General features: G+C 60.9%; 3 protein-coding genes across 15 annotated transcripts; 1 reads left to right on the forward strand and 2 right to left on the reverse strand.

Moving 5' to 3' along the window:
- Window positions 1-14,717: 14,717 nt before the first annotated feature.
- On the reverse strand, window positions 14,718-42,736 carry MORN1 (MORN repeat containing 1). Of its 6 annotated transcripts, XM_067717767.1 has the most exons (7): window positions 42,577-42,736; window positions 40,398-40,496; window positions 39,799-39,909; window positions 38,810-38,900; window positions 38,143-38,230; window positions 15,897-15,984; window positions 14,718-15,132 (listed from the first exon to the last, which is right to left on the reverse strand). In XM_067717767.1, exons 1-7 carry the CDS (start codon window positions 42,695-42,697, stop codon window positions 14,723-14,725), a joined length of 1,008 nt encoding a protein of 335 aa, XP_067573868.1. In that variant the 5' UTR covers window positions 42,698-42,736; the 3' UTR covers window positions 14,718-14,722. The 6 variants fall into 6 exon arrangements, 1 of the variants encoding a protein (XP_067573868.1); XR_010938706.1 differs by lacking the exons at window positions 14,718-15,132; window positions 15,897-15,984; window positions 39,799-39,909; window positions 40,398-40,496; window positions 42,577-42,736 and adding an exon at window positions 21,676-22,903 and having other exon boundaries at window positions 38,643-39,284; XR_010938724.1 differs by lacking the exons at window positions 14,718-15,132; window positions 15,897-15,984; window positions 39,799-39,909; window positions 40,398-40,496; window positions 42,577-42,736 and adding an exon at window positions 38,643-38,682 and having other exon boundaries at window positions 29,951-38,230; window positions 38,810-39,284.
- Window positions 42,737-42,945: 209 nt separating this feature from the next.
- RER1 (retention in endoplasmic reticulum sorting receptor 1) lies at window positions 42,946-53,732 on the forward strand. Of its 2 annotated transcripts, none has more exons than XM_067717763.1 (7): window positions 42,946-43,080; window positions 46,560-46,641; window positions 47,701-47,805; window positions 49,591-49,690; window positions 50,946-51,024; window positions 52,202-52,337; window positions 52,903-53,732. In XM_067717763.1, exons 2-7 carry the CDS (start codon window positions 46,561-46,563, stop codon window positions 52,990-52,992), a joined length of 591 nt encoding a protein of 196 aa, XP_067573864.1. In that variant the 5' UTR covers window positions 42,946-43,080; window position 46,560; the 3' UTR covers window positions 52,993-53,732. The 2 variants fall into 2 exon arrangements, with proteins under 2 accessions (XP_067573864.1, XP_067573865.1); XM_067717764.1 differs by lacking the exon at window positions 42,946-43,080 and adding an exon at window positions 44,682-44,705.
- Window positions 53,733-54,724: 992 nt separating this feature from the next.
- On the reverse strand, window positions 54,725-60,257 carry PEX10 (peroxisomal biogenesis factor 10). Of its 7 annotated transcripts, none has more exons than XM_067717752.1 (6): window positions 60,199-60,257; window positions 58,890-59,063; window positions 58,187-58,593; window positions 56,777-56,952; window positions 56,555-56,687; window positions 54,725-55,703 (listed from the first exon to the last, which is right to left on the reverse strand). In XM_067717752.1, the coding sequence occupies exons 3-6, from the start codon at window positions 58,352-58,354 to the stop codon at window positions 55,635-55,637; spliced, it is 546 nt and encodes a 181-aa protein (XP_067573853.1). In that variant the 5' UTR covers window positions 58,355-58,593; window positions 58,890-59,063; window positions 60,199-60,257; the 3' UTR covers window positions 54,725-55,634. The 7 variants fall into 7 exon arrangements, with proteins under 7 accessions (XP_067573853.1, XP_067573849.1, XP_067573854.1 ...); XM_067717748.1 differs by having other exon boundaries at window positions 58,983-59,063; window positions 60,015-60,246; XM_067717753.1 differs by having other exon boundaries at window positions 58,983-59,063; window positions 60,097-60,227.
- Window positions 60,258-60,948: the final 691 nt, after the last annotated feature.

A 60,948-nucleotide genomic window follows, 5' to 3' on the forward strand; every position in this document is an offset into this window, starting at 1 on the left:
TAAAGAAGTAAAGAACCTTCCGTTTCTCTTGTTCTCCATGAATGCCCACCCTGAGGAGCTCCCTGCCGAGGGCCGGGAAGGCAGAGGGCCCGTGGGCTTTGCCTCGGTCCTCACGTGGGGAGCCTTTGGGTCATTCGAGATTCAATTCTAAAGCATCTGCCTGTGGGCCCCTGGGCTGAGCCCCATGTAGGACACGGAGTCGGGGGAGGGCTCCCAGAATTGGCCCCCAAAGGCCAGAGGGTACGGTGGGAGGCCTGGGGTCCCGGGAGAGGCAGGCAGCCCCTGGCCTGTGGCCGTGGAGTTGCCCGTTTACTCCATCACGGGGGCCGAGGGGGCCCCGTCCCTGCCCTGCGGCTGCAGGTGTGCTTCCCTCTTGTCTGCCTACTGTGGCCTCACCAAGCCGGGCCTGCCTGACTGGGCCCAGCACATTCAGGGTGCGGGGACCAGCGCTCGAGACAGGAACTGCTGACCCCGGTGGTTCCTGGACTGCGCCCCACCTCCCTCCAGTCCAGTCCAGGGCTGTCCTGGACTCGGCAGAGGCGGGGGGCCGGCGGGCGGAGGGGAGCCCAGGATGCAGGCTCAGGGAGGACGCGAGCCTGTCTTAGGGGCTCGGCGGTCACCGCGACCCTCTGCGGAGGTGGGGGGCTCTTGGACCGCGGGCTTCAACTGTCTATTCAAGTAGAAAATTGTCTCCATCTGCGTTGGCCTAATGACTGATTAAATGACTAATCACGGAAGCCTTAATGAAGCCCGTTTTTCTCTGAGCGAGCAGGGCGTGTCGCTCGCTGTGTGTCAGGCTCCGGCTGGTCCTCCGCTGAGCGGTTTTGGGCAAGGTCAAGTGCAGCCACCAGGCTGATGGGGCTGCGGGCGCGTCTTCCTGTCACAGAGCCGGCATCCAGGATTTCTGGGGAAGATGCAACCAGAGCCACGTGCTCCCCAATTCGGTGGAATTCTCCCGTGTGGCCGGGCAGGCTCACGGCCACGGTTCTGAAATGGAGAATGTCTTGTGCAGCTGACACAGTCTCACATCATTCAGGAACTGACAGGGCTCTGTGTCATGCTGTGAAATTCCGTAATACGCCAGGAATGTCTCCGCAGGAATGCAGCGAGGCCTGCGGTGGAGACCACGCTCTCCCGGGAAGCAGCACGGCACAGGGCCGCCCTCCAGCCTCCCTGGGTCCTGGGGCCGCAGGGAGGGGCCACCCTGTCCGCACGCCGTCTCCCCTGGTCTGGCACTGCGGGGACTGGGGACCAGGGCAGGCTCCCCTGACCGTGGTGGGGCAGCAACCAGACTCTGAGACGCAAAGAAGCCACGTATGCGATGGCCGGAAAGAGCCAGAGCCCCGTGGACGCAGGCCATTCATTCCCAGGGGAAGGGGAGTTCAAGGCGGCCACACCCCCTGTACGGCCCCCAGGACTCGGGCCCTCCCTTGTCGTCCACACGCAGGGCCCTTCCAGGCCGGAACCCTGCCTGCTCCCTCCACAGGGCGGGGTCTGTGTGGTGAGGGGCCCCGGTGGGCTGGGCGCCCCTTCCCTGGGCGGGCGTGCACCTCCAGGAGCAAATGGTCAGAGCGTGTCTGCGGCGGGGCCGGGGCCTGGTGGGCTGCCGGCTAGGCTCTGGGGAGGCCGCGACCCCCAGGCCGAGGGTGCCGGTCTGCCCCAGCGGGACCCCTTCCCTCCACGGAAAGGCTTACTTTAGGGGGCACAAAGGTAATTTAATTAAACCTGAACATTGTGACAAACAGCAGGTGGTTCCCCTTGAACTTGCCCCTGTGTTACCTGAAATAAAGACCCGCTCGGCTCTGAGGCTGCAGGGCCCGCGTCACCCAGCCCTCGTGGGGATGGAGAGGCACCCTTGCAACCCCGGCTACTGTTGGAACCCTCTAGATGGTGACGATGGGTGCAGCTAGCAAGTGACGACGTGAGGTGTCCTGCGGCTCTGAGGGGTTACCAGGGGAGGACATGCAGGGGCCCTGGGGCAGGAGGGCAGGCAGGTGGTGGCTGAGTGGGGGGCCATGCGGGCTGTGGGCATGGCCGGGGCTGCTCTGAGGGTCAAGTGGCCCTGGGGCCGCAAGGTCAGCTCGCCCTGGGCCCAGCCCCACAGTCGGCCGCCTGGACCACTTCCGCGGGCCCCGGAAGCTGAGCAGCGCCGGCCTACCCTTGGTCTCCTCCTGGGTCACCCTGGGTTGGGGGGTGGCGGCCACCTGAATTCAGCGGCTCCTTCCACCCTTCCTGGACCTTGGGGTCCGACGCCTCAAGGCCAAAGCCTACAGGCCAGCCTGGAGGCTCCACGGTCACGGCCAGGTGTCGGATGGCCCCAAACTCAGGGCCCCGTGGACGGGGTTTTGGGGGAAACGGAAAAGGGTTTCCAGCGTTGCCTGCTGCGCGCTTGCCAACCAGAGGGGAGGGCGAGGGCTGGGCTGCACCCGCCGGGCATCCACGTACGCCGTCTCGCTCCCGTGAAGACCGTGGGTACCTCAAGGAACCTCGTCTGCAGGCAGGTGTTTGCCAGTTGGCCCGAGATTCGGAACAAGCAGGAGACAGTTGTGGCGGTTTGCAGTCAGCTTCTGTCAATATCTGCGTCTTTAGCAAGAGTGACGGACACGTCTGAGAGAGCAACCACCCCGGCGGGGGGGTACGGCGACTCTGGGGTTTGCTGCCGGGGGGAAGAGCGAGCGGGGAGAGCCTCGTCTGGGGTGGCCCTGGCAGGGCCTCGGCAGCCTTGGGCTGTACCAGGAGTGACCGATGGTCTGTGCCCCCCGGGGTTGCCACAGGGTGAGACCCGCGGGCGGCCCCCATGCTGGCCTCTCCCAGGCTTTGCCTCCTTCTGCCCCCCCCAGCCCTCCCCCCGCCCCCAGGGCTGGGAGGCAGACTGTCAAGAAACAAATGCGGAAATGCGGATGGTGACACAGGACGGGCTTGGCTTTGCTGGACGGGGACGGCCCTGTGGCCTCTGCGTTTGCCTGAGCCAGCCCGGGGGGGTGGGGGGCCAGCGGGAGACCCGACTGGCCCTGCACTCCGTCTTGGCGTCTGGGTCAGGCCCTGCAGGCTAGCTGCCCATTACAGAAAGAGGGGTCCCCCAGCCGACCGTGGGGGAGGGAACCGCCGTGTGTTGCTGGTGAGACCGTTCGGGGCAGGAGGCACTAAGGACTCAGGAGGCCCCGCCGGCTGCAGGGGCCCACGTGCCCCTTCTCCCCCCACCCCCGCCCCCTGTGGGTCTGTCATTCACAAACCAGAGCCCCAGCCTGGGACCTGGCCACCGGGTGGGGCCTCGAAAGGCGTCAGGAGGAGGTGTCACTTTGCCCCGGTCGTGTAGCGGGGAGCCCTGTGCAAACGCTGTGCCTCCTGGCAGGGGTGGGGACAGTGGGCCCAGCGGGAACCGAATGTCCACAGCTCTGCGGGAATTCTCAGTGCAAACCCGGAGGCCCAGGTGCTTCTGACTTGCCAGAGCCGGCTGCTGGAGAGGATGGGTTTCTTAGAAGTCCCAAAGGTGGGCTTTTGGGTCCAGAGGCAGGTGTGGAGGCTGGCACAGGGCACTGACGCCTGAACAAGCGCGAGGAAGTTGTGGTGGGCGGGACCAGGACGGCCCGCGCCCCATAACGCAGAGCAGGAGGTGCTGGGGACCTCCGGCCGGTCCCCGCCTCTTCCCTGTATGGGGCCGGGGACCACACAGACCCAGAGCAGGTCGGGGACTCGGGGGCACAGAGCTGGGGCCCTGGAGGAAGGCTTGAGGCCAATGCCCGTCAGCACAGGGCATCTGGGCAGTGGAAGTGTTGGGATCTGTGGGAGGAAAGGACCTCACGGCTGCAGGAACTGGCCCCGGGGCCTGGGAGGTGGATGCAGGCCAGGCAGGTGGGCTCGGGCCGGGGCGCTGGGGCCAGGTCGGGGTTTGCCTGTCCACACTGGCACGTGTCCTTAACCGCGGCAGCTCCAGGCCCCGTGGGGAGCTCTGCATACGGGGCCCTGCCCCTCCACAGCTGGCCCGGCTGAGGGGGTGGCCCAGGAGCTGTGGGAGAATTCAGGATTAAAAATATCTCTCCGGGGTTTCTATATTCGGAGAACGAGCTCAGATGGGGCTCCCCAGGGAGAATGGGCCAGGCCTCACACTCGGGCCAACACGTGGGCACGGAGCAGTATAAGACGCAGACGTGCCCTCCTGGGGTGGTACCCACGCTAGCAGAGGACATGTCATTTCAAGAGCTTGGAAAGCCCTCAGCAGGGCCGGCCTGCGGGAGGAGGTGGCTGCTCCCCCGTCTTCTCAGAAGAATTGGACGGTGAGAAGCTTCTTTTTGCTGAAATCAGACGTTTCCACATCAACCTCAGCTGCCGGGTTGCCACAGTTACCAAATCAAGCAGCAGTTCTGCCCTGAGCGTCTGGGTGTGTGCACAGTTATGTGAGTTATTCCTGGGGTGTTTCAGCCTTTGGCTTGCACGCGTGTTCCCGAGATCGAAACACTGGGCAACGTGGGGTCTCGTGTCTCACAGGATCTTGCCTGTTTGTTTTGTTCTGTTTTGAGTCTGTGCTTCTCCGGTTATCAGTGAGCTTCATATTTAATTCACAAACCGTGACTCAGAACGACACAGAAGGATGGCCCCTTCTGCTGGAAACGGCGCACCCCCGCTCCCCCCTGGCGAGTGGGATCAAAGGCCTGTCAGCCTGCCGACCCCGTGCCAGCCTCCAAGTGTCCCGGCCCGTCCCACTCCCGCTGGCGTCACGGATGAGCAAGCCGATCGCTGGGAGTGTCGGCGGCTGCAGCATCTCAGGGCGGCGCTGCGGACCCCCTGCCCATCTGTCCTGCGTTTCTCCTTTTCCTAGAGTTTTGTGGCTGCGTCTGTGCCCACGGGCCTCTGCTCTTGTGTGGCTGTTTCAACGTGTGCCGCGGGCTGGCGGCGAGAGGCTTCCACGGCACTCCGACCTTGGCTCCCGTGGCTGGCAAGCCTCACGCTCGGGTCAGAGGCCGGGCCTTGGGGGCAGGCGAGTGTCTCGGAGGGCCTGGCACCCCTCCCCGGCCCCTCAGGGGCCATGTCCTCCCTCCCCGCCCACCCAGGGCCCGGCTGCCTGTCTCGGGAAGGAGGGCTCCTATCTTTCAGGAGCGGTGATTGGATTCTCCGGGTCTCACGGCCCAGTTGCCAGCCCGGCTGGGCTCCGCGTGGCCACACCTCATAGGTTCCACCCGTGAAGGGGACCCCAGGTGGCGGGGCGCTGGCGGCTCCGTGGAGGGCCGCCCCGTGCTCAGGACTCCCAGGCACTCGGGTCTGGAGCGGGGCTGAGGGTCAGTCCCACCCGAGCCTCTGGAGCTGGTCTGTTTGGCTTGGCGGGGGCGGGTGAGGGGCTCCCAGGAAGTTCCTCTGGAATCCAGCCTCCCGCCTGCGGGGCAGGGTCAGCGCTGCAGGGAGCGTGTGTCTGAGAAGGAACAGCAGAGGGTGTCCCCTCGCCTCCCCACACAGCCCTGCCCACTGTGTCAGACAGAAACCCCAACTAGCCTGGGCGCACCGCGGTCTCTGGGCCCGTAGGATGGGCGTGTGGCGGCCTGAGCGGCTGTGCAGGGCGGGTGGGGACGTGGGGAGACGAAGCGCCCGCCCGCCTGAGGCCTGGCTCCCCGCCCAGTGGCCCCCGGCCTCTGTCCACTGGCTGGAGCGGCCCGCAGGCCCCGTGAGGAAGGTGTCCCCTGTGACCGCTCTGCTCCACCCCCACTGCCCCATCCCAGGCGAGGCCTTCGGTGCTGCAGGGACATCGCCGTCCTGGCCCAGGCCCCGGGCTCCCCTCGCCCCAGGCCACGGAAGCATGTGTGATTCCAGGGCAGACAGAGGTCTCGCTCGCGGCCTCCATGCCCAGGCCTGGGGACACCGGGCACGCGGGTGGAGAAGGGCCCCCCGTCCCCGAATGCACACGCCGGCGAGGCCCTGCCTGTGGCCCAGCTGACGGGGAGGCCAGACCGAGCCCCCAGGCGCCCGTGAGTGGGGTCAGCCTCTCCTACCTGCTGTCTCCTGGCGGGGCCCGCACTGTGGGCGTCGTTCTCCTGCAGCCCAGGCCTCGGGGCCTGCTGCCCGCCTTATAGAAGGAGCGGGTGGGGCTTCGAGGGCCCCCCCGCGCTGGCCGCAGTGTCTGAGCCACGTGGGGCTCTCCCGCCTCGCCTCGCGGAGGCTGTCCAGGAACAGGATGGGGTGGTACCCGGGGGGAGGGGGCCCGCGGCGGACGCCGGAGAGCGGGGTGCAGCTTCTCCCTGCTCGCCGGCGGTCCTCAGGGCAGCGGGGCTTGTGTCCCCCAGCAGAGGGGAAAGAGCTTTTCCAGAAAAATGAAGAACGAAAAGGCCTTTTAAGTGCCACAAAGCAAAAGTTTGAAGCGTGACTTGTGTGGCTGCGGTGGTCGGGCCACGGTGGCCACGTGGGCCCTGGGGGCCTGGCCCTACTGCCCGGCGTGGGGCCACGCGGCCCTCCCTAGGCAGGGCCAGGCCGGGTCCAGTGAGACAGAGCAGGCTCCGTGGCTGGTACGCTTTGGGGGCCACAGCCCTTTGACGCCCCTTCATCTGGGGTCCGCTACCAGGCCTGGCAGGCTGTGCTCTGGGGCTGGGAGGGTCTCCTGTCGCGAGGCCCCTGCTGGCTGAGGCCCGGGCTGCCTGGGGCAGGACTGGGCAGGCCACAGGCCAGAGGCCTCATGCTTGGCCAGGCAGAGCCCAGCGCCCGCTTCTGAACAGTGTGGCCAGAGGACATTCCTGCTTGCTGACGGCTGCCCAGTGCGGGTGACGTCAGACTGCACCCGTGACGGCGAGGGGCATGGGTGGGGCTGCAGCCGCCCCCCCAGGAGACCCTGGAGCCCTCCTGTGCTGGGGAGTGTCAGCGAGCTGGGCTCGGCCTGCCTGTCCTGCAGTGGGTGCCCCCCGGACTGCTGCTCCCCCCGGCTTCCTCCATCCCTCCTCCGCCTGGGGCCCCAAGGGGCGAGGGCGACAGGGAGCGTTTCCCCTAGCAGGCCCGCCCCCATGCTCCGGCGGCTCACAGACAGGGGTGCAGCCCCAGCCCCGCACCTCCGCACTCGGCCTTTTCTGCACAGAGGCCGACAGCTGAGCTTCCAGGGGACTCTGCGATGTGGCGTTGGTGCAGGGTCACCCCAGGACCGTCCCCAAAACAGGCCCATCAGGCCCGCTGTCCTATGGGGGCTGGACTCAGGACTCTGCTGCCCACCCTCTGTCCATGAACACCAGTGGGGAGGAGCCTCAGGGAGGTGGCTGGACGCTCCTGCCAGCGGAGTCTGCAGGGTGGACCCCTCATCGGCCCCCCTTGGTGGGGGGGCCTCCGGGTGAGTGGAGGGGTGTTTCTCATCCATATGCTCGGGATGGGGTCCCGGGGCTGCAGGCATTAACGCGCCTTCCCCGGAGCCCCAGCTTCTGCAGGGAGAGGTGGAGACGGATCCCAGAAGAATTTCCAAATTACAGGTGGGGAATTATTTCTCCCGGAGGCGTCTTCACCTCATCATTATGGTACATTATAAAAAGGAAAGTCTCCCTCCACGAGGACGTTCTCTGCTAGCGTCCTCTCCTCAGCAGCTTCTGCTGCCCTCACACTATTTACGTCCTGGGCAACGACAGGAACTGTGCTGCTGACGGCACTGTTTCCATTTCTTAACGCACCACCGGCTTCCACGTGACTTCACGAGGGGCTGACTTCTCCTGCCTCTTTTATCAACACCTCTGGACAATAGAGACCCTGCGCTGTGCTCTGACAAGGTGACCGTGCTAGTGGCGCCAGGCGGAGCTGGGCTGGCCGGGGCCGCCGTCCCTCCCGGAGAAGTAACCTCAGACCTGGGCCCGCAAGACGCCACTGCCAGGGGCTGGGGGCCGGGGGCCGGGGGGTGGGCTGGGGGCCGGTCCACACCCAGCCTGAGCTGCCGCCCCCCGGCTCTGGGCTGTTGGAAGAGGCCCGTCCTCCCGACCATCACAGGCAGCCTCGGAGCCCAGGTCTCGGAAACCAACGGGGTGGACAAGGCGGGGAGAGGGCATGGTGAACCCGATGGCGGCTCAGGACCGCCTCCATCTCGGCCACGAGGGCGGGCATTCCCGACCCCCGGGACGCGCCGTGCGCCGTCCAGGGACAGAAGAGCAGGGTGCTCCGAGACCCGGCACGAAATGGCTGAAACCCCAGAGGCAGCTGTGTCTGCAGTCCTGGGAGGGAATCTTCCCAGATTCAGGTGCATTTGGACCCTGTCCTGGGACTGGGGGCTGGGAAGTGCATCTGACCCCAGTGGACGGCCCCACAGGGAAGGAGGGGCAGGCGGCGGGGCAGCCTTTGGAATTGGATCCTGGACACAGGAGACTGAGGGGTGCCCATCCCCACAAACACGTGCTGCCCTTGCTGGACACCAGGCCACTTCCTGCCGCCTGCACTCGCCGGCCTCATCTGCTCAGGGGGAACCGCCTTCTGGGGATGGGCAACCACTCCAGGCGCTTGAGCCAGAAGCCAGAGCAGCCTCCGTGCCCCCACCCCGCACCCTCTCCGCGCCTCGTCTGCTCTCAGCAGCCCCAGCGACGCCAGCTCTGCCGCAAATACTTTCGACTCTGAACCACCATGCTCTCCGCGCCCACCACGACCTCGCGGGCCCCAGCACTGCCCGGCTGCTGCCAGCTCTGCCCTTGGTGGGACTCCAGGGTCCTCCTCACCCTTCGACCTGCTCTCCATGGAGCCAGGCCGCTGCCCCAGCTGCCCCCAGAGCACAGTCCGGCCGGGCCCCGCTCAGCCCCGCTCGCTGACCCCCGTCTCGGACATGCTCCCTGCCACCTCCTCTGAATTGGCTGGATGGTGGCTTCCTGGCCCGTCCACTGGGTCACTCAGCTTCTGTTGGCTCTGCTGTGTGATGTCCAAGCCTGCAGAGCCTCCCTGGGGACAGGTCAGCCAGCCGTTCTCCTGGCCGGGTTTGCACGGACTCCGTGGGCCCTGAGGATGCCACATAAGAGGAAGAAACGCCCTCACCCCCTTATGCTCCAAAGGGGACAGTGTTCCTGGGGGGAGGGGTCCCACCTCGGCCTCCAGGGCCCTTGGCGCTGCTCCTGGCGCGTTGCTGGGTCCTCCCCAGCCAGGCGGCCCTGTGAGCAGATGCGAGACTCCAGATCTGGGGAGTGACTTCTGAAGCCTTTGTGTCGATTTTAATTACAACAATTATGGCTTTATCAGCAAGATAAAGGTCACTGCCGGCCAGGGAGATCAGGCAGCTTGACCTCTCTGGGAGGGAAATGCCAATTAATTATCTTTTTACAGCCAACTCAATTAGACTCCCTAATCACCTGTGTAGGACGCAGAGGCGAGAGGCGCAGAGACCTCGTGCAGGCCCGGCTGTTCCCCGGGGGAGAGCCGGCTCTAGGCCGGATGTTTCCTCCGTTTGCGACACTCAGACCCCTAAGAGGTTATCAGGCCGAAGCGGACAAGCCGTCCTGTCTGCTGGTGACTAGACACACCGCGCAAGCCTTCAGGGCAGCCTCCATCAGCGAGGGGCTGGCGGGTTGCAGAGACAGGGACACACGAGCACCGGGGCAGCCAGTGAAGCAGGGAGGCCATGCAGGGAGGACACGTGGGCCCTGGGTCTCGATGACCGGGGGTCGGGGGAGGCATCCTTTAGGGCTGTGCACGGCCAGGCGGGCACCCTCGGGCCCCTTCTCCAGCCGCCCAGGCCCCTGGCGAGGGCCCCCTCTGGGCTGCGTGCCAGCCCCCCGACCCCCGTTTGTCCAGTGGGTACACACAGCTCTGCTGTGCCCTGGGGTCTGGCCTGGAGGGTCTCTCATCAGCCGGGCACGGGCAGAGAGGGCATGGGGGCATCTGTACCGGGCTCCCCTGCCACCAGGCCTGCAGACCTCTGTCCAGAGTCCCCGATGCTGTCTCCCCACGTGGCACGCGTGTGCACACACAGGCACACGTGCGCACATGTCCCGACTCTCACACTCCCCTGCCCAGGGAGGTCTCCAGCCCCAGGGCCACTGCCCGTGCACCCCAGACGGAACCACCCCTCACGGACCAGGCCTTGGTCCCGTTGGTGGTGTCTGCCTCGGAGGGCTTCCTAACATCTGGCAAAAACCTCTGAGGGACGGCTCCCCAGCCCTGCCACGGTTCCTGGAGGCTGGAGACGGGAGGAAAAAGAGGAGGTGCCCCTCCCCACTCACTGGATCCTGTCTGGGGCTCCTCCACGTGCATTTGACGAACCAGCCAGAAGGCGTGCTCTGCATGTCTGGACGGGCTCCCCCTACACTCGTTCTGCCGTCCGCGTCCTGCGGAGCTGTCCCAGCGGCACTTCCCACGCAGCGGACCCCATGGGCAGGGGCTCCCCTCAGCAGTGGATGCGTGTGTCCTGCCCAGGGAGATGAGAGTGACAGAAACGCCTGCAGCGGGGTAAGTGCAGCTCCGAGCTGCTGACATCTAACGGGTCAGCCTATCCTATTGGCCGATGGGGTGAGCGGTGTGGCTGGGAGACCCGAGTGCGCCCTGAGCCCCACAGGTGACCAGAGGCAGAGCAAGGACCCCTTGACCCTCCCACTCCTGCCCTCCTGACCCTGGAGCCGGGAATCAAGTCTGGCGCCCGTGAACCATTTGGTACCAGGAGATGGTCCAGGCCAGGAGGAGGTAAGAAAGGCCACGGCTGCCTGTTCAAAACCCTGCAGGTGGGTCCGTTTGGAGCCCGCAGGGACCAGAGTGGACGGGCTACTGTCCCCCAGGCGTGGCCAGACATCCTCCAGGAGTCCTGCCTTCTCACCCCACCTGGCACCCTCTGGACAGCTCAACCCATCTAAGATCCGGCTGCGAGCATCCTACACCAAGTGGGGATTGTTTCTGTTACAGAAAAATGAAGCCAGGCTCCTCGAGAAAGAACACAGGAAGCGAGTGCTAGGTCTGCAGCCGAGTGATGCCCCGGCTTCCCTGCTCCAGCCCTTCATGCTGCCTCTGCCCCCAGGGGCTCAGGGCCCTCACACCCACCTTCCTGCCCAGTTCCCATTCCCCCTTTCATCCACGCTGCCACACAAGAGTCCCTCCCAACCTGCGCCAGACTCAGGGGCCTCTTCCATCTCCTCCTGGCTCCTCCCCACCTCCCAGGGCCCCATCTGCCTGTGCTTCTCTCCAGCTTTCCTGCTGCCCACCTCCACTGGCTCCTCCATCCCCAAACACACTCCTCCTGGGCCTCCTTCCATGGCTTGTTTGGCTGCTGACATCCCAAGGATTGAAGCCTGCTTCTCCTGGACAGTCCCTCCTGGCTCTTATGGCCTCAGTCCTTAGGTGTCCTTAGGACCAGGTCTGCCTGCTGTATTGTCCTCACCACCCTGACTACCACCATCATCCCCATCACCATCATCATCACCATCATTATCATCATCACCATCATCACCATCACCATCATCATCATCACCACCATCACCATCATCACCACCATCACCATCATCATCATCACCATCATCACCATCACCATCATCACCATCATCACCATCACCATCACCACCATCATCATCACCATCATCACCATCACCATCACCACCATCATCATCACCTCCATCACCACAATCATCATCACCATCACCATCGTCACCATCACCACCATCACCATCACCACCATCACCAGCATCATCACCATCACCACCACCACCATCACCATCATCACCATCATCACCATCACCATCATCACCATCATCATCACCTCCATCACCACCATCACCATCATCACCACCACCATCACCATCACCACCAGCATCATCACCATCACCACCACCACCATCACCATCATCACCATCATCACCATCACCATCATCACCATCATCATCACCTCCATCACCACCATCATCATCACCATCATCACCATCATCACCGTCACCATCATCACCATCATCACCATCATCATCACCATCATCACCATCATCACCATCACCATCATCACCACCATCACCACCATCATCACAACCACCATCACCATCATCACCGTCACACCATCATCACCATCACCACCATCACCATCATCACCGTCACCATCATCACCATCATCACCACCATCACCATCACCACCATCACCATCATCATCACCATCCTCACCATCATCACCATCACCACCACCATCACCATCATCATCATCACTGTCACCACCATCATTCTCACCATCATCACCACCATCATCATCATCACCACTGTCCCCACCATCACTAACAACACCATCACCATCATCATCACCATCACTGATGTCACCACCAGGATTGTACTCACAGCCACATTATGGTGACTCTACACCCTCCAGGGGCCAGATCCTTTGATAAGCTCTTCCCATGTGGTTAACACACATTGAACCCTCACCTCAGCCTAGAGGAGGAGTCATTGTCTCCCTATTTATGGAGGGGGAAACTGAGGACAGCCAGCTCCAGCCAAGGGGCCCTGCTGCTCTGCAGGTACCACTGTGGTGGAGGCAGGTGCACGGATCTTGTCTTTGAAGAGATCCCAGGGCTGGACCCGCAGGTCCCTCAGGAGCCCCTGCAAGGGCACCCTCCTCCACCTCAGCCTCGTCTGTCCAGGCTGCCTGCACCTGGGGTGGAGACACGTGCCTGAGAATCAGCCCCAGAAGCAGAAATTCACCGTGTGGGGAACATAGTGCCTCATCTGTAACTGGACCCTCTTACCCACCCGGGGGCGAGGCTTTGCTTTTTTTTTTATTAAGAGATTTTCAAACTTGAGAATTTCCAGGCGAGCAAGGGGACCGTGACCTGGCCTGGCCTGGCCTGGGAGGGATGGGCATGGTGGGCATTTGGAATCTCCAGTCCCTGTGGTGGGCGGCTGTGGATCAGGACCCCCGGCAGACCGAGGTCCCGGGCCCCGGCAGCCACCCCGGGCTGAGCTCAGCAGATCCTGCCTCTGGGGCCACGGCACCGGCTACTGAGGGGAAGCCCGACCCTGGTGTTGCCCGTCCTTTTGTGAAGCAAAGCCATCGTCCCCACTGGACGCTCAGAGGGACAGGATGCACGTTCCTACAGCCTGAGCTTCCTGTCTGCCACGTTCCTGCTGCCAGTCGTGTTTCCCTCTGAAAGGAGCTGCACGCTCTGTATGCATCGAAGCTCGGCTGAAAACTCCCCCTTTTCAGAGACGTTGCACTGGGGCGTCCTGCCCCCTTGAGGGCACGCTGCTGGTTTCAGACCGGCCTGCTAGCACTCTGAGGAACACGAGGGGCCATGTTTCAGCTGGCAAGCCAGCAGGGCTGGGGAACGAATCTGGGGTTCTCTCCGAGCCTGCTTCTGACACCCCCACCCACTCCCCGCCTCCACGAGGCTCCCCCAGCCGAGCCTTTTGCACGCAGCTTGGCAGAGCGAGGCTGGGCAGGCCCCACGGGCCCGGGGGAGCTACGCTGGGGCTCCAGCCCTGCAGGGCGAGGTGAGCTGCCGGCCACCCACACGGGGGCCCCTGGAGGTGCCCACTAAGCCACGGGTCCCCGTCTGTCCCCGCAGTCCTTGGCCAGAGATTGGAAAGCAGCCGGCGGCCCCTGTGCTCCCCGTGTGCTCTGTCTCCTGCACGTGGCTTCACTAAGCAGCGGCCTCGTCCTGGGTGGAGGAGTGGGGGTGGGGAGGGGCCCGAGGACGCTGCGTCCAAGGTCTCTCCTGCGGTGATGTGTCCTTTCACTCGCTGGGAAGTTGCAGATTCTAAAGCTGCCACTTTGACGACATCCATCCTGGGGGTCTCGGACAGCCCTGGTTAGAGGCCGCAGGGGCCATGAAGTGGCCTGAAGTGGGGCAGCCGGCGGTTGCCTTCCAATGTGAGGGCCCCTGCAGGGGGCGGTCAGCACGCAGAGGAGGCCTGGACTGCGGCGCGGGGCCCTCGCTGGGCCCTGGAGGTCCGGGGTCTCCAGGGGCGGAAGCTTGTCTTCTGGAGGGGACGGGGTCAGCCTCAGGCTGGGGGCTTGCGCTTCTCAACAACAAAGCACTCATGTGCTTCTGTTCTTCCAGGAAAGGGTGGAGGGGTATTTGTCACTGTGTCTAGGACACTGTCCGGCTGCGGAGCTTGTGGCTGGCGTGCGGGGCACGGCCCAGGTCACACCGCACAGGGCAGGGCTGGCATGAGGCCCGAGGCCCGGCGGGAAGGAGGGAACACAGCTGAAAACTGCCTTTAAAAAGAAAACGTGCTGATTCTGAGGCTTCGAGAAACGGCTTGCGGGGGCTCCAGCTGCCAGGCACCTGGGAGCAGGTGGGCCGGGGGGCGGGATCCGGGGAGGCCGCGTGACGCGCCCTCTTCCCCGCACTGCTCTCCGGGAACCAGGCCCTGACGGGGCGGTGCGAGCACACACTTGCACACACACGAGCGTGCACACAACTCACACGGCCTCATTCGCACACAGGACTCAGCCACACGGGAAACACTCTCACCCGTGCACAGGCCCTCCACGCTCTGGTGCACACGCACACTCACACCCGTGTGCAGACGCTCACCTGGGGTCTGCACTCACACGCGCATTCACAGGCCCACGAGTGTAGCCCCTCAGGCCCGGGGCGACCCCTCCTGGTGGCGCCCTGCCAGTCCAGCCCCCTCCTCCGCATCACGCTGTCCTGACTCTGCCCCGCCCGTGGGGGCCCCAGGCCAGGCCTCCAGGACAGCAGCGGCCCCCAAGCAAGCCCCTCCCCGGTGCCTTCGGCACGAGCTTCCTGACGGTGGCCGGGTCCTGGCCCCTCGCCCAGGGACCCTGGACAAGTCAGGGGGCCTGACTCGCCTCCCGCCCTCAACAGTCTCCAGGCTAGAGCTGCTCCTGACCCGTAGAGGCGAGACCCCAGTGCCCTGCCAGCCGGGCCGTGGCCGCACCGACCAGCGCCTCAGCCGTTGCGGGAGCCTGACCCCAGCGTGGTGCCCTGGGCTGTCCCCCTGGACGGAAGCCCGCAGGCAGCGTTGGGGCTGACACAGGAAGGCCACAGGCTCGGTGACCTGTGAGGTGACACGGGGGCAGAAACTGTGCCCAGGAGAGCCCCTGGGGCAAGGCTGCAGACAGGCGCGGGCTCTGACCACAGAAGACGGGGAGCCCCATGGGCGGCGCCCACGTGGGCGGCAGAAGGGCTGACGCGGGGTCCCGGGCGCGGGGCGAGGCAGGAGCTGCCCCCACTGATGCTGGAAGCTGCCAGCAGCCACTGGTCGGGTTTGCTTCTTGGTCCCCTGTCAGAACGTAAAGTTAAAATCAATAAGCCACCGTCCCTGGCTGGTCTGGTGGCTCTAAGGGGTCTGGGGCCCAGCCAGCAGATGGCCTGGACCCCCAAGGTCATAGGGAAAGAGCCCACCTCGCCCGCCCGGCAGGACGTCCTCACCTCGAGGCCACGACGGGGGCTGAAGGGGGTGGGCCAGGCCGGTTGCCCGCCGTGCGGTCCCCCCTAAGGACACGTGTGCACCCAGTGCGAGCGTCCACGGGGGTGCAGATCTGCCGCCATGCCAGACCTCGGCTGCACTGGGAGCCTGGGTGCCACCCCACCTCCCTCTGCTCTCCACCCTGTGGGTCCCACCAAATGGCGCCAGAGATCCGCTGCCGGGCCAAAGGGCGTGGGGCATCCGAGGCAGCGCAGGGGCTCTCCCGCTGGTTGTGCCCTGGGGGTCGCGGGACACTGGGAGGGGCTGGTGTCCTCTTGCCCGGCCCCAGACCCACAGCCATCCATGGGAAGGAGGAGCCAGCGGGGGCTCCCACTGGAACCACCCTGGGGGTCAGGCCCCCACCACCCTGCTGACCGGCCCCTCCTCCTCCCTGGGGCTCCCAGGCCACAGGGCCACCACAGGGCCAGAGGGCCCAGTGTCCAGGAGAGCCACCAGGGAGGGCACCCCCTGAGGCCCCGGCTCCCAGGAGCTGTGGTCTCGGGGTCCTGCGGATCCCGACCCCTCACCCTCCTGACGCTTGGTTCCGGGCAGACATCCCCCCTCACATCTGAGCTCACCTCCATCATTACCCACGGCGTTGGCCCTGGAAGCAACGCGGTATCTTTTTATATTTCTCTGGGACGTTTCCTCTAGCTGGGATGGTTCCTAGACAAGAAGTTTTTAGCACAAATTTTCCTTTAAAAGTACGGATCTTTCATACTATTCCGCCATAATTAACCGCAGACAATATTAAAACGTGTTATCACCCCAAGAGGCAATGAAATTTCCGGAAGTTCTGCGACACGTTCTGTCACCTCTACTGGCAAGACTGGATCAGCAGCAAAGGGCACCTTGATTTTTAAAATCATCTTATAATTATGATGATTCTTCCTAGAGCCCATCTGATGAATACTCAAGACCATTGTTCAACAGTGAAAAAGAGGAACCACTCAGACCAATTGGAAACATTTCCTGGGAGGGTTTTGTGCATTAAAAAAAAAAAAGCAAGCAATCCGAGGTTCTCCCTCACTGCGATGGCTTTTTTAGGTTCCCAAATCCAATTTACAGGCTCAGCCAGGCTGACAATGTCCGACTCGCAATTACCAGCACCTGCATTAGGATTCAATGGGTTTAAATTACCGGGGTGGGGGGGGGCAAGGCAGACACCCCACTGACAACAATTAACATAAAAGGGTTCTATCGTTTAAAGCTGTGGGTGGGAATTACAAAAGGTTAAGAGACTAAATATAAAAAATTTTTTGAATATAAAATCAGTGTGCTTTGTTACTAAAATCTGGGTGCTATAATTTAACCAAAATAGGGTTTAGAATATCAGGCGATAGCCATGTCGATGAAATCCTCTTTTCTTCTCAACGGAAAGCAAATCGTCTATTCAAAAGTTAAAAACAATGGAACAACTGAGATATTTCCTATCAACAAAATAATAAACTAGAGTTTGAATTACACGTTACTGACATTAGGCCTTGGGAAAGAGAAGGCATTTTCTCTCCTCCTTTTACTTATTTGTATAATTAGAAGCCAAGTTTTTAGAGGGTCCACTTTCTTAACTGCCCACCAGATGCGGGAGGGAAGATGCCGACCTGCCGTCCTTGAGAACCTGGCCCGGGCTGGGGGCGGGGTGAGGGCCGAGCCCCCGGGTAGGTGCTCGGGAGGCCTGGGTGAGGCCGGGCGGAGGGGGGCTGAGAGCCCTGAGTGGGGGTGACTCCCAGGGGCCCGTCCTTTGTGCACAGGCCTCGGCTCCAGGCGCCCAAGGTTCTGAACCTGCGACTGAGGGGCCACATCCCCTCTGTCCAGGAAAGTCTGGGGGCGGAGCGCGGGGCACGGGGTGCCAGGCGCCTGTAGCTGCTGCCGCCTGCTGGGGCCCGTGTTCACGCACCCCGGGCTGTCGGCACGATTCTCAGAACAGGCTGGAACTGGAAAATTGCTTCAAAATGTAAGACGACTCGGGCTCTGCTCTAACTTCAAGTCGGCCTCAGCCACGATGCTTCTGCTCCGGGCCTCCTTCCCTCCCTCCTGTCCTGGGGCAGCCCGACCTCCAGCCTCCGGGAGACCCCTAACTGCTCCGAGGTTTGAACCCGACTTCGTGCTCCAGCGGCGGGGGTGGGGTGGCCTCCCCCACTCGCAGCGGCTCCCCACCTGCCACACCCAGCGCTACCTCTAGGAGCAGGCCTGCAGGCGCCATGTGCCAGGTCCCGCTGGCCCGACCCGTGGCCGGGCCCCCAGCTCTGCCTTCACCCACCGGGGCCTCGGCTCAGGGCCCGGGGCACTGCCTCCTGTCAGTGAGTGAACCCCATGGCAGGAGGGCAGGGCAGGGCCGGGGGGGCAGCTCCGGACCCCCAGCCCTCAGCCCCAGCCAGCCTGCCCCATCTGGCGGGCCGCCCACTCCCTGGGGGGCCTCATTAGCTCCCGAGGCTGCGACACCCTCACGGCGCCCGTTGGTCTAAAAGAATCAGCATCTTCACTACCAGCCTGTTTTACCAAACCCATCAATCACGACCTTACAGTCCTGTCGCGGGGCTGCAGGGTGAGGTCACAGGGCGGGCAGGGGTCACGGACGGGGCCTGCTTCCTAAAAGGAGACGGGAGGGGGGGCACCGGCACGGAGGTGGCAGGAGGCCAGGATCCTTGCCCGCAGGCTGCTTCCCGCTCAGCTGGTGCCCAGCAGGGGCCGGCAGTGCAGCGTGATGACACGGTGTCTGACTCGGGCTTCCAAACCGCTTGGCAGACGGCTGGGTGACCACCCTCCCCTCCTCTGATGGCAGAGCCGGGTCCGAGCTGGCAAATCGCGTTGCTTGTCTCCGTATGGCCTGGTGTGGACACGTAACCAAGCTCTGGCCAATGAGGTGTAAGCGGCAGTGGGAGTGATTCCCCCGGGAAGCTGCTTAGAAGCGAAGGGCCCCTCGCTCCTTATGCTCCCCCCTTCCTGCTAGCTGGAATAGGGGCATGATGCCCGGTGCTTGTGCAGCCCTCGAGGACCACGAGGGGGTGCACAGAGTAGCAGAACAGGAAACAGAAGTGGGAGTCCCTGGCAATCAGGGATGTCGCCCCTGCCTCTGAACTTACGTGAGCAGCAAACGTCGATGGAGTTGGAGCCACGGCTGTGTTGAGAGAAGCAGCGAAGCCTCGCTGTTAGCGTGTGGTCTGCCCAGAAAGAAGCCAAACGCAGCAGGCACGCGGTGAGCTCCGTGCCCTGAGTCAGCTGGAGAGACGGGCGACCACGGTGGAGCTGCCCGGTGAGGGCAAGGGGCCCAGGGACAAGGCCTCGGCGAGAGCCGTCCTGTGTCTGGCTCTGTGGCACGCGTCGGTCATGGCAGGCATTCAATAGCGCCCGCGACTCTGGGCCGAGAGGGAAGCCGGACGTTTCACTGGACTCCTCTGCGCGGGGGTCCCTGTAATTCGCTTCAGTAGAAACTGTCACCTCAGAGATTTTCTGGCCCAAGTTTATCTCAGGACTTGTGCTGAATTATCTTTCGATCTGAAACCCTCTGGGTCTCTTCGAGACCTGTCCGCGTGGGGATCCTGGCTGAGGCTGGTGCCCCGAGGGCGCGTTCCCCAGGCTTCCCAGGGTCCACGGCGATGCCCCCGCCCTTGGACTCAGCAGGGGCCGCCTTCTGCCTCCGCGTCCTGCACCTCACGGCCCTCGCGCAAGTTAGCACACAGGCAGAGACAGCCACCCGAGCCCCTCAGGCCCCGTGCTGGCTGGAGAAAGGGCCACAGCCGTGCCGGGGTGAGTGTGAGAGGGACGGGTTTATCTCTCTGGTTCTGAGAATACAGAAGTTCACTCTTACGAGGAAAGGACCCCTGGTTTTTGATCCCGGTACATGTGGGCCTGCCCCAGAACTCCGCACTCTGCTTTCCTTTAGGATGAGGGATAAATAAAACTTAAAGAAAAGATATCTGTCCCCATATAGTCATAGAATAAGCCATTGTATTAGAATTAGAAAAGGCTTGGGACTTCCTTGGTGTTCCAGTGGTTAAGACTGTGCTCGCAGTACAGGGGGCCAGGGTTCGATCCCTGGTCAGAGAACTAGACCCTGTGTGCCAAAACTAATAAATAAATAAATACATAAATACATAAATATTAAATAAATACATAAATATTAAAAAAAGAAGAAAGAGGGCTTCCCTGGTGGCGCAGTGGTTGGGAGTCCGCCTGCCGATGCAGGGGACGCGGGTTCGTGCCCCGGTCCGGGAGGATCCCACATGCCGCAGAGCGGCTGGGCCTGTGAGCCATGGCCGCTGAGCCTGCGCGTCCGGAGCCTGTGCTCCGCAACGGGAGAGGCCACAAGAGTGAGAGGCCCGCGTACCGCAAAAAAAAAAAAAAAAAGAAAACGCTTGCTCCCTCCCTAGCCCAGCAGCCCCGTGTCCCCCTCTGGCCACTTCGAGGCTTTGCTCTGCCCACCAGGGTCCCAGGTCCGACTGGGTGCCCCGCAGGCCTGCAGCCCAGGGTCTGCCTTCCTGCTGACGGGGTGCGGGGACCCGAGTTGAAGCCGTTTCCTCACTGGCGGCTGACCGCTCACCTCCTCACGGCAGGGCTGGAGCGTGCACCACAGGACAGACGGAGGACAGACAGACGCAGCGTGTTCACCACCCTGGGCCGACCTGGGCTCCCCGCAACACGTCCGAGGGGCTCGGGGGCAGGGCGAGTGTCATCGTGGGGGAGATGCTCTGCTGCAGCTGTGTCCGTGGGGGGAGACTTTCACCGGGAACGGTCCTGCGTGAACCCGCTCGCACGACGGGAAGCATCAGTGCTATAGGAGGAGCAAAAGCAGAAGGGAGCCCACCTCCCTGAGCTCTGGGCGGCGGGCCCTCTCCCTTCTCGGGGGCACTTTCCGGGTCAGACCCGAGACGGGGACGGAGTGGGGCGCAGGGGCTCCGTCAGCCGTCCTGGAGGTGGACGCTGTGACCACCTCATCTGGCAGAAGAGCAAACTGAAGCCCAGGGAGGGTCAGCTGGAAAATGATGGAGACTCCGGCCGGTCCCCAGATGCTCCTGCCGGGGACCCAGGGCCCTCCGACTTGGCGCCGAACACAGAAGGGTGACGGCCGGAACCCAGCGGGTCTGTGCCCCTCGGCTTCCCTATGGGGCACTTTCTACAGCTCAATGCCCATGCTGAGCTGCGCTGAGTCCAGCCCGCAGGCCCGCACTCGGCGACGCGGGGCTCGCATTCCGCATTGCACTGAGCCCTCCCAGCGGCTCTGAAAGCCCTCCCAGCGGAGGGCCTGGCGCCCAGTGAGGGCTTTTACACAGAAATACAAGCACATTCCCCGACGACAATGCAGCCACATTTGCTTCCATAAACTGAGGCGGAAGCAGAGATGGGGTCTCTGGCCAGGCTGGCCCCGCCTGCCCCGTGAGGGAGGCGCCCGGGGCTCAGTCTGGACGTGCCTCACCTCAGCACCGCACGGCCACCCTGTCTGGCTCGGCCCCGGACACAGCAAATCTGTGCCCCGCACCCACCTGGCGGCGCCCAGGGCTGGAATCCTAACTGGAGGGATGGGGGCCCCTTCAAGAGGCTGAGGAGAGGGACTTCCCTGGTGGCGCAGCGGTTAAGAATCCGCCTGCCAATGCAGGGGACACGGGTTCGAGCCCTGGTCCAGGAAGATCCCACATGCTGCGGAGCAACTCAGCCCGTGCACCACAACTACGGAGCCTGCGCTCTAGAGCCTGTGAGCCACAACTACTGAGCCTGCGTGCCACAACTACTGAAGCCTGTGTGCCTAGACCCCGTGCTCCACAACAAGCGAAGCCACCGCAATGAGAAATCCACGCACCGCGACGGAGACCCAGAGCAGCCAAAAGTGAGTAAATAAATAAAAATTTATTTAACAATAAAAAAAGAGGCTGAGGAGAGCATGAGGGCCCTAAACCGAAGTGTGCATGAGTCTGCCCGTCAGGGACCCCAGCCCCAGTTACCGGGCAGCCCTCACAGTGTCGAGGGCCCTGGGGACCAGGTGGGACCCCCAGCAGCTGATCGCTGACGCTCGGCCGGGACGCGCCCTCTGTTAACTCACATGCCCACTCTCCCCGAAGACGCGAGCCCTGGGTTTGCGGGAGGATTCGATCCCTGAGCATGAACTGCAGTGATTAAACCAACTCAGCCCGAGCTCTAGCACCAGCTTCCGGGAGTAATTCCAGAAAGACCCGTGGCGCAGCTAGGCCCACACTCCACGGAGCCAGGTCTCCCCTGCCCGGGTCTGGGGTGTGCGGGCTCTGCCCGACACCGGAGCCGCATCTCCACGAAGAACCTGGAGCCAAGCGCACACGGAGGTGCTGCCGGCCCTGTGCTCCAGGCAGGGTGGAGTCGGTCGGAAAACCAGGCGAACACGTGTGACCATCGGGCCCGCAAGGTCCCCACAGAGCTGGGGGTGACCCGGGGGGCCTGGGGGAGGGCTCCTACGCGGTGTCCTGTCCGGGCCGACACAGGCCTCCTGCTGGCAGCGGCCTTGGTGGGCTTGCCACCCTCTAGGGATAGCCCTGAACAGAAACAGCCCTGAGACCAGCGGCCCGGGGGCCTCACCCGCTGCCAGGCTCACAGGGGACGAACAAACTGACTTCACTCTGCGTTCATGGCAACGAGGGCTGTGCACGTGGACAGGCCAGGACAGCGGTGCAGTGGCCCGGACCACTCATCCCAGCCCACCCTGCCCCTCCCCCACCGGGGGCCCTGGGTCTGCACGGCGAGCACGTCCAGCAGCCCTGACGCCAGGCTGGCAGCCCCCAGCCTGCCTTTTAACCCATCGCCACGGTGACGCCCCTCGGAGCTGTCTGGGCTGTCTTCCTGGGACGCCCCGTGTCTCCCAGGTCCCCTGTTCTCAGGGATCGACTACACTTCCTCCTGCCCAGGTTCGGGGGCACCGCTGTCACCCCATGCATCCCTGAGCTTGCGCTGCCCACTGCTGACCCCTTGGTTAACCCCACGCACCGGGCAGGTCGCAGGGGTCTCCCCCGGGGAGTGGGGAGCTGGCATCCGCACTTCCCAGGGCAGCTCTGGGCTCCAGGTCTCTGGACTTGGGGCCGGACAGAGGGTAGGGGATGCACTGAGGAGGGAAGGACAGGGCTGGGCTCCGCTCCACATGGAGCTGGGTGACACCTGGCTGCGGGGACACGGGGATCCAGGGGCCGGTCCAGGTAGGAGGAAGGGCTGAGGTGGCCGCTCGGAGACCAGGGTGGTGGGAAGGAAGGGGGGGCAGGCAGGGTGTCTCGCCGCAGCCCTGGCCTCCCTGCCTCCCTGCCCTCTGCCTGGAACCCCCTCCCTGCCCGGACCCCACAGTCAGAAGGCGCCTTGGTTCCCCCTCCGCCAGACAGAGTGCGTCGTGACCCCAGTGCCCGCAGTGTCCTGGCGGGAGCAGGAGGGGTGCGGGAGGGGCTCGGGGGAGCAGAGTCGAGGAGGGACCCCTCCCCACCCTCATGGGTGTCGCGCGGGGTCACCCTTACTCACAACGGGGTCTGGATGGGTGTCTCTCTGTGACCATCGTCCACTTTGAAAAAGCTGACCTCCAAGTAGGCTGGGAGCTGCGTGTATCGGACGCCCGCGGAGATCTCCACCACCTGGCCGTCCTCACCTTCCCGAAGGAGAGAGAGGGGCTGCCGAGGGCTGCAGGGGCGGGGCGGCAGCACCTGGGTCCCCCCAGCCCCCCACTCCGGCCTCCGTGAGGAATGTCTGCGGCAGAGTGTCCAGGAGGAGCAGGGCGCTGCCAGGGGCCAAGAGCACGGGCACCTCGCCCTCCGCTCACCTTCCTGGGCCCACCACTCCTCTTGGCCCTCAGCCGACTGTCCACCCTCTGCCTACCCGCTCCATCCCGTCCTGGGAGTCCCCACCTGAGTCCAGCTCTGGGCCGCAGGGCACCTCTGTGCCTCTGGCCCTGACCGGTCCCTACTCTGGGAGGGCCTCTCCTTGCTGGCTGGCCTCAGGGCTTCACCGGCTACAGGCTCAGGGCCGTGGGCGACCGACTGAGCACACGGCCACCCAGCTCCCACCTCAGCCTGGGGGATGGGCTCCACCCACTCGCCTACATCCCCGAGGCACCCAGCACAGGCCAGGTCACACGCACTCGGGGGCTCGGGGTCAACAACGAGTGCTGACCAGCGCCAGGGAGGGCCCTGTGCAGCCTCGAGTTGCTGAGATCGTAAAAGGAGACACGCAGGGCAAACACCAGCACGTCGTGGACTTGGGGAGACAAGGAGCCAAGTGTAGAGACAACTGTGGTTTGATCAGCTTCTGGTTCTGGTCCAGAGGGCGTAACTGGGACCCACGGACCCTCCCACTCGGAGCAACCAAAGAGCAGATGAAACTGAATGAGACTGTGGTTTTCAAGACCTTGGACGTCAGGCAAGGACAGCAGTTCCCGAAGGATGGGAAACACACGACAGATTCCACAGTTGCCCAGTTCCTGCCCTGAGAGGACGTGCGGGGCTGGTACAGAGCGGGTCGGGTAGAGGCTGGTAGACAGGCCCACGCAGGAGCGGAGCAGAGGGGCACCTCAGGGTCAGTGCAGCACAGATCAGAGCATGAGTGAGGGGAGAACGAGAGGCCCCAGCAGGATGGGAGGCCTGCTCGTCCTGTCAGCCAGGCTGGAGAACTCAGAAGTCAGGGCATGTCGAGCAGAATTCTCAGTAATGGGGGGGTGACTGGTCTTAGACTGAGGCCCCCTGCAGACCCAACAAATCCAAAAACCAAGATCTGAGAGGATTAAACTGTCTCCAAGCAACTTAACTGCGCCCCAGAACATAGGTCAAGAATGTTTACAGGGACACAGGCGTCTCTAGCCCCCAAGGTAAAATTCAGAAGGTCCGACATCCAGTCAAAGATTACCAGGCAGAGAAGGCAGGAAAGTATGGCCCATAACAAGGAGGAAACTCAATCAAACTGACCCAGAACTGACACAGTGGAAAAGGACATCATTTTTTTTTTAAGTAGGTTTTTGGGTTTTTTTTGCATTAATTTATTTATTTTTGGCTGCGTTGCGTCTTCGTTGCTGTGCAGGTTTCTCTGTTGCGGCAAGCGGGGGCTGCTCTTCGTTGTGGTGCGTGGGCTTCTCATTGCGGTGGCTTCTCTTGTTGTGGAGCATGGGCTCTAGGCGTGTGGGCTTCAGTAGTTGTGGCATGTGAGCTCAGTAGTTGTGGCTTGTGGGCTCTAGAGCGCAGGCTCAGTAGTTGTGGCACATGGGCTTAGTTGCTCTGCGGCATGTGGGATCTTCCCGGACCAGGGATCGAACCCATGTCCCCTGCATTAGCAGGCAGATTCTTAACCACCGCGCCACCAGGGAAGTCCCGAAAAGGACGTTTTTGAAAGTTATTATTATAACTGTATTCGTGTGTTCAAAAGTTAAGTAGAGACACAGAAGATATAAAACAGAACAAAGGTGGGGCTTCCCTGGCGGTCCAGTGGTTAGGACTCCGTGCTTCCACTGCAGGGGGGTGCGGGTTCGATCCCTGGTGGGGGAACTAACATCCTGCGTGCCACACGGCCAAGAAAATGAATAAATAAATAAATAAAAATAAAAAAGAACAAAGTTTATTCTAGAGGTGAAAACCATGAGATGAAAAAACACACCGGATGTGATCAACAATAGATTAGATACTGCAGAAAAAAAGAGTTATGAACTTGAAAACACAGCTATGGAAATGATCCAGAATGAGACACTGTGAGAAAAAAGAAAAAAAGGAAGGGAGGGAGGGTGGGAAAGAGAATCCATGGACGGGGGGGCAGCCTGATACATGGAAAATTGGGGTCCCCAAAGTGGGAGCAGAGGCTACCCACTGCTTTGGGTCCCCCAGATGGGGGCAGAAAAATTATCAGAAGAAATAATGGCTGGAAAATTCCCAAATTTGATGAAAATTATAAACCCACAGATCCAAGAAGCTCAACAGATTCCAAGCACAAGAACCACGAAGACAACTACGTCATGTCGCATCACAATCAAATTATTCAAACCAGTGAAAAAGAGAAGACCTGAAACACAGCCAGAGCAAAAGGACATTTGTACAGGGACATGAAAGCAGATCTCTCAGAGAAAACAACGCAGACAAGGTGACACCACAAAGCTCACCTGGAAGATGAGCCAGAATCCTGTATGCGGTAACAATGTCTATCAAAAAGGAAAGCAAAATCAAGATGTACGAAAGCTGAGAGAATCCATCACCAGCAGACACATATGACAAGAAATGTTAAAAGTTAAGTCCTTTGGGCAGAAGGAAAATGGTAGCAGATGGAAATCTGGATCCATGGGAAGGAATGAGGACCAGAAATGGTAACTCAGCAGATGAGACGAACAGGTGAGACTTCCTTTTCTGTTTGTTAAATACTCTTTAAAAGATAAATGACTGTTTAAACAAAAATAATAACAATGTATCATAAAGTTTATTAGATACATGGATGTAAAATGTACTAAAACAATAGCATAAAGATTGGGATTGCAGAAGTCAGTTAATTAAATGACATAAAAATCCTAAATGTTTATGCTTCTAATAATAGAGCTTCAAAATACATGAAGCTAAAACTGATAGAAATGAAAGCAGAAATAGACAAAAACACAAGTATAATCAGAGATTTCAACATACCACTGTCAATAACTGATGGAACAAGCAGACAGAAAATCAGCAAGGATATAGCAAACTCGACAGCAGGGTCAACAAAATTCACCTGATTGACATTTATAGAATATGCCACCCAGTTCCACTCAGAAGCAGAATTCACACTCTTCTGAGCCATATTCTGAGCCATAAAACAAGTCTCAAAAAACTTAAAAGAATTCAAGACACACAAAGTATGACTCTAACCACATGGAATTAAGTTAGAATCAATAACAGAAAGATTTCTGGAAAATTCCCAAACACTTGGAAATGAAACAACACACTTCTAAATAACTCTTGGGTCCAAAAAGAACTCAAAAGGAAAATCAGGACGTATTTTGAATTGAATGAAAATGAAAGCACACCATGTCAGAATCTGTAGGATGCAGCTAAAGCAGTGTGAAGGGGGAAATTTCTAGCAATGAACTTCTATATTAGAAAAGAAAGGTCTGAAATAACGTCAGAAACTTTCCACCTTAGGAAGCTAAAAAAGGAGAGCAAATTAAACCCAAACTAAGCAGAAGCAAGGAAATAATGAGATCAAAATAGGAATTAATGGGACTTCCCTGGTGGCGCAGCGGTTAAGAATACACCTGCCAATGCAGGGGACACAGGTTCGAGCCCTTGTCCAGGAAGATCCCACATGCCGTGGAGCAACTAAGCCTGTGTGCCACGACTATGGAGCCTGTGCTCTAGAGCCTGCAAGCCACAACTACTGAGCCTGCGTGCCACAACTACTGAAGCCCGTGAGCCTAGAGCCCACGCTCTGCAAGAGAAGCCACCGCAATGAGGATCCTGCGCACCGCAATGAAGAGTAGCCCCCGCTCACTGCAACTAGAGAAAGCCCGCGCGCAGCAACAAAGACCCAACGCGGCCAAAAATAAATTTAAACAAAATAGGAATTAATGAAATAGAAAATAGAGAAATCAATGAAACCAAAAGTTGGTTGTTTATCAATGAAACTGATAACCTCTCACTAGACTAGTCAGGAAAAAAGAAAGAAGACCCCAATAATCAATATTAAGAACAAGAGAGATGGTATCAATTCATTAACTGGGGAGCAAGGGAGTGTTATGAACAAGCTTATGCCAAGAAATCTGAAACCTTGGAAGACACAAAACACCACACTCACTCAAGAAGAAATAGATAAACTGAACAGCTCTATATCCAAAGGAAACGGAATTAGCAGTTAAATATCCTCCCACAGAAGCAGCCGCACAGCACAGGGAGATCAGCTCGGTGCTTTGTGACTGCCTGGAGGGGTGGGATAGGGAGGGTGGGAGGGAGGGAGACGCAAGAGGGAAGAGATATGGGAACATATGTACATGTATAACTGATTCACTTTGTTATAAAACAGAAAGTAACACACCATTGTAAAGCAATTATACCCCAGTAAAGATGTAAAACAAAACAAAACAAAAAAATCCTCTCACAGAGAAAACTCCAGGCCCAGATGGGCTTCATATTGAATTCTACCAAACATATACAAAGATTAACTCCAAATAGATAATAGGCCTAACAGAGCTAAAAATATAAAACTCTTAGAAGAAAACATAGGAATAAGTCTTCATGACTCTGGGCTAGGCAGTCTTCTTAGATATGGCACCAAAAACACAAGCAACAAAAGAAAAAAATAGGTAAATTGGACTTCATCAACACTTAAACGTATGGGCTTCCCTGGTGGCGCAGTGGTTAAGAGTCCGCCTGCCGATGCAGGGGATGCGGGTTCGTGCCCCGGACCGGGAAGATCCCACATGCCGTGGAGCGGCTGGGCCCGTGAGCCATGGCCGCTGAGCCTGCGCGTCCGGAGCCTGTGCTTCGCGACGGGAGAGGCCACAAGAGTGAGAGGCCCGCGTACCGCAAAAAAAAAAAAAAAATTTAAAATTGTGCCCTTCAAAAGACAACATTAAGATTAAAAGATAAGCCACAAACTGAAAGAAAATATCTGCAAATATATATTTGCTAAAGGACTTGTATCCAGAATACATAAAGAACTTGTATAACTAAAAACTAAGACAAGCAACCCAATCCAAAAAAAAAAAAAAAGAGGTGAAATATATGAATAAACATTTCTCTGTAGAAGACGTACAAATGGCCAATGAGCACATGAGAAGCTGCTCAACGTCGTTAGTTTTAGGGAAACGCAAATCAAAACCATGAGGAGGGACTTCTCTGGCGGTCCAGTGGTTAAGACTCTGTGCTTTCATTGCAGGGGCTGCAGGTTTGATCCCTGGTCAGGGAACTAGGATCCTGCATGCCCCGTGGTGCGGCCAAAAAATTTTTTAAAAACCCAAAAAACAACCAAAAGAAAACAACAAAGAAAACAAAAATCCATGAGGAGATGCCCCCTGACATCCTCAGGATGGCTACGCCCTGGCAAGGACGTGGAGAAATCGGAACCTTCGTACGTTGCTAACGGGATGGTAAAATGGCGCAGCCACTTTGGAAAAGAGTTTGGCCATTGCTTGAAAAATTTAAACACGAACCTACCCAACCACTGACCCAACAATTCTACTCATAAATATATACCTGAGAGAAATGAAACACGTTTGCACAAAAACCTGCACAGGAATGTTCACAGCAGCCAAGTGCCAAGGACTGGACTGTCGCCCACAGGCGCAGGTGAGCAAAGTGCTGGGCGGGCAGGATGGGAGGCTAGTGGTCCACAAAGAGGAGAGCAGCACCGCGCACTGGGCGGGAGGGAGGAGCAGAGCGCGACCACAGGTGAGATTCCATCCACACTCAGTGTCCAGGAAAAGGCACTTGTGGTGCCTGGGATGGAGGGTGGGAACAGGGCAGGAATGAGGGGTCTTTCTGGGGTGGAGGAAACGTTCTGAAATGGAACTGCTGCAGCAATGGTCGCCCAACCCTGCAAGTGTACTAAGAGTCATTAAATCACTGGATATAGATGAATCTTATGGTATGTAAATTATGCTGCAATAAAGTTGTTAAAATCAGCCAATCGTGACTAAATATACTCGGCTTATGCTGCGCGTCATGCTTCCTACGCGGAGCCGTGGAACCGAGCTGGACCACTGTGCAGGAACGCCTGTCTCCGGTGGTCCCGCCCCGTCCCTCTGGGTCTTCTCTGCTCATGGGGCGGGAAGCCCGGTCGTCCCTCTGCTTGGCCGCAGGGCTGACTGAGCATCTAGACGCAGCCCAGACGGATGGGCGTCTGTCCACCTTGGTCACCCCACGAGGAGCTTGAAGCAGGACCACTTGGGTTCAGGGTCTGACGGGGGCCTCTGCGTGTCACGAGCCCCGTGAAACCACAGCAGAGCATGTTTCTCCCAAAAGGGGATTCTAGGTTCCACTCCATCCAGCCCCGCTTGGTCCACACCTCCCGCGAGACTGCCCAGGGCCACTTGAGAAAGGACACGGCCAGACCCAGACGTGACCCCACAAGAGGACCCCACGGGGCCAGCGGCAAGGCCGGGGGCACCTACTCACGGGGTGGCCATTGATCCACACCCCTCGGTAGACGCCCCCGGAGCAGTGGGCCACGCTGCCCTGTCCACTGAACACGTCACCGTGCCACTGTCCCCGTGGAGAGAACCATGGGCTCAGACGGGCTGGTCTCCCTGCCGCACAGCCCGGCGGCCCACCAGGCTCCGAAGGCCCCTGGGGACCTCCGCAGAAGGCGCTGCCCTTTGAACTTTAAGAAGCCAGGAAGTTTGGAGACAATGGCCCGAATACAAAATGCAAAGAAAATATGGCTCCAAAGGGCACACTTTTTAGCACGAAACCCTTTTAACACAAAGATACTGCATTTGTGCAGAGTCACGGGGGGCCGACTGTGCAGGCGAGCGAGCGGAGGCTCGCGGGGTCGAGGGGCTGAGCGTTCCGACACGCTCCTTGATAACAGAAAGGCCAATTAAAATCACACTGGGAACCCGCACAGCCGCACCCTGGGGGCAGTGCCAACTCGCTGCACACCCCAACTCTGCCACCCCATAATAAGCCTGCTTTGTAAACGATACGCACGACCGAGCGGAAGAACGGTGCCAAAGAGCAGGAAGACTGCTTTCCTGGAAAAGTTCGAGATCTTAATGGGGTTTTATTCAGCTATGAATTACTCCTAGTGGAAGAAGCATTAGCCACAGGCGCGTTTTGGTTCGATTCACTCTTTGGCAGAAGGTGATTGGGCTCCTGCTTTCCTGCCCAGCCCTCCGAGTGGCCCGAGGCCGCCCAGCAGCTGGGGCCGGACTCCGGTTGGCGGGAGCCCCTCAGGCCCTCGGGAGGGGCCGTCTGGCAGGTGGGGCCTGTGGGAACGGCCCCTGAAGAGCTCAGACACCCCAAGATCTGGGGGAACAGGTTCCACGGCTACTTGGAACACACGGTCGCTGTGTTCACATTACAAGGTGACAGGGAAGGGGCCTGGCCGCGGCTCCCCCTCCAGCCGGGGCACCAGACAACTGCGGCGCCCTGGTGGGTGCATGGCAGCAGCGGCAACGCAACAGCTCGCGGCTGCAGGAGGGGCCGGCTGCCAGCTGGGGGTGGCAGTTGGGCAGAGGCGTGGCTGTGCCCCCCACGGGAGGCCTGGAGCCGCAGGGCAGCCTCGTCCCTCCAGCCCCCAGACCCAGAGAGCTGAGCCCTCTGGGCCCACACTCGGGCTGCGTTCCCGGAAAGCTCGGTGCCAGCACGGCTGACATCGCAGACGGTCTATCGACGTCCCCTAAGACGTGGCTCACGTCTGCAGGCAGCGTGCCAGGCCAAAGAGGGGGCGAGGCCGCAGGTATCACGCCAGAGCGGGGGGCCCCGTGCTACCGTCCTGGGAGGGGCTGGGGAGCCCCAGAGTCACTAGCTGACCATCCCTGGAGCCAGTGCGGACTCCAAGCAGCAGCATCTGCTGGGCTTGCTGCCTGGTCCCAGGAAGGGGTCCTGTGCACAGCTGTGCATGCATGCGGGCGTGTGCACCTGCGTCTGCTGTGTGGTGGAGGCAGCAATGCTCAGTGATCGCGATGGGCAGGGTGACCTGGGGGGGAGCAGAGCGGGAGGGTCCTGGCCGAGCTGGGCCATTGTCTCTGAGTCTGGGTGGGGCCAGCCCTGGGGGGCGGGCAGCCGCCCCCCACCCCCAGCTGTGTAGAGCACACTGACGTCAGAGCTTCTCCCAGCTCGAGCCCCGTAGTCGGTTTGCTGGGGTCAGTGGTGCTCCTCAGAGGTGAACGAGTCGCCGGAACCCTTCGCTTCCCTCACGCCGCCGTCCCCAGGCCGGAGAAGTGACCGGTTTCAACTCGGGAAGCAGGTCTCACGGCCAATCGAACGCACCTCTCAGGAGCCAAATCAACTCATCACTCCGCCCCCCCCCACCCCCGCCCTTTTACGTAGAGGTTCATGCCCTCGTCTGAGGCTCCGTGCTGTGGTGCCTGGGCAGTGGGCCGGTGGCCCCGGGGAAGGGTGGTCGCCTCCAGAGACAAACACCCCCCTGTGGGGCCCGGCTGCCTCCCCCGCACACCGCCCCCAGCTGGAGCTGCGCCCGCTCTGTGCCCGGGGCCAGTGTGCTGCCCGCCCGCACAAGCGCAGGCCTCACCCCTGTCCTGGGCAGCGGTGCTGGGGTCACCGCCCCTGCGGGGTGGACGGGGGAGGACGCCCAGAGGCAGGTGGGAGACGGGGCTTCCAGCCACAGGGAAGTGGTGGGAGCTCAGTGCGCGCGCACGCCCGACCCCGTGACACGGCCTCGGCCTCTGTTCGAGCTTCTCCATCACGTGACTCTGAGCGCTCCCGCCAAAGAGGGCCGAGCTCTGTGGCGCTCCGCGGGCCTCTCCCAGCGGCCTCTCCCTTCGCTCTCAGTCGTGGTCCCGTCTTGTCTGTCTGTCTGCTCCGGGGCATGAGCTTCCCAGGGCAGGGCTCCATGGGGACAACTAGGGCTCGAATGAGCGCGGGCTCCTCTCCAAACAGCACGATGGCCACTGGGGCCCTCGACCGTGTCGGGGTCCACGTCTTTGCACGCCCTGCCCGGCCCCTTGGCCCTCTGCGAAGGTGCAGCGTGGGTTTTCAGGAAGAAGGCAGGCAGGGCCTAGGGTCGCCTGGGAGCCAGGAGCAGACTCAGGAGGGTCCAGCACACAGAGCCTTGGAGCATGGCCTGCGGGCGCACGGGCTGCCGCGTGCAGACAGGCAGTGAACGTGCCCCTCAGACCACGAAGCCCCGGCCCACTCCGCCCCGCTGGGTGTGAGCAGGGTCAGGCTCCCCGCCAAGTCACTGTCCAGTCCTCGCCATCCAAGCATTGACAGACCGCTTAATCGCTGACCGACCGCTTAATCGCGCTCCCGTAATCTGAGACCCCCCACCCCAGCTCAGGCTGCAACACAGCACTTTCCCAGGACAGATACACGATACACTGCAGCAGTGTAACTCATCCAACAGCGTAGAATCTAATTAATGTTACAAATCATGCTTTTGAAAACCCTGCCCTTTCTCAGTCAGCTGACACGCACCAGCGCGCGAACAAACACGTGTTAACGCGTCGCTGCGCCTGGCGGCTCTTCCTTCTCCTCCCCGTGCAGGTGAGGACCTGTGTGTGCTGCCGCAGTGCAGGAAGATGGGAGGACGGCCGGGCCACCCTGCACGCGAAGCACGGGTGCGCGGGGTCCCTGTTAGGAGAGGCCCCGTGGGGTGGGTGGGGCACACCTTGTGGCCGGCGGTGGCTGAGGCAACCCCAGGGCCTCTCAGCTCCAGGATAGGGACCTATGTGCTCAGAACTCCTTCCCTGGTCCTTTCTTTGAAGAGCACGGAGTCGGGGGTGGGACGAGGGGCCGCTTGGGTGCCCTCCCCACCACACACGAGTTTGAATAAATTGTGAGAAATACACACCTGACTCTTCTCATTTCGAGCAGCACTTTCTAGTTAACAGATGCTGTTTTTCTTTCCCGGGAAAAGTGACGGTGCTTTCCCTGGAACTGCTTCTACGGCTGCGTTGTCCTGTTGCGTTTTCAGGCGCTCCCAGGCACACTCTGAATCTCCGCCCCGGTCAGAAGCCCACCTTCCCAGCTCACCCATCTCTTCCCCACCTCCAGTCCTCTCCAGGGCACCGGGCTTTGACCGACCACACCAGGAGGGGCCGGGGCCCGGCTCTCCACAGCATCTTCTTTGATGGCATCCAGTCTGGAGAAGGTGACTTCCCACTGTCACCAAACTCCCTCCTGGAGCAGGTGAGGACTTTCCTGAGGCCACGGCTCCTAGACCAGGGAGGGGCGTGGCCCCGGGTCACCTGCCTGGGCCTGCGGCTGCAGGGGCCCGGGGTTTCCAGCTTTCGGGGTGGCCTGCTGGGGCAGCAGTGGCCACACAGGCCAGAGTGTTGGTGGCCCCTGCCCATCATTCTCTGCAGACACAATGCCCCTCACTTCCCAGCTAACAGCAGGGTCCCTAAGGTGTCTTTGACCTCCACGATCCTGGCCTAAGTTCCCTGGATTCCAAAGTGTGACAAGCTCTGCTGATGCAAATGCAAGCTGCCTTCACACTCTGGGTCCTGACATCCGTCTGCGTAGAACCCCACCAGGAACGTGGGGCAGCGCTGGTTCTGCTCTGGCAGCCCAGGCCCCTCCTCCCACGATGTGCCAATGGGCCCAGATGCTTCTCACGGTCACGCCCCCATTCCTGGACTGTGACCTCCCGGCCAGGACAGTGGCACAGGGACACGGAGCCCCTGGCATTCCTACAGATGCACAGGTGAGGAGAGGGGAGGCTGGGAGCCACCAGCAGGTGAAGATGCGCATGAGGCCGACCACCTGCTCTGTGTGGTGAGCAGGTGCGCCGCCCAGCAGGCCTCCCTTCGAGAAATGCAGAGAAACGCCAACACGAGAAATGCAGCCAATGCACACGGAGGTGCCCCGGGACGGGCAGAAGCGCAGCTGCTGGCGGCACCACGGAACAGCCGCACAGGTAGGAACATTCCATGTGCACAGAGGCTGAGGCTCATTGGAGAGCACCCCTCTGTCCCCTCCGCCAGGTGTGCGCTCGCCTCCACAGCCCACAGTCTGTCCCCAGGCTCCACGGAGGCGGCCCCGGAGGACGCTGCTCTCCGAGGGGCTGCCTGATGCCTGTCTCTTAATCACTTCATTGGCACCGCGGTTATTTAAAAAGCAGGAAACATGGGACTTCCCTGCCGGTGCAGTGGTTAATCCACCTGCCAACGCAGGGGACACGGGTTCGAGCCCTGGAAGCCCAGGAAGATCCCACATGCCGCGGAGCAACCAAGCCCGTGCGCCACAACTACTGAGCCTGCGCTCTAGAGTCCACAAGCCACAACTTCTGAGGCTCGCGCGCCTAGAGCCCGTGCTCTGCAACGAGAAGCCACCGCAATAAGAAGCCTGCGCGCCGCAACTACAGAAAGCCTGCGTGCAATGAAGACCCAATGCAGCCAAAAATAAATAAATAAAAAAACAAACACAAAACCCCCAGAGAACACAAGCGTTGGGGGAGGATGTGGAGAAATTGGAACGCTGGTGCGCTGCTGGTGGGAATGGAAAATGGAAAATGGTGTGGAGGTTCCTCAGAAAGTTAAAAATAGAATCGCCACGTGACCCAGCAGTTGCGCCGTTCCCAGAATTGGGAGCAGGATGGTGCTCACAGCAGCGTCACTCACAGGCGCCAAGAGGTGGAGACAGACCGAGTGTCTATCGATGGACGAGCAGCCGGACGCAGCGCGGAAGGAACATCCGCACGGCAGAGCAGGAGCCAGCCTTAAAGAGGAAGGAGGTCCCGACACCTGCCCCAACGTGGATGGACCTAGAGGACACGATGCCGCGTCAAATGAGCTAGACACGAAAGGACACATCCTACATGACCCCACTTCTATGAGGTCCCGGGAGGAGATCCATAGAGACAGAAAGTAGGAGGGCGGGGCCGGGGGCTGGGGGAGGGGTGGGGAGTGAGTGTCTAATGCGGACAGAGCTTCAGTTTGGGGAAGAGAAAGTTCTGGAAATGACGGTGGTGATGCCTACACAACAATGTGAATGTGCTTAATGCCACCAGGCTGTGCACTTACAAATGGATGAGACGGCAAATTTTATGTTATGTGTATTTTGCAATAAAGTTAAAAAACAGAGAAAGCTCTTTGCCTAGTGAAAGCTTGGGGACAGCTGTACCCTCATGGGAGACATGCCAACTCCCTCTGGCGGCTCCATCTCTCCCAGGTGACCCTTCATGCCCAGAGGTCACAGCTTAGAGGTCAGGCGCAGGAGGCATCCCCACAGCACGGAGAGGCGGGCCCTGAGAGCTGGGAGCTCCTGTGCCCACACCGTCGGGACGCTGTTTGGGGCGCGGGGATTCAGGGCCTGGCTGTCCTCCCGGGGCCCTCAGGACATGGTCGTGGCTGCGACTGTGGGTGGGGGCAGCGCTTCCCGACCGCGGGGCTGCGTGGCCCGGTGCTCAGGGTCTGAGTCGCGCGGCCCTGAGAGGCTGGGGCATCGCTGAGCAGCGGGAACGCAGGCGGACGGCCTGAACCCCGGGGAAGGACCCTCGTTCACCTGCAAAGCGCCGGGGGGACGAAGCCGCCAGCCCCTTGCACTCCGCCGGCTCCCGCCTGACATCCAAGCCGGCGTCCACTGGGCATCCGCTTGGAGGGACGCGGCTCTAGCTCCGCAGCCAGCGGAGGAGCCCCCTGCAGGGCTGGGCGGTCGGCAGGGCCGGGTTGCCCCCTGGTGGATGGCGGCGGGGAACCCCCAGCCCCCCGGCTGAGCAGCGACTTGCTGGGGAGGCCCGAGCACGGCCCCCAGTGCCCAGGCCGCTGATGCGGAGGCCCTGGAGGAGCCCAAACTGCCTCTGGGGGAAGGGCATGCGGGGTGGAGGGTGGGGGCGGAGGCTTTCGGGATTCTCTGGAAGAAGGCGAGGGCTCGGCCACCCCCTGGTTTGGGAGGCCGCCTCGTCTTTGGAACGGTGGTCGAGAGAGTCGGGGAGCCAGAGGGCAGCTGAGGGCAGTGCCAGCACTAGAACTGCGACCCCATGCCCCCAGCCCGCGAGGTGTGGACGCTGTTGGGGGTTCCGAGCGAGGAAGATCCTCCCAGGTCCCCCTGCGTTTCCCTCTTCCGTGGCAGCTCTGGAGAATTCAGGCCAGTGACTGTGGCTGCCCAGGATGAGCCCTAAAGCCTGGCCCCATGAGGATAGACAGACGTCCCCCTTGGGGAGAAGCAGCAGAGCTCTGGCCGGGGCACAGCGGCATCTGCAAATGGGCTGTGGCGCAAACGGCCAACCGCGGCGGCCCAGGCGGCACCCCGGGAGCGGCTGGCTACCCAGACCAGGACTTGCGGTCCCAGGAGGGGCCTGGGAGGTGGTGTCACCTAAGCAGAGCTCTGCGTTTACAAGCAGGCAAGGTGAGCATGCCGGGGGGAGCCTCGCAGCCAGGGCAGGACTCCACACTCCCCAGCAGGCCACTCCATCTCAGGAAGTGCCCTGGCCAGTTACCAGTTTACTGCCCCTCAGCCCCCAAACGACCCTTCCTGCCCGACTCTGTGCTCCGGGAGCTGGACCCTGAAACGTGTCGCTTTGCCAGCTGGTGCCGTGCTGGGCGCTGCAAGGACCCTGCGGGGAAGAGGCTTCCCTCGGGCTCCAGGGTGCCCACTCCTAACCCCTCAGGCACAGGGGTTTGTCCTGGGCGAGTTCCTGTGTGTCCCAGGGTCTCCTGCACACGCGGCCCCGGTGGCTGGCAGCAGACGCCCAGGGAAGCTCCTCCAACCCAGCGGGCTGTGGCCACACCCCCTGTCTGCAAGGTCTGAGTCTCCGGAGGGGCTGGGCTTTCCCTCATCTCCTGGGACTTCTTTCCCAATCTCCACTCTAACTTTCACATGAGAAACTTGGCAAAGATATGAATTCAGCTGACAACCTAATTCTGCAACCCACACAATCAAATTGTTTCAGCCCTGAGGCTGTGAGAAGTGAGAGACTCTCAGGACCGTGGCTGGAGCTGAGTGCAGACCTGAGCTCCCGTCCAGGACACCAAGGGCCTCGCGCCGCCGTCACTACATCCACAGCCACGTGCAACCCTCGACTCCCGAGGCCCAGATTCAGCTGGCGCATCACAGCCGAGCTCGGTGGCAGCTCAGTCACTCCCAAAGCTACCACGTGCCACAAGTCACATCTCCCATGGCCTCAGCCCCACGCGGTCAGGCCCGAGGATGCAACCAGGCCGGTCCCCACCCCATCTTTGGGGGCACCTCCTGGGGCCACTTTCGCATTTGCTTTTGCCATATTCCTGCTTTCACCCCTTTGGGTATTTTGCTGTCTTTCACTAGTTGATACTTTCACGTTCAATCACTGGTGTGACTTCTGTCTTCCGGTGGATTCTGGTTCAGGCATCACCACCATCCACCTGACGCTTGGGCCAGAAATGCAAGGACATCTTCGCTTCTGCTCTTGTCAACCAGTCCAGTGTCTGTGCCTCCAAACCCCCCAAATTTGGTTCCACACCCCGTGCAGGCCGCCATCACCTCTCTCCATGAGTGAGAGCAAGAGAAGCCTTCCAAACACAGGGATCAGGTCACCAACTCCTTCCAGCACTTTCTGTGATGTGTAGGATAAAACTCCAAGCCCTCGTGGCTCCAGGGCCTATGCGTGGGACTGCCTGGACCTCCTGCCTTGCCTCCCCTGACCCCTGCTCTGGCTACGCAGGCTTCTTCCTGCCTTGGAGCCCAGCCTCGCCCTTCCGCTGCCTGCAATGCCCTTCCCTGTGGTCTCCATGCGGCGGCCCCTTCCCATCCTTCAGACCTGGCTCACGCGGCATTCTCTGGCCCCTGGCTGCATCTCTGCAGGGCCGGCCAGGCCCACAGGCCGGCGTGCGGGAAGCGCAAGGATGGCGGATTCTGGGGGCCCGAGAAGGTCTTCCCACGTGCCTGAATCTCTTGGCCTCGTGGCACCTAAAAGCCCCCATCAACCCGAGAGTAGCAGCTGCGACATGATGGGGGGTGGGGCACAGAGCCCTGCTCATGAGGAGCAGGGAGGAGTCCTCGCCTGCTTCCCCAGGTTATCGAGGGCACTGGGACCCCACGGGTATCTCCTCTCAAAAAGGCTTCACCAGGCCATTCCCACAGGAGAGAGTGTTGGGTCATGGGGTGTTTCAGGAACCAGACGGGACGGAAAGGTGTTAGCGGGTGGCCCTTAAGCTCTCTGAACCGCATCTTCTCATCAGCGAAAAGGGAACGGTGGCCGACCCTACCTCGCAGGGTCAGAAGGGCAGCACCTGGGCTGCACCCCGGGCGGCACCGGGAGCAGAGGACGCCCGGCCGGTGGGTCCAGTACCTCATAGATGGAGCCGTCCGCATGGCGCAGTGTCCCATGGCCCTGGCGCTGGTCCCGGACCCAGTCGCCCTCGTACTCATCTCCGTTCCTGAGGGACAAACGCGGAGGCTGCTCTCAGGCTGGGAAGGGCCAGGTGGCTGTGTGACGCACACCGGCTCCTCCGACTGGGGCTCAGCACGCACCCCCGGGACCAAGGCAAAAATAGGCCCAGAACAGATGGCACAAGCTGTGGCCTTGCCAGGGCCCGGCCAGAGGGGCAGGTGGCCTTGGCGCCCGGTGGCGTGCAGTGACGGGAGGCCCCGCTTGCTGGGCCCCAGGTGTGAAGGTTTGGAGAGGAAAACGGGAAGGAAATGGGGGGGCCTGCAAATCCCAAGGGCAGGATTTTGCACGAAAACTGCCTGGAGTGTGAAAGACGCCCAGCACTGGGCCCGAAGCTGAGAGCCTGCGGGTGTCACCCGACTTGGCCCCGCTCCACCCTCGCGCCCACCCGACCTCCTCACCTGGTGTTTCACTGGACGAGGGGGACGGATGTTCTTTCTACTAAATACACACAGAACCAATGTCAGCAACTGAGGGAGAAATTGCAGGATCATATGAAAAAATCACAGACCATACTTTCAGGGCTGGGTGTTCGATGGGGGTACGGCCCACAGGACGGCGGACTCACCGGAAGACCATCCGCCCTTGGCCGTGCCGCTTGTTGTCGTGAAATGACCCCCAGTACACTTGTCCATCTGCGTCCACCAGGTGCCCCTGTCCTGGAGGCGGGCGAGAGTCGAGGGTCACCTCGTACCTCCGTTGGGGGAGGGGGGTGTCTAGAAGAAGGATGGGGTCGGCACCCCCTGTAGCTGGGCCCCATGGGGGTCCCCGGCCCCACAATCCGATCTGGGGCGGCCTGGCAGCCACACGCAGCGGGAGCGGCTCTGAGTCCAGCTCTCAAGGTCCCGAGGGAGGGTGGGGGCGCCCGGGGTCCCCAGCATCGGAGACTGAAACGCTCTGCTGTCCGGCTGGGGTGGTGCTGCCGCGCGGTCAAGGCCAGCTCGCAGGTGCGAGTTCACGCTGAGGACCGACAGTTGTGCAGGGCCTCTACCACCTACTCAAAGGGCCCAAAGGCCAGAGGAAGTGCTCGTGAAGACACGGAGTCTCAGGGCCTGGACACTCGGGAAGGGGGGCGTCCTGACCCCTCACGGGAGGCCTTGGAGGGGTCAGAGCTCCGCCCGCGCCGGCATGCTGTCGGGGGCTGGGACTGCTCCGCTCGCTCTGGCGACCCCGGGGCTCTGCCTGCTGCTCCCCGGAATGTGGCCTCCTGACTGGCTGGGTCCCACAGGACGTGGAGGAGGTGACTGAGCCGAGGGTCAAGAGGACCCACAGCGCTGGTTGAGCCACTGCGACCCTCAGCGAGTCCAGGAGACCCGCCTGGCCGAGCCCAGGCCGACTGCTGACACGGGATCGAGGGCGATGGCAGAGTGGGGACCTGAGTCACCAGGTTTGAGGGGCTCGCTGTGAGCCCTGCGCTCCGAACCTCACCGGACCGGGGAGTGCACTCGCGCCCAGGCCCGCCCAGGCCCCGAGTCAGGATCCGGGGAGGGCTGGGGTCCGGGCCCCACAGTGTCCACCCCGAGGCCGATGCCTCACGCCTTCCCACGGACCCCGGACCTTCTCTCAGGCTGCAGGAGAGCTCCCCTTCGTAACGTCCGCCGGCTTTGTACTTCGTGACGCCATGTCCTTGGGGTTCTCCCAAAACAAACTGTCCGGTGTAGGTGTTCCCTGGTGTGGACGGGAGGCGGGAAGCCGTGTCCAGGGTTAGACTCGTTTCCTGAGTCCAGCGGGGTAACCAGTAGTTCCTGCCCGACCCTTGGGCAGTGGCAGCAGAACACGGTGTCCCTTTATCTCACCGCTCACCCTGAACAAGGGAAATGGGACTCCCTCCCTCCCAGCAGTGTACGTGCAGACTCCATCGCAAGGGGACCCTCTCTGGGGCATCTGTGTGCTGGGGGCAAAGGCCCCGCCAGGCCGGAGTCCGTGGTGTGAGGCTTCTCTCCGCTGAGAACCCAACGCCCGCTTGCCGGTGGGGGTCTGAGGTTCTGCGGGCAGCAGTGTGGCCACCCTGCCCCAGGCTGGCACGAGGCCATTACGAGACACCTTAGGGAAACCAGGGGTCCCCACGTTACTGATGGAAGTGCCTTCTGCGCCCGGAAGGGAGGGGCCAGCTCACACCAAGGTTGCTTCAGGAGGAAAGCGTCGGGTCAGCTAACCTGTCAGGGCCCAGTGCCGGCAGCCCTCTCCCGTGATCTCTCCGTCTACAAACTCGCCTTCGTAGTAACTCCCGTCTTTAAGCAGAAGTTTGCCCTGACCTGGTGAAAGACGTCGTGCTGTCAGGCAGTGGCTGGGAGTGGCCGCTGGGGCATGCGTGTGGCCAGGCTCGTTTCTCAGGGACGAGCACGGAGCCGTGAAAGTCTCTGCGTTTGGCTCCATCTCTCGTCCAGCACGTGCTCTCTGCAGGCTCACCCACACATGTCCACCAACAAGGACGTCGGTGAAACATGACTGTTCTGGCCATCGAAAGTTCAAGGACCCCGCCCCAGACCTCCTCAGAGGGGACTCGACGGCCACCTCGCCTCTGTCAGTGCAGTGACAGAAGGAGAGAGAGAGAGTCTGTGGCCATAGGGTGGCGCTGAAGCACACATTTCAAAAAGGAGGAACCACTCTGTCCAGGCCAGGAAGAGAAACAGAGATTTCAGCGCAACAGTGAGAAACATCCGTGGGGCAAAAACATTACAAGAAAAGCCAATAAAAGTCAAAAGTCTCAAAATGTAGAAAACAGCCGACAGATGTAAAAATAGCTCATGAGAAAATACTGAAAGATCAATCCTCCAGCAGAAAACCAGGCAGAGGATGTGAGCAGACAGAACACCAAACAGGCACAAAACCATGAGTGTAAACTTTGGAAAGTTCAGGCCTGCCTCTGGGGGGACTCCAGGGGACTTTCGCTCGATACTTGCTCTCCTCTGCTGCTTAGATTTTCTACAAAAACTGGCAGTCTCTTTATCATCAAACAAAAAAGAAAAGCAGATTTCATCAGCACCAGGGGAGCTGTCCAGGCCTCCAGCGCTGCAGGATGGCCCCTCACGGGCACTAGTGAGTGCTGAGGGCCCGGTGTGGCCAGCACCTGTGTGGCCCCCAGATCGGCAGGGACACGGGCCATCAGCGGCATGGCTGCAGGAAGAGGCCACAGCCCATCCTTACCATGTTTCCTGCTTCCTTTCCATTCTCCTTCATATCAAAAGAAAGAATTCGGGTAAATGAAGACTCCGTAACCTGAATGTTGAAAGGAGGGTGCACAGGTTAGCAAGAGACACAGGTGACCTGGCTGATGACCAGCAAGCACTGAGGTGCAGGCCGTCCCGGGGGCTTCTCCAGGTGTCTGTGGCTTCACCCCCAGTGAACTCCCCTGCCCACTGCTCCCCAAAGGCTCAGTTTGGGTCACGACTCTCCCTGTTCATCTATTTATGCACCAGACACGCTGAGCACCTACTCTGTGCAGAGAGGCCCCGGGGGAGGTACGCTAGGAGTGAGCGCAGGGTCCTTGAAAGGAGCGGGCGGGTTGGTGGGAGGGTGGATGGGTGTGCGCGGGGGTGGGAAGCCTTCCTGAGAGGGGACATTTGAACTGAGCCGAATTAGCTGGGGGTAAGCGAGGGCACAAGGGGAAGAGCCGTCCCGGTCATCTCTCTGCAGGGACCTCATCCCCCCAGTGGCCTCCTGTGCCCTCCAGACAAAACCCACACCTGCATCCAAGGAGGGCCTGCCCATCGTCACTTCTTGCCACTCAGCTGCTGGGTGCACCATCCCCCAACTCCAGTAGTTTCCACCAGCCCCCCTATTTCAAGGCCAACTTGGGGCGAGCATTTCTAGGGAAGCTTGGGGTTGCCAGACTCTGGTATCTGCCATAAACGAGGCTCGGGTTCTACCTGAAGTTAAGAGATGTGGACTCGATCTCTACGGCCCCATTTTTTTCATTCTATGAACAAGTTCTATCAAACCTCCTCTGACCGCGCGTCGGGGACGTTGGGAGGCGCGGTCAGAGGAGGCGACCCCTGCCAGGACGCAGGGACACCCAGGCTCGACTCGGTTCCTGCCGGCTGGGTCTCCAAGACACGGCCGGTTCTGCTACTCTGGGCCCGGGACCCCGCCCATCCCCCGGGCACCGGGACACGCGAACGCGCGTCCCTCCCAAATTGGGGGCGACAAGGCTTCCGGGGGTTGCGGGCTGGGCTCGGGGGAGGCGCGCGTGGGGAGCCCCGCTGGGCTTGGGGGTTGCGGGTTCTGGACTTCCTGAAGTGAAAGTGCGTGTGCGGGGACACGCAGCGAGCGCCCGGACCTGCCCGCCTCCCTCCCATCCGGACCGAGGCCCGGTAGGGCGCAGTCGGCTGTTACCGTCCCGCAGTGGCCGAACCGGCGGGTCTCGGCGCGCCAAGCGGGAGCTCGCGCACCCATCACGGGCGGACGCCATCTTGCCTCTAGAGTTTCCCTTAGCAACCTCATAGCACTCCTCCATTGGCTCGTTGGTCGCGAGGGGGCGTGGCCTCGGGCTCAGTCTCTGGGCGTTACCAATCTCTGGAGCGGAGCTGTCTGGGCCCGGAGCCAGAGGACGCGACTGCGCTTGCGTAACGCGGCGAATTTCCGCCGCTTACGTCCCTTCCGCCGACGCGACCGCCCCGCCAACGGCCTGGGCGCCCTCACCGGAAGCGGAAATGGTTGGAGGCTCTCGGCCCCGCCCCGGAGGCCATCTTGAAGGCCCGGGAGGCGGTGCCGCTCAGGACGGAGCGGAAGTGCTCGGCTGCGTCTTCCCGGACCGAGCGAAGCGCCGGCGCGGCAGCCACTCGCGTCCTCCTTCCCGCGGCCCTCGGGAGACCGCGCTCGGCCGCAGTGGACCGCGAGGTGCCGGCGGGTGGGGTGGGGCGGGGCGGGGGCGGGGCGGGGGCCGGGGTGTTGGGGGCCGCGCGCGGGGCCGGGGCCGAACGGGGCCCCTGGGGTCGCCGCGATGACCGGCTCCCGCCCCCCGCTGGCGCGTCCTGGAAGGGGTCGGCCGCCCGGCCCGGGCCGTGGGGCCTCGGTGTCCTCGCCGACCCAGGGCGGCCTGCGGGATTTGGGTAGGAAGCGTCGCGGTGGACTTGGGTGTCTTGAGGTCGAGTCCTGGCCATTTTGCGAACCTAAGGTTCCGAGCGCTCGGGCCGAGCCGCCCGACGGCGCCCCGCGTGCTGGGCCCAGAGCTTCCTCTGGAAACTTGCCCTGGGCACCTGGGCTTGGGGGCGTCCCGGGGCGCCTGCTGCTCGGTCGGGTGGGTCTCACTTTAGGGGATGTGTAAGGCGGACCCCCCGGGGCCCCCGGTTGTGGTGGTGCAGGTACGGCGTGGTCAGGGCCCGGTGGAGACGGGAAGGTGGTCACGCCCAGGGGAGGGAGCAGCCGGCGGCGGGGCTTGGCCGAGCGCTCGAGTGGATGGGGTCTGGAAGGGCATTTCAGCGGAGGGAACAGCATCAGAGGGCGAAAGTGTGGAAAATTACCACGCTGGGGACCCAGGAGGAATGGGGAGGGGGATGAACGGAGAGGCAGTGGGAGCCAAATTGTGGGTGACCCATGCACCGGGCGGGACTGTCCTCAGTGTAATGGGAGCCATCTGAGGAGGGAGGTCCACTCCACAGACAGGTGCAGTGATGACTCTGGAACTCTGTACGCAAATCTCCAGACGTGATATTTCTGGTCTCTGCTTGGAATGGTTTTGTCTTATTTTTGCCTTTGTTTTCTTGAGGCTGAGCCTGAAGCAGTGACAACCAACAGAGAACTTTCCCACTGCGAGCTCTGTACCGGGCCCTGTGGGCCGTGGGACTGGCAGTGGACAGACAAGGCTCCCCCTCAAGAAGTTTGCGTTGTAGTAGGAGGCAATAGAGAGAGAAAGCGGAAAGCAATCAGAAACGATCGTCACACAGAATAAAACAGGGTGACATGATGTGAGGGACCGGCACCTGTTGGACAGTCACAGGGGGCCTCTCCCGAGGCGGCGGGCTTGGAACAGCAGAGGGAAGAGGACCGCAGGCACGCAGCCGTGTGAGGGTTGCCCCGTTCGGGAACAGGTCTGACTCGTGTCTGAGGGAGACCCACTCCCTCGGTCGCCCTACGGGCCAGGCCTGCTGCTGATGCTAACACGGCTGGCCGCTCACTCCCACAGCGGCCCGGGAGGGGCCTACGGTGCTTTACAAATCGGAGTGGGGCCGGCCGAGGTGGCCTGCGGGTCACGCCATAGACAGGCCGTTTGACTCCAAAGTTCACGTTCTAAACGTCGCTGTACGCAAGCTCAGCCATGGTGTGGAGCCGTGTGTCACCACGTATGTCGTTTGCCAGGTGATCTGAAGTTTGCTGTTTTGTTTTGGGAAGATTTTCCACACGTTCAGTTGAAAGAATGAGACTTAGAAGCAGTCATTTCTACTTAGGGCGCGTACTTCAAAGGAATACCCAGGTTTTTCTAATGGTCATCTTCATGCCTCAGCTCAAGTAGAAGCGTGTTAAAGGTAAACACTTTGGCCATAAAAAAGTAAAATAAGGGGTAGTTTGTATGGAGCCGAAGGATAAATGATGTTACTGATGTAGCTCTCTGCTGGCCTGGCTCTGGCCTAAAGAGGGTGGCTGGCTGTCCTAGGTAACAAGTTCTAACGTAGCCACTTTTAAAAAATGGAGTTTTTCCCACCTTCTCAAAAGACAGGACTAGGAGTTCGCCTGTTCAGTTCCGCCTCGGCTCCCCTGAGAGCAAAGGGCATTTCTCAGCCTCCTCCGTGGTACTCCTGGCACTCCTGCACCCGCTGGCCTAGCTGGCCTCCTCCACACGGTGGCTCCAGGAAATGGCGTCACTGAATGACAGACTTTTCAGCACAGATGTGATGACGTGTGTGGTGGGACTGCTCAGCTTATTGTAATACCTGAGTTGTACAGTTGACCCTTGAATAGCACAGGTTTGGACTGCATGGGTCCACTCACGTGTGGATTGTTTTCACGAGAAAAGTACTGCGGTACCGCACAGTCCGTGGTTGGCTGAACTGCGGATCCAGAGGCCGACTGTAAGGTATACTCGGCTTGTCGACTGCTGGGGGCCGGCGCCCCTAACTCTGCATTCTTCGAGGGTCAGCTGTAACGGGCACGTTGTTCCACTTGGGACCCGGGATCGCGTCGTGAGCCTGCGGACTTGCTCAGTGCACGTGGCGAGGACGTGTCAGCGGGCGTGGGTTCAGGCCCCAGCCCCGCTGTGCGCAGGCCGGGTGTTGGGGCAGCTCGGGCCGTCGGGAGCCGTGGTTTTCTGTCTGAATGGGAAGGGCCGCTGTGCCAGCGGGTACCATCTCCCCAATGAGGAAACTGAGCCCGCACAGCCATGCCACTCAGGCGCCCTGGCAACAGACTCCGAGCTGGAGTCCACTTCTGGTCCCCAGCCCTGCCGTGGTGCCAGATCAGGAGGGAGCTGCCCGCAAGTTTGCAGGCAGGGAGAGCTTTGCCCCGGCGTCTTCACCAGCTTTAGGCTGGCAGGGCCCTCCATCCTCTGCATCCTCTGGTCCCGAGGTTCAGGCAGGGGTGTGTTGGGCTGCAGGAGCTGAGGTCAGAGCTACTCTTAACTTTGAGAAGTGGCTTAAGCTATCTGGGGCTTGATCCTCTGTTGTGGAACAGGGGTGACGATGCCCTTGGCTTCCCTTAGTGACCTGGGTTCTCACAGGCTAGATGCGCATGGAATCGCAGGGCATGTTGAAATGGTCAGGAGCAGATAGGATTACCTCCACGCACAGATAAGGAACTGGGACGCAGACGGATGATCACCTGAGGATCCTGGTCATGGAGTGGGGATCGGGTCTGGGAGGACCTGGAGGTGCACAGCTGGCACCGTGGGCAGTGGCCTGGACAGAGGCCAGGGCGGGGCCTAGAGAAGTGGGGGCACCGAGGGGAGCCCGAGGAGTGGCAGGAGGAGGTGCTGGAGGCTGGCGAGCCCCGGGGAGGCTTGGGCGCGGTGGCCCGTGCTGTGGACCGGCCCCGGGAGGTGGACACAGAAATGGGGCCAGAGGACTTGGCCGTCAGTGAGGGCGGCTCCTGGGGACCTGCCGGAGGAGTGTGAGCCAGGTGACATTAGCAGGAACGAAAGTCCACCCGGTGCTGCTGTTTTGCATGTCACATGCCTTCCTGGCTCTCCACCAAAGCGTGTCGCTGGCTGGTTTCTTTTTTCTGGGTGACTGGTAGTAAAGACACACAGAAGGAAGCCACGGCGTGGATGAAACAGTGAATGCTGAGGAAACCTGCTTGGTGGTGTGGATGAAAACAGGGCAAAATGATCCAGTCCTTGAGTACTTTTTATTTAATTTAAAAGTATGTTGTATTTTTCTTGTATACAGCATGTCAGAAGGTGACAGTGTGGGAGATTCCGTCCACGGGAAACCTTCTGTGGTGTACAGATTCTTCACAAGACTTGGACAGGTTGGTTTTCGGGTCACTGAGTTGCAGAAACATTTAAATGAGACTTGACCCTGGGACGTTTCCCTGGGGCATAAGTGTGCTGGCAGACCCCGCAGGGTGGGCGGCCCCTCCCTGGGTCTCTCATTCACCCTCTTCACCCTCTCAGAAGCTTTTCCCATTGCCGTGAGGGTGCTGGGTCTGCTGAGTTTCAGGCCATGTACTTGTCTTCTGTGTTTTTTTCCAACAACTTTTAAAATGTGAAAACCATTCTTAGCTCCTGGGCGGGATGGACCTGGCGGCCCCTGCTCTGCCCTTGCTGTCCCCTCGTCCAGACACCCATGTCTGCGTCCCCTCGGCCCCTCTGTCCCTGGCCCAGGCTTGCGCTCCGTGGCGGGAATACCCCTTGGGGCTGCAGCGAGGCCTGTGAGTTCCGGAGGAAAGAGTCTAACTCAGCGAAGAATCGCACAGTTTGGTTCAAAACTAAAACTGTATTGATTTTTTAAATTAAAAACTAGCATCTGGAGAAGTTCCTAATTATTGAAGCAGGTGACGGGCACGTGGAGGCTCGTTCTCACGAATGGTTGAAATTTTTCATAGTTAAAATCTCAAAATTAAATTTAGACTACACACGTGTATATTAATTACACACACATGTACACGTGTATGTAGGCACACGTGTGCACATATGTGAATCTAAGGATTAAGGCAGTCAGCTCTGCGGCTCCTGGGCGGGCTGGGACCGGCTCCGGGGGAGGCGGGCTTTGGGACGGGACCTCGGGTGGAGTCCCACATGCAGGGTGGTGACATTCTCCTTTCTCTGTGCCATCCTCTCTGGGGTTTAAGTTCAGTCTCCCCACGATGGCCCCTTGGGCCGATGCTGTAGGACTATGTGCTGCAAGAGATGGTTCTGTAGTATTTTTGCTTAAGGGGTGGACTTGCCTCAGGAAACACTGCAAATGTTGGATTAACTGTAGTCACCGCTTAGTGCCATTGACTTAAAATCTGAGGCAAAGGCTGGCAAGAAGCGTGCTCTGCGGAAGGAATCGCAGGGTCTCTGTAACTTGGGCGCTCTCCTTCCAGATCTATCAGTCCTGGCTCGACAAGTCTACGCCGCACACGGCTGTGCGATGGGTGGTGACGCTGGGCCTGAGCTTCGTCTACATGATCCGAGTTTACCTGCTGCAGGTCGGTGGGCGGTGGCAGTGACGAGTCACTGCCCTGTGGTGTTGGCTGGGGTGTTGTTTCTCCTTCTGTCTCTGGGTTAGGTGGGTTTATGGTGAAGGAAAGGGTCTCTGAAGATAATTTTACAGCTAAGCACCAAGTATAAGAAAGACTTCGGTGACTGTCTTTAAATGTTTACATCCCGTTCTGAGTTCCTTGTATTCTGTTGCTGGACTTCCCAGGACAGTCTCGGTGTCAGCCGGGCCTGGTGAGGTGACAGCACTCTCCAGTGTCCTCGTCTGCACAGGGGACCCTCTGGCGCTCCTTGACCCTGCCTCGGGCGGGACTTACGGGGGCTGGGGACTCTAGGGACAGAATCACCCGGACTGGCCACCCCATTCCCTGGGTGCCGTGAGCCGTGCTGGTGTCCGAGGAGGGCCGGGTGGGGTGACCGAGGGCGGCACGGCTCCTCCAGGGGACGGACGCCCTCCCCGCACCTTTGGTGAGTGCTGGGCTCCTGGACAGGAGTGCTCTGTAGACCCTGAGAGGAGGGCAGCTCATGCTCCCTTCTGTCCAGAGGAAGGAGGCTGAGGCTTTTTCTCCCCCTCCTTGAAAGCAAACACCCTCCTTCCAGGTATTTCCCGGGGTTTAGGAGTACGTGTGTGCGTGGCTGGGTACCTCACCTGCTGGATGCTATGCTGCGTCCAGCGCTCTGGGGAATTCTCACCTGAGCTAAGCATAGAGACCTGTCCTTGGATGGTATTGTGTCTGTGTTCCTACAAGGAAGCCTAGCCCTGGCTCGGCGCAAAGGCGGTGGGGCCCCGGTCCAGCTCTGCAGCAGGGTGCGGTCTGTGTTGGGTGTCCATAACTGATGTTCAGTTTGCTGTGATCGGGTCTAGATTTTTTTAAGAAACTGGACCTTGGTCCATTCTCAGTGGAATGAATGACCTAGAAACCTTGACTTGGGGGATTTGGGCGGGGGCGGGTGCATCTCGTACGGGTTGGTTCTCCTGTGCTCTGAGCTGAGTCTCTACCCGACTTGGCGTCCCTTCAGACTCAGCCCGCCACGAGGAGCTGTGTGTTAACTCCTCCTTGTGCAGAGTTAACTCAGCTGTTAACTCTGCACATTTAGGTCTTTGTTGTTTGACTTGAAAACGTTTTAAGGTAGAAAGGGCTCATCTTGTTTGTGTGAAAATGTTTAGGCTTTTACAGTTGGTCCTGCAGTGCAGCTGTGGTTCTGATCGGATGAAGTCTGTCCTCTAAGAGCGAGTCATGTGGCACGGGTGCCCCTTTCTCTGTGTCGCCTGAGGGGGGTTTGGGTCCACGACACTTTGCTGACTTGGGCTTGGTTTACTGATTTTCCGGCTCTGGTTTTCTTCTGGGCAAACGTTATGAACATTCCTGACACAGTGTGCGGTGGTGTGAACCGCCCGCCGGAAGGAGCTCGAGCCCCAGTGTCTCAGGCTGGTCCGGAGCCTGCATCTGGGTCAGGCGCCCCTGGCCGAGAGCAGGGCTTGTGACCCGGGTGTGCAGGTCGGGTGTGAGGCTTTGTGAAGCACCCCCGTTTCTGCTGCCTTCCGGGGGGCTGGTGGCTTTACGTTCTGGGTGCACCTAACTGGACCCTTGAAGACGTTTGCCGTGTGGACCTTGGCTTATCCACTCTCCAGACCCACGGTGCAGTTTAAGAGAAACTGTCAGCACGGATGCCCACTGCACTTCCGTCACTTGTTACGACTCCATGTCCTGGTTCAGTCCAGACAGGGAATGGGTTCAGGGTGGCCTCACTGACCGTTTCTCCTTCTCTTCCAGGGTTGGTACATCGTGACCTACGCCTTGGGAATCTACCATCTAAATCTCTTCATAGCTTTCCTTTCTCCAAAAGTGGATCCTTCCTTAATGGAAGATTCAGGTAGAGTAGAGACTGTCCACTTTGCTCTGTTTGGGGAGAGTTGTGGGTTTTCTATACTTCCCAGGATTGCTCCATTTTCTCTGGAAACATTTGAAATCTAAATTTTGGGGACTGTTCTCTGGGTGCTTAAAATGTACCTGCAACTTCAGTGATCCTGGCAAGTTTGTGGAACGACTTGCTAAGCCCTTGTGACAGTCACAGGAGGCAGGCGCTCCTGTCATCCCCGTGTGGCAGAGGGGGAAAGTGAGCCGTCAGGCTGTGGAACCTGCTGAGGTCCCGCAGGGGCGGGGGGAGCCAGGGCCTGCTTCCTGGGTAGCTGGCCCGTCCACGTCCCCTCCACGCTTGCCTGTTAGGTCCCTTTCTCACAAAAGCAAGCTTCCACGGCGGCTCCACATGGCTGACTGAGGCCACTGGCCCCCCAGTGTCCCCTGAGGACGATGGGTTGAAAGGTTCGTGGCTCTGGCTGCTCCTGGCATACCTGGGCCAGGTGGGGGCCTTGGCACACACCTGCTGGGCCAGCTGGGGGCGGGGATGGCTCATGACCGGATGCTGAGGCCTCCATTCCGGCGCGTCGCAGCCACTGTTGGGAAAACCCGCCGCAGCTCCTGTGGAGCCCATGGAGTCAGAGGCCCAGTTGTTAACGGCAGAGGCACGCTTTATGCAGCCTGTTCACATCACGATGGGAGCCTGTGTATTTTTTTCTGTGGAGTATTTGATGAAAATAGCAAAGGAAACAGTCCTTTCGTTTGGTGCTGCATTGGGGGGTTAGGAAACAAGAGGCCCTTTCAGTGGGCCTCAGTTTCTCCATCTGTTAACTGGGGAGGGAGGTGGCTTGGGGGCCTCAGCCCGAGGCCCGGCTCGCGGCTCATTGCAGAGGGTGGCCGTCCTGAGCCCAGTGCCCCTGAGAGTGGATGCACAGCTCCCGCCCGTGTGCTCTCGTGGGCTGTGGACTTTCATCCTCCCTGTACCTCGTGTTGTACAGTTGACACGTTCCTGAAAATCGGCGTGTGGTTGAATTTTTACGTGATCGCTTAAACTGGTCTTAAAAAAAATTCTAATACAGATTTTCTAAAGCAGTGAATCGGTTTCTAAATCAACTGAAGGTCCCCATTTTATGTCCGGTTAAAGGATGTCAATCTGTATGTCACGTATCAGGCCTGCTGGTTCACAAGCTCTAGGGAACCTTAAAAGGGCAGCGGTGGAAACGACAAGGTGCACTGTGTGCCTCACCTCCGGGTGACATTCTGCCTTTCAGATGATGGCCCTTCGTTACCAACCAAACAGAATGAGGAGTTCCGGCCCTTCATTCGAAGGCTCCCAGAGTTTAAGTTTTGGTGAGTCACTTCCTAACGGTGGTTGCGAAAGACGCCCGTGCCCACGCACGGCCGTGAGACGGGGGCAGGCGCTTCGGTCCCAGCGAGCCAGCAGCTTAGACTCCTTGGAGAAACGCCAGTTCTGTTGTGTTTCCTCGTTCTCAACGTTGACTCACCCAGAACGTGAAGCGTGCCTGCTGGGCGTGGAGGGGGGTCACGGGGCCTTGTAGTGCCCACCCCCCTCCCAAGGTAACACTGCTGCACCTCGATGCCGCAGAAAAGAAGCTGCTTCTGGGGAGGCGGGTCCCGGGTATGTGGCACACTTGGCCTCGGGGGGACGCTGCTTTGTGCACGGCGCCCCCCCGGTGGCCCGAAGGGGGACCCGCTCTCTCCCCACTCGGTCCTCGGGGTGGCCTGGGCGTCCCCAGGCCTCCTGGAGGCGGTCACGTGTGTGTGACGCTGTGACAAGTACGAATGTGACAGGAGGATGGAGGTGACCCCCTAGTGTGTGTGTGTGTGTGTGTGTGTTGCGGAGGGGGCTGGTCTGTGAACGTGTCTGTCCTGTGTTGTCACAAAAGTGAAGGCAAAGAGCTGCCGCCCTTCAGCCTGTCCTCCTGGTGCAGGGGTGGCCGTGCAGGCGCTCGGTGAGTCCCTGTGGGATGAGTGTGAAACGCTGGGCCCAGGGCTGCCGGGGGAGGGTGGGCAGTGGGCAAGGCCGGGTCCTGCCCGCCCTCTGAGGTGGCCTTTGTTCTCTAGGAAAGGGAGACCAAGGGGGATTTTAAGGAGGGCTGTGACCCTGATGGGTTGGGCCCTAAGCCGGAGGGAGGGTGGCCCTGAGGCCTGACTCCACCTGCTTCTCCTGGGGACACTGCTCGGCCACTGGGGGATGGCCTGCTGGGCGTGTGGGACTCAAGCCTTGAGGCTCGGGACTGGATTTCTAGACGTGGGCCCCAGCAGCACATGGGGGGCATCTGCATCCCCCAGCTGCTGGCCTGCGCAGTGCCGGGGCCCCCACTGCTGTTTTACACTTCTGTAATTTCAGAAAACTTCGAGTGTCCAAGGGACTAAGAACGCTGTGTCCGTGGTCACACGTAGTACGTCAGACACGCCACACGCAGCGCCCACCCCGCTCCGCAAGTGGAGACCCACACCCTCCTCGGGGCCGCCGTCCGGCTCTGACCTTCTCTCCTTCCGGTAGGCACGCAGCGACCAAGGGCATCCTGGTGGCGATGGTCTGCACCTTCTTTGAGGCATTCAACGTCCCGGTGTTCTGGCCCATCCTGGTCATGTACTTCATCATGCTTTTCTGTATCACGATGAAGAGGCAAATAAAGGTAAAAACCCAGATGATTCTGCACCGTGAGACAGTGCCACCCAGTACTGGTAGCTTTGGGAGAGCCGGCTCGGGCCCGAGACACGGGAGGGCCGTGTGGCCCCTGCTCTCCCTGCAGGTCGATGGGTGTGGTGCTCGCTCCCCGCCAGCACAGCACAGCCGGTTAACACCCTCCGGTCTGGCACATCATACTGCGGGACAGTCGGGGCCCAGGACCTCCTGGACGGTGTGTCCTGCCAGCATCACCCTAGAACGGGCCTGGCCAGACAGGGTGGTGCGGCTTCATCCTGGCCTCCCCACCCGCCCAACCACCTGGGCCCGGGTGCCACCCATCCCACGTCCCCAGCTCAGTAGCGCTAGCCCGTCTGGCACACAGGGCGTCACGAAGCCCATCCCACACCCTCAGGGTTTCCAGCAGCTCGGCTGGCTCCGCTGGGCAGTGGGGGGACGGGGGCGTCTGCCGGAGCTCTGGCTCCACGCCCGGTATGTGGAGAAGGTGGGGCTCAGAGTTGGAGGGAAGGTGGGTCACGGGGAAGCCGGGCTGAGACGCGTCTGCCTGTCCCCAGCACATGATCAAGTACCGGTACATCCCGTTCACGCACGGCAAGAGGACGTACAAGGGGAAGGAGGACGTGGGCAAGACGTTCGCCAGCTAGACGCGGCCGCCCTCCGCGGGCCCTGGACGGCCGCAAGTTGCTGTGACGCCGTCTTCTTTCCTCACATAAAGTAGTTGATTACAAGGGAGTTATTTTCTTTTTAAAAAGGAGCTTCAATTATTTGTAACTGAAATATCAGGTTCTTGAAGAAACTGGCATTTAAACCGAATCGCGTTGATTTATTTTCCAGTGCCGGTCAGGCGTCCAGACGCTGGCCTTGCAGAGGGCAGGCCGGGTGGACAGCCGTGTGGGCTGGGGGGCGGGGGCGGGGGGCCGGGCCCGCGGAAGGAGCCAGGACGCCAGCTGCTGCCTCCCAGGACGCTCACCGTGGCCCCGGAGGGCGCTCGCCTGTCCGTCCGGCGCGTGGAGGAGGGAGCTTCTGCAGCGACTCTGGGCTCTAATGCCGGTTTCCGAATTTCATCTCGCTAGAGATGTGTTGGGTTGGCCTCTATCATGATGACTCAAGACTTCGTTCCTAACTACCATGATTGCTTCTGAGGGCCTGGAATTATAAATATATATATATTTTAATTGTTTGAGATTATTTTGGCACATTTCTTTGATACGTGAAGGGTTGTTTTAACTTAAACGTGTTCTCATGCAGCAGCCCCTTTTCAGAGACACCTGGCAGGAGCAGCCAGTTCTGTGGCTTTTAACACATGGCTTCCCACTTTCTACAGGGAAACAGCTCTGACCTGCATGTCAACTTTTTTGATGTGATAAAAACCAATACTCGTAAACATTTTACCGAGTGACTTTTTAATTCCCACTTCATTAAAGACAACGTCCCTGCTCTCCTGTAGTCTTCATCTAACCCGCTACGCCTCCGGCACTGTGAGGGCCTGGCGGGGGAGTGCGGCCTCCCTGGAGGGCGGGCCGTGCTGCTGAGGCCGCGGCCCAGACACCGGTGGTCTGTTCCCACTCCCTGCTGCAAGCGCCGTTTCCATCTGTCTGCGGGTTTCAGACATCGAGTGTTTACCGCCTGGCTTTTCTTTTGCCAGGTTTTGCATAGCTGAAATTGAGCTCCTCTTGCTTTTAAGAGGCCGTATGAAGACCATTTGTGTACCGGATCCTGAATTCTAACTTCATGTGTAAATGATGTCCAAATCGGTACTTTTATTACCACATTGTGGCACCTGAGGTGTTCAAACCCTAGACTTTTTTTTGTTTTGTTTTTCATACTGTTTCCCTGGTAAATGCACAGGCCTGAAATACGGGAAATTGCAGGCACTTGGTGAGTGTAAGTAAGGGGTTTTGGGAACCGTGGAGCCTCCCCTGGGGCTCCTGCCTGTCTGGAGCAGGGCCCACGGTCACGGCCTGCCTCTGGGGCTGACCTCTGCTCACCGAGGAGTCTCTGTTCCTGCATCACCGCTCCCACAGAGTCACATGGAGGGAGAAGCGGCCTGTAGGGGCCCTGGGAGGGCCCCTTCCACACGGGCTTCCGTTCACCTCACGGCGCTAACACACCAGCACTTCTGTGGACTTGCTGTTGTAAGGATGCCTACGGCAAAGTCCTGTCTCTGCACAGCTTAGGTAGATGTAAAAACCTGAAAATAACAAAAAAGGTGGCAGGAAGTGTGTTGGACACAGCAGTGAGCCGGTGTGTAGGCGAGCTGGCCCACCACCAGCTTTGGAGACGGGTGGCCTCAGTGGGTCAGGCTGGCTGGAGCCCGCCAGGCGCTCCAAGCAGGAGGAGACGGCTCGTGTTCAGAGGCCAGGACACACACCTTCATTTTATTTTTAAAATTTATTTTATTATTTTTGGCTGCATTGGGTTGGGTCTTTGTTGCTGAGTGTGGGCTTTCTCTAGCTGCGGGGAGCAGGGACTACTCTTCGGTGCAGTGCGCGGGCTTCTCATTGCAGTGGCTTCCCTTGTTGTGGAGCACGGGCTCTAGGCGCGCAGGCTCAGTAGCTGTGGCTCGCAGGCTCTAGAGCGCAGGCTCAGTAGCTGTGGCTCGCAGGCTCTGGAGCGCAGGCTCAGTAGCTGGGGCGCACAGGCTCAGTTGCTCCGCGGCGTGTGGGATCTTCCCGGACCAGGGCTCGAACCCATATCCCCTGCATTGGCAGGCGGATTCCCAACCACTGCGCCACCAGGGAAGCCCTCCATTTTCTAAAACGGGAAACAAACTTGACATTTATTAGAAGGCACCTGCCAAACGTGTTAGGGGGCAATCACGGCTACTTTCCGGGAAGGGCTGTGCCCCCTCGCCCCAAAAGCCAGCTCCAGTGACGAGGGTTAAGGTTTGTGGGTCGTTTGGGCTGGAAGACTGACCACGCTGGGAAGGCAGGCTGCTGGTTTCCGGCCCTTGTTCAGTCCTGGCCCGTCTGGCCCTGCCCTCACTGTGTGCCTGGTATTGGATATAAATGAGCGGTCTGGGGAAGGGAGGGAAGTTCTGTTTAAGTGCTGAGCTGTCTGGCTGGCAGCCCTGCAGGCCCTGCCCAACCTGCCCTGAAGCCATTTCACGGCCAGGTCCAGGTCCAGCGCCTGTCCTCCCCGGCGGCTGGCACAGTATCTTCTGTGACAAAGAATAAAAGACTTGAGAATTTCATGATTTCTGTGCAAGTACAGTCAACTTGTCAACCTTGAGAATAAACTTCCTCCTGACATCAGGAAAGACTCCTGGGTTCCTCCCTCCGTCGGGTCAGCGGTAGTGCCGCAGGTAGACCAGCTTCTGGGGGAGGAACTTCTCCCTGCAGAGGGGACACTCCATCTGTGGGGGGAGGAGGAAGGTCACGGGTTGTGACCCCTACAACCCCGGGGGTCCCTCCCCCACTGGCATCTCCAGTAAAACACGGATGTACACACGTCTCCATTAAGACAGAAAAACATTTTTTTGAGATGATGCAGGCAGTTGGGGAGCAGGGCAGGGACGGTGACCAGCGAGGAGATGGCCAGGCCATGGGTGACTTGGGAGAAGGGAGGGCGCTTGGCCGCGGAACGACCGTGGCTGCCCTGAACCTCTTGGAGTTTCTGGGTGTGAGCTCACGGGTCCCCTCTCCCCACCCTCAGGGCCGGGTCCCTCCTGGCCCGGGAAGGTCAGCCCCTTGCCTGCCAGGCACGCGTGTGCCCCGGGGCCTCGCAGAGCGGCCTGGACCCCACGGAGGAGGCTGCAGCCGCCGCGCCCTGCAGGCCCTGAGGAAGGCTCCTTGGGCAGCGTGTGGACAGGACATCCCAGTAATGAGGCGGGCTTGACCTCAGGCCCCAAGGAGAGACGGGGCAGGGGTACACGGGGGCCCGGGACCGGCCCCTCCCTGAAGCCAGCGCAGGAGTAAGGTGGCAGAGCTCTCTGCTCTGGCCCCCTGGACCCCACACCCTGAGATCTCAAGGCCTAGCAGGCGGCTCTCGCTCCGAGGGTTCCCAGGTGGGTGGCTGGGGCCTTCCTTTTGGGAGCAGAGCTGTCACAGCAGGCTTCCGGCCACCGCAGCTCCCTGCCTCCATCCCAGCTGGGGGCTTTTAAAAATAGCTCCCCCCCCACCACCACTGAACAAGCGTGGCTGTGGAGGCAGGCAGCGGGTCCAGTGCAGCGGGGGTGGCCCGGGGGCCTACACTCAGGACGCTCACCTTGGTGTCGGCCCAGTGGGTGATGCAGCCCCAGCAAAACAGGTGACCGCAGGGCGTGGCCGTCGAGTACCTGCGCTCCTCCAGGCACAGGGTGCACAGCGAGGTTCTGGAAACTGCTCTCTCTGCGTAGCTCCTGGCAGGAGAGGGGGGACGATGGGACAGAACTGAGCCTGAGTTCCGTGTGGCGCTGGGTAGCCCCCGCCCCGGCACAGCCCTGCGCACCTGCGGTGGGACAGGCCACGCTGCGGCCTCCACTCCCTCTGGGCGCGCTGCCTCTGCCGGAAGCCGTAGAGCTGCAGGCCCGCGGCCAGTGCCAGGTGCAGCAGGGACACGAGCCCCAGCAGCCTGTAGCTGGCACGGGCCCGAGGGTCCTCTGCGAGTGGATGGCGGACACGGAGCTGTCAGGGACCCGGGGAGGGGGGCACAGTCACATGATCCGTTGGCGTGAGGCACTGAGTGGCCCAGGGGCCAGGCCTCCCCTGTGGGACGAAGCCAAGGCCTGCCCTCTGGCTGCGGGATGGGGCAGCAGCGCCTGGCAGGCTCTGCGCTGGGTGGCAGCTGGGGGGGCGCAGCTGGACAGCTCAGGGCCTCACCCCCAGCGGGAGCCCAGCATTGAGCGAGGACGGCCACGAACCTCGAAGCGTGCAGTCACTAGGCTGCAGGCAAGGTGTTGCGGGGAGAGGGGGGACGACGAGGCCCCCAAGCCTCATAGAAAAAGAACTGGGAAGCCTGAGCAGCGGCGCCCAGTGGGATGGGAGGGGCGCCAAGCGTGGCAGACCCGCTACTCAGCCCCGTGGGAGGAACAGAAGCTCCCGCTTCTAGCAAGGCACCAGACTACCCGGGTGATGTTCCGCAGCTGGGACTCCCGGCCACGTCCCCCAAGGGAAAGCTGCTTGGCCCCCGCTTCTGTCTCCTTCCCCCCAGGGAATGGGGACAGTCAGGTCAGCCAGACTGGCCAGAGCCTGGAGCCCGAGGGGCAGGGCCCTGGTTGCCTGTGTAGGAAGAGCCCTGTGGCAGCCCCCAATGCCCTGACTGGGTTGAGCCCGTGTTTCTAGGCCCCTCTGTGGCAGCAGCTTAGCAAACACCCTACCTAACAGGTAGAGCAAACGCGGTGAGGACTGGGGCTGGGCTGAGGAGAGGGGGTGCACGTGCCGGGACAGCACTGCCAAGGGAGCCTGGAGACCTCCGGGGAGGCAGGGGGCCCGAGGGAAGGCCCTCCGGGTGAACCTGGGAGCAAGGGCATCAGCTGAGACTCCTGCGGCGGGCGGAGCCCAGGGGAGGCTAGCGGGGATGCTGGCGGCAACAGGGTCGCTGTAGGGTCACCATCAGGGTGTCCCTACACCTGACCCTCTGTCAGGGCGGCCTGGAAGGGTGGGCACGGGGCCCAGCAGCCAGGGCCCCAGGCCTGCGCTCAGGGTACAGAGCGGGGCGGCCACACGTGCTGGCGGCAGGAAGACAGACTCGCCCTACCCTCAGGGTTTACGGAAAGCAGACTTGCGCAGGTCTTTCAGCAAAACGGGACCTGACAAGACCCACGTTTCCAGTGGAGGATTTCAGCTCTGGCCCTGTGACTGTGCTCGGGGACGGAGGTCCCCTGCAGAAGAGCGGGCCCAGGCGGCACCTGTGACTTACGTAGGTGATGCCTGTGAACCTCTTGGCCAGGTGGTAGAAGGCGCCATGGATGTAGAACCAGGCGACGTGGAGACGCTGGAGGCACCCGAGGCCCTGCCTGAACACCAACACAGCCCGCAGGAGCGTCCCCTGCTGCTGCTCCGTCAGGGCGGCCGTGCACCGGCGCATCCAGCGTCTTGTCCCTGACTGGCCATGGGCACCGGGGGCCAGGCTGCCCCGTGAGGGCCAGGCGCCGTCACCATCGGCCTGCAGCTCGTGCTCCAGGTGGAGCAGGGCCTTGTCCAGCAGGTAGGGCAGGACGGTGTGCAGCGCCACCAGTATCCCGCGGCGCAACCTCGAGGGCACTCGGCCCTGGGTCGGGTCCACCTGCAGGATGCTGACGTACTCCTCCCCGAGGGTCTGGTAGCCTGTGGGGAGAGGGACCGGTGAGAGAGACAGGCAGGGACCTGCCAGCGACTTCCGTACTGGGTCCCTACAATTCTCATAGCCCAGGCCCCGTGACAGGGCTCAGCGCTGGGCCCCTCTAGGGCCACGGGTTCAGCCATGGAGAAACGGTCCCAGACAGATGTGACAGGGGTACGGCAAAGCTTCCAGAGGCCCCAGCCTGGGCTCAGGGCCTGGCCTCCCACCTAGGGAAAGGGTTCGGGGTTCCCTCCCTCCCTGAGGCTGCATGCGGCCCAGCTCCGGGGGCACTGAGAAGCACCTCCAGAAGCTTCTCACTCTGCTGACAGCCCCTCTCCTGTCCTCTGGGCTCGGCGTGTGTTGTGGGCCTTGAGATCCTGCCAGGGGCTGCTACCTGCCAGTGTAGTGAGGCCAAAGTAGGCGACATCCGACACCAGCTCAATCTCTCTCCTCCACTCCAGCCACTTCTTCGCACCTGAGAGGAGGAACCACGTCATTTCTGAGGGGTTGGGGCGAGGGTGGTGCAGCGTAAGGATTAGGAACAAGCCTCCTTCCTGCTGCCAAGGCCCAGCCCCGTCACCCTTCCACGCGGCTGATACTGTCCTAAACCACACTCTGTTCTCTCCCTGGCCTCCTGTGCTGTCCACTCTGCTCCATCTGTATCTGCCTCGCCTGGGCCACTGAGTATCCTGAGAACTTACCAACCTGTAGCCACCTCCCCGTCCAGGACCCGCCTGGGCAACTGCTCTAGAGCCCAGAAGGGCCACAAGGACAGTGTAGTACAGTGACCAGGAGCTCAAGCCGAGACCACCCATCCAGCATCAAATCCCAGCTCCCCACACTGCTGGTTGTGACCTCAGGAAGTTACAAGATCTTTCTGGAATCCCCGCTTCCCTGTCTCTAAGGAGGGGACTAGCAACAGGTCCCACTCACAGGGATGTGTCGAGAATAAAATGAGTTAACGTTCTGAAGTACGAAGAACAGTGTCTGGCACAGAGTAAGTGAATGTGTTAGCAAAACGAATACACGGGCCATTTGTTTTGATCGTGTCGTGTCCCTCTCCTGCTCAAAACCTGCCCATGGCTACCCGCCCGAGTCTACGGCCCAGCCTCGCTTCGGCTACTCCGAAGAGGAGCCCGCTGTCGTCTGGAATCCACCCCACGCTCTTGCCCCTCCACTGGGCTCCGACGCCGCTGCTCCACGGGAGACTCCCCGTGTCCCCAGAGCCGTGGACTCTTCCACGCCCGGTGCCCGGCCCCCACCCCCGCCCCCGGCAGCAGGGGGGCAAAGCCCGGGGCGCTCGCTCCTTCCTTCGCCTCAGGTCTTGGGGGGGCGAGCAGGGCCTGGCCGAGCCTGCGGGGGGATGACCGGAGGGCCTGAGGCTCGTCGGCCCGCTTCGCGCCCCCGCGGCCCCGCGGGGGCTCACCCGCGAGGCTGTGCAGGGTGCCGCCCGCCGCGCTCCGCAGCCCGCCGCGGTAGTAGTCATCCTTCTGAGCCGCGCGGACTACCTCCGGGGGGCTGGCGGCCGCGGGGGCCATGGCCTAGGGTTGCGGAACCGCGGGGACCGTGGAGACCGGGGAGATCGCGGTGACCGGGGAGATCTTGATGACCTGCGGCTGCGGGAAAGCGGATAGCCACGCCCACGCGGCGGCGCCTCCTGATGGCGCTGGCTCGGTGTGCGGCGCAGACCTTGTGCGTCACGGCGCGCGTGCGTTGCGGGGCGGGGCCTGCTGCGGGGCGGGGCCTGCTGCGGGGCGGGGCCTGCTGCGGGGCGGGGCCTGCTGCGGGGCGGGGCCTGCTGCGGGGCGGGGCCGTGGGTTCCGTGCGCGGTCCGTACGGGGCGAACGCGGCCCGGATGAGGAGCGGGCGCAGTGCGGGAGGGGGCGGGTGCGCGGGGTGGGGGGTTGAGCGGCGCAGGGTGGCGAGCGGCCTCGGCGACAGCCCCCAGGTACTGCGAGAGGCATCAGAGCTAGAGGGGGCGTGCCGACGCCCGGTGGGGAGGCACTTGCCCGTCCCCTGGGGCCGGAAGTAAGGAGGGCGCTCGTCTCCCTCCCTGCAGTACCTTCTGCGGGGCGCTGGCACCTCGTGTGTTCTCATCCCCGCGACCCCCACTGCGGGCCCAGGAAAGGTGCTCTGCGGCCTGGGGCGGAGCAGGGAGCTCTGATTCTTGAACCGCGGTGTTTCTACTGGCGGCTGCCCAGGCCCCACAAGTGCAGACCCCTGACCCCTCCCAGCTGCTCTCAGAGAGGGGACCGAAGAGGGCCTGGGGAACTTGGAAGGCCATGCACCTGAGGGGACGGAGCTAGGAGAGCCCGGCGCCCAGACACAGGCCACGGCTGGACTTGAGCTGCAGCCCAGGG

This window comes from Pseudorca crassidens, chromosome 2 (genome assembly GCF_039906515.1).
Source record: "Pseudorca crassidens isolate mPseCra1 chromosome 2, mPseCra1.hap1, whole genome shotgun sequence".
Lineage (NCBI taxonomy): Eukaryota > Metazoa > Chordata > Mammalia > Artiodactyla > Delphinidae > Pseudorca > Pseudorca crassidens.

Bases quoted from the DNA above. Each gene is read 5' to 3' on its own strand.
- RER1 (XM_067717763.1), top strand. From the start codon at position 46,561: ATGTCAGAAGGTGACAGTGTGGGAGATTCCGTCCACGGGAAACCTTCT. The intron at 47,806-49,590 runs GTCGGTGGGCGG...CTTCTCTTCCAG, and splicing joins TCCGAGTTTACCTGCTGCAG to GGTTGGTACATCGTGACCTA. The intron at 51,025-52,201 runs GTGAGTCACTTC...TCCTTCCGGTAG, and splicing joins CTCCCAGAGTTTAAGTTTTG to GCACGCAGCGACCAAGGGCA.
- MORN1 (XM_067717767.1), bottom strand. From the start codon at position 42,697: ATGGAGGAGTGCTATGAGGTTGCTAAGGGAAACTCTAGAGGCAAGATG. The intron at 38,901-39,798 runs GTCCGGGGTCCG...GCCCGCCTCCAG, and splicing joins CTCCTGCAGCCTGAGAGAAG to GACAGGGGCACCTGGTGGAC. The intron at 15,985-38,142 runs GTACTGGACCCA...CTTCTTGTCTAG, and splicing joins CGGACGGCTCCATCTATGAG to GAACCATCCCAGCTAGAGGA.
- PEX10 (XM_067717748.1), bottom strand. From the start codon at position 60,126: ATGGCCCCCGCGGCCGCCAGCCCCCCGGAGGTAGTCCGCGCGGCTCAG. The intron at 59,064-60,014 runs GTGAGCCCCCGC...TCCTCCTCTCAG, and splicing joins CACCCTGCACAGCCTCGCGG to GTGCGAAGAAGTGGCTGGAG. The intron at 55,704-56,554 runs GTGAGCGTCCTG...CTCCCCCCACAG, and splicing joins CCCACTGGGCCGACACCAAG to ATGGAGTGTCCCCTCTGCAG.